Source organism: Pseudocercospora fijiensis, assembly GCF_000340215.1.
Source record: "Pseudocercospora fijiensis CIRAD86 unplaced genomic scaffold MYCFIscaffold_9, whole genome shotgun sequence".
Taxonomy (NCBI): Eukaryota; Fungi; Ascomycota; class Dothideomycetes; order Mycosphaerellales; family Mycosphaerellaceae; genus Pseudocercospora; species Pseudocercospora fijiensis.
Window position 1 is genome coordinate 3,301,402 of NW_006921540.1, and position 57,014 is coordinate 3,358,415.

General features: G+C 48.1%; 17 protein-coding genes across 17 annotated transcripts; 8 read left to right on the forward strand and 9 right to left on the reverse strand.

Annotated features, from left to right (window-relative positions):
• Positions 1 to 3,995: 3,995 nt before the first annotated feature.
• MYCFIDRAFT_110371 (uncharacterized protein) lies at positions 3,996 to 4,948 on the reverse strand (the record flags this gene model as incomplete). Its single annotated transcript, XM_007932884.1, has 4 exons — positions 3,996 to 4,305; positions 4,364 to 4,548; positions 4,610 to 4,734; positions 4,786 to 4,948. Coding segments are annotated over 4 exons (783 nt in total), but the record flags the coding sequence as incomplete, so codon positions are not given.
• Positions 4,949 to 6,005: 1,057 nt separating this feature from the next.
• On the forward strand, positions 6,006 to 7,742 carry MYCFIDRAFT_43629 (uncharacterized protein; the record flags this gene model as incomplete). Its single annotated transcript, XM_007932357.1, has 1 exon — positions 6,006 to 7,742. The coding sequence occupies one exon, from the start codon at positions 6,006 to 6,008 to the stop codon at positions 7,740 to 7,742; it is 1,737 nt and encodes a 578-aa protein (XP_007930548.1).
• An 888-nt stretch (positions 7,743 to 8,630) lies between these two features.
• Positions 8,631 to 10,004, reverse strand: MYCFIDRAFT_97482 (uncharacterized protein; the record flags this gene model as incomplete). The annotated part of the gene is made up of 1 exon (XM_007932885.1): positions 8,631 to 10,004. A coding segment is annotated over one exon (1,374 nt), but the record flags the coding sequence as incomplete, so codon positions are not given.
• Positions 10,005 to 11,540: 1,536 nt separating this feature from the next.
• Positions 11,541 to 13,596, reverse strand: MYCFIDRAFT_199919 (serine/threonine kinase; the record flags this gene model as incomplete). The annotated part of the gene is made up of 5 exons (XM_007932886.1): positions 11,541 to 11,965; positions 12,036 to 12,361; positions 12,418 to 12,719; positions 13,493 to 13,509; positions 13,572 to 13,596. The coding sequence occupies 5 exons, from the start codon at positions 13,594 to 13,596 to the stop codon at positions 11,541 to 11,543; spliced, it is 1,095 nt and encodes a 364-aa protein (XP_007931077.1).
• Positions 13,597 to 13,778: 182 nt separating this feature from the next.
• MYCFIDRAFT_178906 (uncharacterized protein) lies at positions 13,779 to 14,271 on the forward strand (the record flags this gene model as incomplete). The annotated part of the gene is made up of 5 exons (XM_007932887.1): positions 13,779 to 13,797; positions 13,838 to 13,896; positions 13,934 to 14,039; positions 14,128 to 14,226; positions 14,258 to 14,271. The coding sequence occupies 5 exons, from the start codon at positions 13,779 to 13,781 to the stop codon at positions 14,269 to 14,271; spliced, it is 297 nt and encodes a 98-aa protein (XP_007931078.1).
• A 394-nt stretch (positions 14,272 to 14,665) lies between these two features.
• On the reverse strand, positions 14,666 to 15,915 carry MYCFIDRAFT_212479 (uncharacterized protein). The gene has a single exon (XM_007932888.1). The coding sequence runs from the start codon at positions 15,716 to 15,718 to the stop codon at positions 14,960 to 14,962; it is 759 nt and encodes a 252-aa protein (XP_007931079.1). The 5' UTR covers positions 15,719 to 15,915; the 3' UTR covers positions 14,666 to 14,959.
• Positions 15,916 to 17,503: 1,588 nt separating this feature from the next.
• MYCFIDRAFT_178908 (uncharacterized protein) lies at positions 17,504 to 18,284 on the forward strand (the record flags this gene model as incomplete). The annotated part of the gene is made up of 3 exons (XM_007932889.1): positions 17,504 to 17,603; positions 17,634 to 18,089; positions 18,127 to 18,284. The coding sequence occupies 3 exons, from the start codon at positions 17,504 to 17,506 to the stop codon at positions 18,282 to 18,284; spliced, it is 714 nt and encodes a 237-aa protein (XP_007931080.1).
• Positions 18,285 to 18,855: 571 nt separating this feature from the next.
• On the reverse strand, positions 18,856 to 20,042 carry MYCFIDRAFT_83838 (uncharacterized protein; the record flags this gene model as incomplete). The annotated part of the gene is made up of 3 exons (XM_007932890.1): positions 18,856 to 19,207; positions 19,291 to 19,593; positions 19,738 to 20,042. The coding sequence occupies 3 exons, from the start codon at positions 20,040 to 20,042 to the stop codon at positions 18,856 to 18,858; spliced, it is 960 nt and encodes a 319-aa protein (XP_007931081.1).
• Positions 20,043 to 20,532: 490 nt separating this feature from the next.
• Positions 20,533 to 22,812, reverse strand: MYCFIDRAFT_96229 (uncharacterized protein; the record flags this gene model as incomplete). The annotated part of the gene is made up of 2 exons (XM_007932891.1): positions 20,533 to 22,477; positions 22,526 to 22,812. Coding segments are annotated over 2 exons (2,232 nt in total), but the record flags the coding sequence as incomplete, so codon positions are not given.
• Positions 22,813 to 23,232: 420 nt separating this feature from the next.
• MYCFIDRAFT_53640 (uncharacterized protein) lies at positions 23,233 to 24,081 on the forward strand (the record flags this gene model as incomplete). The annotated part of the gene is made up of 4 exons (XM_007932393.1): positions 23,233 to 23,275; positions 23,335 to 23,350; positions 23,426 to 23,605; positions 23,654 to 24,081. The coding sequence occupies 4 exons, from the start codon at positions 23,233 to 23,235 to the stop codon at positions 23,694 to 23,696; spliced, it is 282 nt and encodes a 93-aa protein (XP_007930584.1). The 3' UTR covers positions 23,697 to 24,081.
• MYCFIDRAFT_157541 (uncharacterized protein) lies at positions 23,256 to 24,081 on the forward strand. The gene is made up of 3 exons (XM_007932892.1): positions 23,256 to 23,350; positions 23,426 to 23,605; positions 23,654 to 24,081. Exon 3 carries the CDS (start codon positions 23,835 to 23,837, stop codon positions 23,991 to 23,993), a length of 159 nt encoding a protein of 52 aa, XP_007931083.1. The 5' UTR covers positions 23,256 to 23,350; positions 23,426 to 23,605; positions 23,654 to 23,834; the 3' UTR covers positions 23,994 to 24,081.
• Positions 24,082 to 24,974: 893 nt separating this feature from the next.
• MYCFIDRAFT_178910 (uncharacterized protein) lies at positions 24,975 to 28,322 on the forward strand (the record flags this gene model as incomplete). The annotated part of the gene is made up of 1 exon (XM_007932893.1): positions 24,975 to 28,322. The coding sequence occupies one exon, from the start codon at positions 24,975 to 24,977 to the stop codon at positions 28,320 to 28,322; it is 3,348 nt and encodes a 1,115-aa protein (XP_007931084.1).
• Positions 28,323 to 28,359: 37 nt separating this feature from the next.
• On the reverse strand, positions 28,360 to 29,623 carry MYCFIDRAFT_178911 (uncharacterized protein; the record flags this gene model as incomplete). The annotated part of the gene is made up of 10 exons (XM_007932894.1): positions 28,360 to 28,393; positions 28,425 to 28,433; positions 28,457 to 28,481; positions 28,506 to 28,562; positions 28,600 to 28,746; positions 28,784 to 28,809; positions 28,841 to 29,235; positions 29,260 to 29,303; positions 29,328 to 29,533; positions 29,562 to 29,623. 10 exons carry the CDS (start codon positions 29,621 to 29,623, stop codon positions 28,360 to 28,362), a joined length of 1,005 nt encoding a protein of 334 aa, XP_007931085.1.
• Positions 29,624 to 29,910: 287 nt separating this feature from the next.
• Positions 29,911 to 30,924, forward strand: MYCFIDRAFT_83835 (uncharacterized protein; the record flags this gene model as incomplete). Its single annotated transcript, XM_007932895.1, has 1 exon — positions 29,911 to 30,924. The coding sequence occupies one exon, from the start codon at positions 29,911 to 29,913 to the stop codon at positions 30,922 to 30,924; it is 1,014 nt and encodes a 337-aa protein (XP_007931086.1).
• A 222-nt stretch (positions 30,925 to 31,146) lies between these two features.
• MYCFIDRAFT_157543 (uncharacterized protein) lies at positions 31,147 to 32,233 on the forward strand (the record flags this gene model as incomplete). Its single annotated transcript, XM_007932896.1, has 2 exons — positions 31,147 to 31,226; positions 31,286 to 32,233. The coding sequence occupies exons 1-2, from the start codon at positions 31,191 to 31,193 to the stop codon at positions 32,231 to 32,233; spliced, it is 984 nt and encodes a 327-aa protein (XP_007931087.1). The 5' UTR covers positions 31,147 to 31,190.
• Positions 32,234 to 32,894: 661 nt separating this feature from the next.
• Positions 32,895 to 34,303, reverse strand: MYCFIDRAFT_43451 (uncharacterized protein; the record flags this gene model as incomplete). Its single annotated transcript, XM_007932342.1, has 2 exons — positions 32,895 to 34,130; positions 34,184 to 34,303. 2 exons carry the CDS (start codon positions 34,301 to 34,303, stop codon positions 32,895 to 32,897), a joined length of 1,356 nt encoding a protein of 451 aa, XP_007930533.1.
• A 494-nt stretch (positions 34,304 to 34,797) lies between these two features.
• Positions 34,798 to 37,053, reverse strand: MYCFIDRAFT_199926 (uncharacterized protein; the record flags this gene model as incomplete). Its single annotated transcript, XM_007932897.1, has 1 exon — positions 34,798 to 37,053. One exon carries the CDS (start codon positions 37,051 to 37,053, stop codon positions 34,798 to 34,800), a length of 2,256 nt encoding a protein of 751 aa, XP_007931088.1.
• Between the last annotated feature and the right edge of the window lie 19,961 nt (positions 37,054 to 57,014).

Sequence of the window (57,014 nt, forward strand, 5' to 3'; positions counted from 1 at the left end):
TATCGTATTGTCGCTATTTTAATAGTATAGAGCCTTTATAGGTATTATTGATGATACCTAAGAAGTCGAAGAAACAGCTACTAAAGAAGCCTAAGAGGCGTAATAGCTATAGTACTAGAATGCCCGTAGATACTATCTCTAAAGCGGCCTAGCTCTTTAGAGGTAATTTCACTATAAAACAGATCTATAAGAAGACTAGAGTCGCTATATTAACGTTATATTAATACTAGATAGCGCGTAAATATAGACCTCTTCGACGAGTATTACTATCCGGTTCGAGGTAAGGCGGGTACGCCGAGGGCTCTAACGCCTAAAATGCGAGAGGTAAGCGATTAGGGTAGATTTTAAGCTATACTAACTACTATAGTAGTTAGAAGAATATCTAGGAGACCGATCGGAAGCGTACCTTAAAGAGATATATCTCGAGTTATTTAACTACTTTAGCGTTTAAGTTTACCCTTCTATAGTCTACCGCACCCTTACTAGCGTTATAGGCTAGTCTCGAAAGCAGTCGCGCAAAGTAGCTACTAAAAGGAATACAAGGAATAGGGCGGTTTAGAGTAAGAAGATTAAGAGTTAGCCTATCGAGAAGTTAGTACTTTTAGATAAAACAGCCTCGAATAAGAAGATAGCGTATAGGAAATATAGATAGTCGCTAGAGGGTATAGATTGCTACGATATATAGTATACGTAACGATAGAAGCGCCTATCTGTCTTGCTAGCCCTTACTATTAATAGATACCTGCCTTATACTCTCTACGTAGAAGGCGGTATTAATTAAGTTACCTTCGACGACTAGCTCGAGATATAGGTTTTGCCGCTTCTTAAAGGCCTTAAGATAATCTTTGTTATAGATAACTGTTTAATCTACTATAGCGACAAAGTCGAGAGTATTATTACGTTAGTAGGCTATAGACTCGAATACTTGCCGCTATATTCGCTAGATTTGAATCCGATAGAATAGACCTTTAATATCCTTAAAATATAGATAAAAAAGAACAAAAGTCGTATAAATAAGTACGCTAACTTTGCCGACTTCTTATACTAGGTATTAGACTATATTATAGGCGTAGATATAAGGAAACTATTCAAATATAGCGGATACGACGTTAATAGATTATAGCTAGATAATATAATACACGGCTTTAATACTCTGCTAGTATAGTACTATAATATATAGATATTATACTATAAAAATTAGCAAGCTCCTTCTTAGTATATATCTAAAGCTCCGTATAAAGTTTTATATATATCTATCGCGATATAGTAGTATAAGACTATAGGAGAGGCTTCTAATAGTATAGCGGGTACTCCCGCTTTTTATATAAAGCAAATTGCGGAGGTTTCGGAAGAACTTCTCGAAGCAAATAACGACAATTATAGTATACCTAGCGGAGAGATAACTAAGTAAACAAGTTATTAGTTTGCTAAGAAACTACTAGTTAATCTCGATATATAAGTACGCCCGCTACTCCGTTATAAATATTATTATTATTAGCTATTGCTATTAGCAGTTTCTCTCGGCTAACTTCTGCTTCTAAAAGCGCTTTAAGCTATCTCTTATAGACCTATAGTCGCCTTTAAAGAAGCCTAACTCCTTCTAAGTCTTTATCGATAGTATATAGATCTAATTATAATTATATCGCTCCTTTATAAAGTAATCTTCTATCTTTATAAGCTATTCCTTATCTTCTTCCTTAAGCTACTCTAGCTACTTTGCTACCTACTTAAAGAACTATCTAAGAAGACTTCTTAGCGGTATTCCGAGTATAGTAGCAATCCTTATAGGAGCTAGAGATTCTTGCTAAGAATAAGAACTTGCTTCTTCGATAATAGTAGTAGCAGTTAGCTTATTAGCAAAGCTAGTAGCTAGGCTAAAGGCGGTCTCGAGAAGCTTTTAGTAATTAATAGCGGCCTATTAGAAGGAAGCTAGTATAGAGCGAGAACGATAAAGAGTCTAATCTAGCGGCTAGAGTATTATAGGCTCCTTCTTCTTATATTTCTTTATATTCTCGTTATATATCTTTATCTAATTAAAAGCGGCCTTTAATAGGGTCTTAGAGTTAACGCCTAGCTATCTACTATTCTAAGCTAAAGACTATAAGCTAAAGGAGGCATTCGAGAGCTATAAATAATGCCTAGGGATATTTGGAAGATTAGGAGGAAGATAGCACTATTTACTTTTATTATTATAGCCGCTAAGAGTGTATATATTGTCCGCTTTAATCTTATAGGCTCGATTACCGAAGTTACGACGTTTAGTAATAAACGCCTCTCTTTCGATAAGCTATTAATCGTTAGGCTTTAGTTTGCTAACCTTCGGAGTAGCGGTAGGTATATCCTTTATAGTAGTAAGGAACTCTATATCTACGCGGATCTTGTCCTTGCCTTTACGATAATATTTAAGTCCCTCCGAGAGCGCTTTTATATAGTCTTAGACTATATAGAAGAGTTAGTACTTAACTAGAAATCGAGGCGCGGGATTAGCCGTATACCTATCTCGAAGTCTTATCTAAACTCGTCTTTTATCGTAACCTTCGCTACTATAATAATAATAAAGCTACGACCGACGAAGAGGCCTTCTTTCCTCGTAGTATCGATAGCCTAGCGATAGGCCTTATCGCTATAGTAAGCGCTCTAGCTAGTACGGTCGAAATTCTTTACTAAGATAATATTCTTGCTAGTAAGAAGCTTCTAGGTCTATTTATATAAGAAGCCGTTACGCAAGTCGGCTAAGGCAGTCTTAATATCGTCCTTATCTATCTAAGCTCTATTAACTAGTCGCTACAGTATAGGCGTAGGCGTAGGCGCTATATTACTAAGTCGCGTTAACTCGCCTTCTTTAACTTAATTACCTATATTAACTTCTATAGCTATCGAGGCGTCCTTATTATCCTTTTACTACTACGCGAACCGCCGGTACGTATTAGTATTATTTGCTAGCGAATTTATTAACTCTTAAAGCGCCTACGCTACTATCTTCTTCTTCGCGCCCTTCTTTACGTTTCTATCTTTCTTCGGCGACTCGCGTCTTATAATAGCTTCTTTATACGCTAGCAACTCCTTCGATACTAGTTTCTACGATTAAGTCTTACGCGGCGGTACTGTTTACTAGACTAGCGGCATCTCGAAATACTACTTTAAGAGGTAACTAGTAGTATAGATATATATAGCACTTGCTAACTCGGGCGGTAACTAGATAATAATAGACATTCTAGCTTCTAGTAGTATAAGGATACTATTTAAAGTCTATAGGAGCAAAAGAGGAGCATTATACCTAGCAAACTGTATAGATAGCTGCTGCGGAGCCGCTATTCTTGGCATTCTCACGTATTCTGCAAAACCTAGTACAAGCACTAAGCCATAATAGAATCACACGAGGCTGCCTCACTTCTCAGAGCAGCCTCGTAGCCTGTGTTGCGACAATACCTTTGAGCAATCTAGTCTGGTACCCAAGATCCATCTTTCTCGAAGCGAGCGCTCTCTTAGAGATGACGCCAAGAAATGATAGCCAAATCAAACTGTTCTATGCTCGCACTGCCGTCCAGCCAATGTGCACTGATTGTAAAACACTGCTTCACAAAAGCACAATCGGCTTTGCTCGCTACCAAACCACTTAAATAGATCCTTCCACTGAATCCCTGTTACGTTGCGTGTTCAAAATGCACGCCTGAGCGTCAAGACGGCCTTCGCTCAGCCTTGGTGACGCTGTCATCATCGTGTACGGCTTCAAGCCATGCCTTCTCGCAATCTTGATCGGACCTCTCGCCAGAAGACTCCATCTCGTTCCGGGCTAATCCCAGACCCACTGTCGTTTCTTGCGAGATATGTCCAGACTTCGCAGCGGGCTTATCTATGCTCCCGCTATCTCTCGTCATCGTATCCCTGGAGACGCTCTCGGCTCGTGGAGTCGTTTGATCAATGGGAAACGCAACATCGATGTCCAGAGAGGGCAAAGCCTGGGTCACATTTCCATGCATTGCGTATCGTTGATGCAGTCCCGGGAAGCGTTTGGCCAAGAATGCATGGTACGTCGGCAGACAGCCGGCTATGATGGCGACCAACGTCTCGATGCTGGAATAGATAGAGGCCTGAGGATCTTCCCAAGTGTCGTCATGGTTGTGAGTTACAACATAGAGGCTGTAAAGACGGATGAGGCTGATCAAGCATACAGATCCTCCGAGAGCAAAGACGGCCATCAGCATTTGTTTCTGCCTTTTCGGTAAATGCAGAGTGTTTACGACTGGAAGCGGCAGAAGCGCGACGGCGATATCTGTTGCTATGCTGAAGGTGGTGTTGAAGAACCTGACCAACGCACGTCAATTGGCAATTGGTCGCAAGCGGTGACGAATTTGGAACTTACCATATTGGATTTGTAGGGAGACAATGTCCTGATCTTTCCGGATGCCAGAAATATGAGATTGGCTTACACAAGAACAGCGTCACGAAGCAGGTCGTGATTGTGTACCCTGTCACGACAAGCCCAAGAAACGATGCGACAAAGCGAAACGTCCGGATCGATTCGAATACTCGGACGCACTGAGCAATCTGCAGAACGTATCAAAGATTCTCAGCATCGAGATCTTTGAAATCGTAACACGATACTCACGATGGACAATTTTGCCAGACCGATCCCAATCTGGTAAAAGTACACGCTCAGCCAGAAACAGAGCAACCTATTCGACTTCTGCTCTGTGTTTAGGCTCGCTGAATGTTTTCCGAAGCCAAAATGTGCTCCATAGCATCAGCACTTGTCATATTGCTTGTGTGTCGGAAAGAACTCACTCTCTACAGCGATGACTGCTGTGAAGATGCACGTGAAGAAGATGGCCAGCGCCATGAGTATATCGTCCCACCATATTCTCCTGACGATCTTGAGGCGGGTGTAAAGTCTCACAGCCACTGCAAAAATGGCGAATATTGTTGCCGTAAATACAACGGCGTATATAGCTGCCGGTGAAGCATGGCCACTGACTGTCATATCTTAGTTGGATCTGGCTGTTTCAACGCTGGCTTCTTTGTGAACAAGTACGTCAAAAAACGGCCACGGAGTGCAGAGCGGTTCGAGGTTTATGGGCTGTACGTCTATTAATGGCATTGGCATATTATGTCCAAAAGAGGAGTGACGTTCTTCATGATAGCTAGAGCAGTGACTCTATTTGTCGACAGGTCTCGGGTGAACCGCGAGAGTTACAGTATGATTAAACTTTGTCGGGGGCAAGACACTGAAAGGCATGGCGACATTGGGCGAGACTTGGCGAGCAAGGACCGGACAAGCTCCAGCTTGCGATGTGATTCGTCTAGCACTGTGCGTTGTTGAGTCTTCAAAACGGTACTTGCTGCATCTCACAGTATTTGAAGCTGTAATTCCCCGCACGAGTATTGTCGTTTGATGATGTACACGCAGAGCCGATGAGATTCCGGCAAAGCTAGGCAGGTATCTCACCGGCCATTGCCGTGACCGGCGTGGGTGCTCGGGCTCTCGAGCTTTCCATCGATCCCGCACCCATCGTTGCCGAACCTGAATCCGGGCCCGTAAGCGAACTTAAGTAGCTGTGACCGGCTTCGGCTTTGTTTTGAGGAAAGCTCATGATGTCGAGTTATCCAGAGTCAGGGAGGATAGCTTCCAAGTTCCAACACGTCTCCGAGGTCTGAGGTCCAGGGAGCCCTGGAAGCTCAAATCAATATGGGTACAGAAGATCGGTTCGGTTTTCGCTTGTGGAGTGGGACATGCTCTGTTAGCATAGGAGCAGAATAGAATACGTTCAGGGTGTAGTGAGGTAGGTAGATAGAATAGAGTGAGGATGCAATCTTGGTGAGCCCGAGGAGCGCTTGATTGGCCCCCTACGCGAGGTGGTCTGAGCGTCCCCTGAGACTAGCTGAGGGTGAAGCTGCAGGGAACCTCGAACCAGGACGGACCTAATTCCGCCCAAAGCTTCATCACAACTTCGCGAAGAAACATTTCACATGCAAATCACCTTCTCGCTACGTAACGCCTTAAAACCATGACATCCGTCGACGAGCTCTTCAAGAAGCCCAATCTTCCCCTTGGCTCCAACAAGCGCAAATTCGAAGAGCCGAACGCCCAAGAAGTCTACAAAGCGAGCAAACTCTCCGACGGTTCATCACCGCATGGAAATGGCGCTTCAGTAGAAGACGCAGAGGACGATGATGACCTCGAAGCTGGACCTGAACTCCCTCCCGAAGACGACGATGGTGACGACGAAGATGGAAGATTCTTTGGCAGCGGAGTGACCCGCGATGCAGCAGAAGCTCTCGACTACATCAATGAACAAGATGGAGAAACCTATACGGAGGAGAAGATCGACTCTGCATGGCTAAGGCGACTAGCGAACACGTTTGAGAAGAAGGTCAGCAAGAATGCGGAATTGCGGGCAAAATTTGAGACGGATCCGGCGAAATTCATGGGGAGCGAAGCAGACTTGGACGCTGAGATCAAGAGCTGGAGTTTGTTGGGTGAGCACCCAGAATTGTATCCTGAATTTGCGGAAAGTGGGAGTGTCGCAAGCTTGGTTGGGTTACTGGCTCACGACAACACGGACATTGCGATAGGAGCGATTGAGATTATCTCTGAGCTGCTTGACGAGGATGTTGAAGCTGAGCAAGAGCAGTGGGATGTGTTAGTGTCCGCATTGCTCGATGCTGATCTTATGGATCTGCTCATGAGTAATCTTGGACGCCTTAACGAAAAAATTGAAAGTGATCGGAGTGGTGTTTATCACAGTCTTTCTGTGATGGAGAGTCTGGCAGGACAGCAGACGATCGCAGAGAAGATTGGCACGGAAAAGGTTTTGATGTGGCTGTGCAATCGAATCAAATCGGCCGAGAAGCCCGTCGGCCAGAATAAACAGTACGCGGCGGAGGTGCTGCAGGTTCTGCTTCAGTCATCATCCCTGCTACGAAAACGGCTAGCTATCGATATTGATGGTATTGACCTCTTCCTCCAATTGCTGGCAGCATATCGGAAACGGGATCCACAGAAAGATAGCTCGGAAGAAGAGTATGTCGAAAATCTCTTTGATGCGCTTACGTGCGTTGTGGACGAAGCAGAGGGCAAGACAAAGTTCGTCGAAGCCGAAGGCGTCGAGCTAATGCTCATAATGCTCAAGGAAGGCACAAAAACCATATCGCAACGAGGGCTTCGAGTGCTGGACCATGCAACAAATGGCCAAGGACTCGCATCTTCCCAGGTGTGCGAGAAGATCGTTGAAGCCGCAGGACTGAAGACAACCTTCAGCATGTTCATGAAGAGCAAAGACCTCGCGAATATCGAGCATCTACTCGGCATATTCTCAGCTCTACTTCGACTACTTCCCGGCGAGTCTGCGGCGCGGATCAGGACGCTGGCGAAGTTTACTGAGAAAAAGCACGAGAAGATCACAAGATTATTGCAACTGCGCAGCGACTATGCACGGAGAGTCGCTGCTGCAGACAAAGAGATCAGATTGGAGCAAAAAACGCTTTCAGACGACGAAATTGAGGAACGCGAAGCCGAATTTTTCTCAAGGCGTCTGGATGGTGGACTTTTCTGCTTGCAGATGACTGATGTAACTCTTGCCTGGCTGGTAGCAGAAGACCCGGAAGTGAGGACGAAAGTCTCAAAAGAACTCGAAGGTGGACTCGCTGTGATCAGAACTTCGTTGGCAGAACAAAAGCAAGGTCTTGAAGGAGGCGACGAAGATACCGAAGAGATGTTGGATACCTTGATCGGGTTCTTGTAGCAACGGTACACTTCTTCGAAGCTGCATGGTTAGCATCAATGCTCTCGCCAACAAGCGCGTCGAACAGCTTCTGCTGTAGGTACTCTACATCTGCTCAACTTAAGAAACGCATGCGAAAACTTCACCTCCCTTGCAGCCAATATCACTGAAACCAGCGTTCTGTCCATCCTATGCAACGCGACTGCCGAATAGATCTTCATCAAGGTCTTTCACAGTCCCGAGTATAGAATGCTAAGGCATTTAGTCCATTCGAACTAGCACGGCTGCTCGGTGACGGTGACGGTAAAAGCCGATCATTTGGCAATAATCCAGCCCCAATTTTCCATGGTTTTAAACTATAACAACGCGAATTCCAATGCCTTATGTACATTCACTTCTATACTAAAAAAAGCTTTATATGAGTACTACCCTCTCTTCGTAAATTGTAGAAATACTTTAGAAGAGCTTTAAGTAACTATTCATCTTATTCTATACTTTGAAAGAGATAGAAAAAGACTTAAGAAGAAAATAAGATCTGCTAGGGCCGAGATCAACTGAAGTGCGGATCGGTGATAGATTTGCGGACCATATTCATAATTGTCGCTGACTTCGCGAGCACGCATGAGACTCTGCTGAAGCTCAATTTTGGAAATACATAGGCGCATTGAAATCGCCCAAGTCAAGCTCATCCGCCAGCTCCAAAATTTGCTCACTATTAGTCGGAGGCCAAGCACCGAAAAGCACATCCCAAGACGACGGCGTATCGAAATCGAAGCTGCCGTCCAAGCCAGCGTTCTCACCAACACTGGGCAATTCGCCAGGGTTAATCATGATGCCGTCACCGTGAAGCGCATCCCCGGGCGGAATCGCGAGGTTTGCTGGAGGCGGCGGAGGAGGGCGTCTGTGCTGGTTGAGCAGCTCTTCCAGGCGCCGCAACTCTGCCATACGGAGTGGCACGACAATGTTGCCTTTCTTCTGCATTTTTTGCAACACTCCTTCTGCTAAGCGCTGCCACGCACGATCTGGCACATGTTCAGGCAGAATCGCGTCGAGAACGGATAATAGTAGGGTTGCCGAGAAGGCGAACTCCAGATGAAAAGGCAAGAAGGTCTCAAGAAGGTCGTTGCCTGCGAATTTGTAAAGCACTGCAAGAATCGACAATGCTGATTCTGCTGAGGTCTGGAGTAGCGCAGCGATCGGTGACGCCAAGTTCTGGAGATCAGTCGAGGCTGGAGGCAGGGCGAGCAGCAATAACCACGCGATCAGTGGTCTGGTCGCGAGCACGATGCAGTGGTGGTAGGAGAGAGTCACATGAGAGAAGACTTGCGGGAAGTCTGTCGGCGTCTCCTTCGAAAAGTTGGGCATGACAGCTTCCAGCTCCTGCGACACTTCTGCAAGAGCGTGCAAGATGATAGTCGTGTTCTTGACATAGTCACCGCCCAAGCCTTCGCCGCTGACATGATATACTGTCGTACAAGTCTTGGCAACCAGCTTTGATAGACTGATCTGCAGGGTGAGTGCCGTGGCATACAGCGATTTGTCCTTTACCGACGGCATCTCTGCGGATACCTGCTCGTCCGAGATGGAATTGGAGCAGCCCATCAGAGCAGAGAAGTACCTGTCCAGGTTGTAGACATTCCACCATAGTAAGTTTGCTCTGGCAGACTTCTGCCTCCCGACCAACGCATCAGGCATGTCGTGGTGTATTCCTTCTACTCCGCATAGTCGAACAGCCTGGCCAATATACTGATACGCTATGATTCGCATATCAATCGACTGGAAATACAATGCCACGAGAGCGAGGACCTCGATTGCAAGAAGCTCTTCCTGGTGCATTTCGAACGGGCCTGGGAGCAGAGACATGGCACGAGCCGCGAACTCATGACCTTTCGGTGCATTCGACCCATCCGATTCTCCGAGGAAAGCTTTGCCAAAGGCGAGGAACAAGAGATACTCTACGAACCATAGGCGATGCTGTTGCACGGTATTCCAAGGATCTTCTTGGAATGCCCGCCAGTTCTGCAAGAAGCTTTGCTCATCAACCATGGAGAATAAGTCGCCTAGCTGGAACTTGACAGTCGAGTATATGTACTCCACGTAATTCTTGGGAGGCAGACCTTGAAGATCTGAACGTTCTATGGTAGGCTTGGCAGCCCATTTCAGGTGGAATGCTGCTCCATCCATGAAAAATGGAGACAACGTCGCTTCTTGTTGCGGCTCATACTGCTCAAGCAGAAATGTGAGGCGCCTAGTGAATGCCCATGTCGAAGTTGGTCCCAGGAAACGATGCCTACCAGTGTGATCCTTGAGGAATTGTGTCTCGATCAGTGGATTTCGTGGGGTCCACGGGCCGACTGTGGCTGCCTTTGCAGTTTCGACATCTGGTATTCTGCTTATCGTGGGAGACAAAGCTGACTTGGTCGGAGTCGTTGAGTGAGCCCCGGCCTCTCGCTGAGCGGGCTGTCGATCGCCAGACCCAAAGCTATGGTGACGAGGTGTCGGAGCCGTGGCCGGTCGTGAGTGGACATTGCTTGGCGGTGATTGTAGCTGAAACGATGGAGACCTCGTTGCTGCAGTAGCCGCTGCTTGCCTTTCCAACTCGGCTAGATAGCTACAGAAGGAGAGTCAGTCACGTGTAGGCTATCGGGGTTTTGCTGAAGACTGACCTTTCTGGCACTGATATATGCGGCTCGTCGGAAGGAAAGGTGCAGTTGTCACGTCGTCGCACGCATCGCGTACACGGATGCTCGCCTGAGCATCGGACCTTCCCAGCACGGCATTGCTGGCAACTGAGAGCGTTAGCAGACGCGCGAGAAAAGCTCTGCCACTGTTCGGCGACTCACGCTCTTGGTGTCCTGCGTGGAACGCGCAGCTTCCGCACATTGTTAGGCGCAGCAGTGGCCATCAAATCTTCCACCTACCTCTACTCAAAATTTGCCGGGCCCATATGACAATACCTCTCCCGGTCAGTGAGCTTGTCTTTGAGAGCCCGCGAGAGGCGTGAGCGCGCAGATCCAGTGTTTTCAGAGCTCGTTCGCCATGTGAGATCGATATTGCCAATGCCCACTAGCAGACCTCATCAAGCGGATTTTTCAAGTCGGCAGGGAGAGCAGTCCGAATCTCACAATGTTCGAGCATATGGCAGAGACTAAGCCAAGTCTTCTGCTTGTGGTTGAAAGTGGATACACAGGTCACGTGCAAAAGCTGACTTTTCGCTCTCGGATTGGTCGCCACTTCTTCGCGACGTCTCTCTCCATCCCCATCTTGACTTCCTTTCTTACACCACTCAATGCCACGCCAGCGCCTGTCAACAAACACTCTGTCCTATCAGCTTCTGTGGGCCTTGGTATGATTTTGGAATCCCGGCAGTGCCTTCACGCTCACATGAAACTCGGACCACGCGAAAGCACATCATACAAGGTGCGAAAGCTGAATAGCTCTCATTTATACAGTACAGTGCTGGCATGCATCTGCATTGCCTTGTGCAACAGACGATCAGGCTCAGCCGCAATTCCAACCTGCACCTGCGGCCATGAGCTGAGACGCCGCTGAATATGACTGAATGTAGCCATGCCAACCCTCTTCATGAAGTTAATTTTTGATGTTCTTACTGGCTTCCTACTTTGCGCGCGAGAAAGTTCCCAAGCCTGAGCTAAAGCAGCTATGTGCTCGTCGAGTATACGCGTAGCAAGGGATCCGATGGCCTGGAGTCTTGTATGCAATGCGCAGCCCCGAATTTCTTCTCCCTTCGCACGGGGCTTTCACGTGTGCTATCCGCACTTCCTTGCCCTCTTCACAATGGTCACAATTGTCACTGAATCATCCAGTGCCGTTCAACCATGGATCTTCCAAAAGTTCCCGAGCAGTCTTGCGGTCTTCAGGTTTCCACTGCAACATGGACCTGATGAACTGTACGAACAACTCTTTATCCTTGCGACTTACCATGCATCCGACGTTCCATATATCGATCGGATAACTCCACTCCATTTCCATCGCGACTTCTGGGGATCTGTATGCTTCGGGCTGTACAAACACATCGTGCTCTATATCGCCTCGAACCGCCGCGCCGAAATCCGACAAAACAGGATTCCCGAACGTCTTCGGTAGATCAAAGCTTCTTGACAGGTAGACTGTCTTATCCCCGACGGATTTACGAGGGGAAGGATGTCCAAGCCCAGCTTGTACGAATGATTGTAAAATCGAATCATCTTCAATGGTCTGAAGGATGTTGTCCGCTTTAATATCTACGACGCATATTCGTGTTAGCATCGATGACTTTCAGGTTGCAGATTGGATTTCGCGATTGCCACTCACCAGTGTGTATGACGTGGCATTCCGTGTGGATGTAATCTAGAGCGAGAAAGACATATCTCGACAAAGGCTTGAGAAGCTCCGCTGAAGCTTGGTGAGTGCCATTCCTGGCCACCAGATTTTCGATGCTGTCCCAAAGGGGTATCTGAACAATACCGTGATGTGGTCCACCGGACCGGGGAATCTCGAAGGTTTCGAAGGCCGTTCTGATGCACGAAGAGCCCGGATGTGATGCTGTCTTGCAGGTACTGAGATATTGGTACATCTTGACCTCATCCTCATTGTCCGGGTGCCGCGTATAGATTTTCAGGGTGACGAAGCTGTGCTTCCTATCTCATTGATCAGTCAATAGGGGTTTCAGGATCTCACATGAAAGCCTACCTACTGAATGCCACGCGCGAGCCAAACAGTCGAGGTGGCACCATAGCCAAGTTTGCCAACTACCTGATATCTCGCGTCAAATACCTGTCCAATGCTCACGGGATAGTATGCCCCTTCATCAAATCCATCCGTTGCTTCTTCATCAAGCACTTCATCGTCTTCTATGATCTCAAAGTCCAACTCTTTGAATTGCAGAAGTGAAGTGGGTCGCTCTTCTCCTCTGTGGATGACACCATGGTTGCTAACGCTCGCGAACCGGGGTTGATATGGCGGAACGAGGCCTTGCACAATGTCGTTTTGGCTGGCCTGGAACGATTTGCAGCATGATCGCCAAGGACACAGCGGCTTCCAGCCCGGGAATCTGTCCAGCAGTTTTCTGGAGATTTGAATGCCTTCCAGGTTCCAAGTCTATGGCTACCTAGGCTAGCTGGCAGGCGCGGGAGCGGAGCAAGCCGTGTATCTTGAGTCAATGTCAGTATAAAGTACCGTAAAGGCCTATAAGTAGAAGAACCGTCCGAATTTGGTGCCTGTCTGCCGTTCTAATTAGGTACTCAGGCCAATACTTCTTTTGTGGCACGTGATTTTATTTTATTTTTCTTCCAATCAGAGGCCTGATAGGAATTTTTATGGTTAGTTCTAAGCGCATCTTTATATTGAACTAATAATAAACCCCGGCGAACATTTCGCATCCTCGTCGCTATATGTGTCCCTTTGATACATACATGCTAGCGAAGATGAAAAGGTGACTTGGACATGGATTTTGAGATGGATTTTCCGAAAGGAAGAAGGTATGTGGTGGTCTCTTCAAGCTGATCTTTCACAAGCAGATGCCGTAGAATATCTTCCCCTCCATCCGATAACCCAACTTCTGCCTCGAAACCCTCCCTCCCATTCTTCATATCCTCCAACCCCTCAAACACACCTCGCAGCCCACCTTCCTTGACAGTAACAGCCGGCGCCCGAATCTTTTTTCCCCTTCAACCAGTACCAATTGCCAGGTGGTTTGGTTTGCCCCCGGCCTCTAACCTAGCCTGTACATTCCCCTTGGTATCTGCTAGCATCATCATTGCTGCACATACATGCGTTACTGGTTGAGCTATAAGATCGCATGTTAGGAACTACCTAGTGGAAAAAAGTATTCGTAGACGCGCCACTTACTCTGTTTTCTTGTAGGCATACCCATATCCGTTTGCAAGGCACGAGTGCCCACAGTAATGCGGATCGTCAATCTGATTCACACAGTATGGCTTATGGTCGGCGTTACTGACTAAACATCCCCACCGTTGGTCCTTTCTGCATGTAAAGATTTGATGGCAATCACATGCAACTCCAGCATCATATGCCGAGGCGGTTAAGGCGAGAGCGATGGCGATAGCGAAGGTAAGTGTAGATCGCATAGTGTAGGTGTTGTGTTCTTGCTGTAGATTTACCGATGTTGGGTGTAGGAGTTCTTGCTGTGGATTTCACGATGTTGAGTGTAGAGGTGAGGTTGTGTTATGGACCAACTATCGGGCAATGAGATTGTTTTTTATACAGTGATCAGTTACCAACCGGCCACCTTTCACCAACCCTCTATAGACCAACTATCGAGACCAACACATTGTAGTCGCATCCGGGAAAGCAATGGTGGTATGTTAGTAGGAATAAAGCTTACACTAGAATAGGATAGACTTCATTTATTAATAGATATCTATCCTTGACCACTTTCCCTGAGCCCTAACTCCCGTCATTTTCGCTAGGAATCTTGCTGGCTGTATACAGGATGCGAAGAGTTGGTTGCTAATCCGAATGCAAGTACCTGGTACTTTCCAAGGTTGAATTGGATCCGTTGCTGTTGTAACTAGCCCTGGCGTACTGAGATACCGGCTTTTATAAACTTCAAAAGCGTGCGGATAACCTTCATCAAGCTTTAAGATGCTATCTTTATGGAGAATCGGAGATACAACTATCACTGTTTCGGCTGGACGAATTCTTGGTCTGGCTTGAGCGCGGTCTTTATCGAGAGCTGGAAGTCGAAGACTCGAAGAGAGCATGGGATATGGGCATGAACCACGGGTAGCTGGCCTTCACCAACATCGACGATGTCGAGACGCACCTGACACTCCTGCTTGTCCAGATCAACGTAGACTTCGCCAGGAACATGTAGATCCATATTCTAATGTAAGCTCCGCCATGGTCGTAGTGTTGATCAGGCTGAACTTCCATCTAGGTTTGGACCCCACTCGCTCGGACGTTGCTCCAGAGAGGGCGGCCGGTATGCAATAATTTTTGATAGTACATAGATTGCTACTTTGTACTGTTACAGAGCTCGCCAGCCTGCTATCAAAGCTAGGCTCGAGCATTCCAAAATTCATATCTCGGCAGTTCCCAAGGCTCGCCGGCCGAGAATCGTGCCCAGTGATGTCTTTTACGCCGGAATATGCAAACCCCTACCAAACGCCGCTTCCCTTCCGAGCCTTGTTCAGACTCCGATTCATCTCGTGACAGCTAAGAAGCCCATTCGCCGATCCATGTCACAGTAACAGTATGATAAGCAGCCTGCCCGCCTATCTATAAAATTCACCTCTCTTGACATTGACACCATACTCTCCCACAGCCATGCCCAGATCTTCCATAGTAAGGACAGTCCGTCCTTGGCCGCCAGCTGCGCCTCCGCCGCCGTAACCTGCTCGTGGTCCACCAAGCGGTGCACTCTTTCCCGCATCCTTCTTGCCCTTTCCTGTACCTTCGTCGCCGGCACCTCCCATGCTGATACCCGCGGCACCTCCGAGTCCGGTAAGTGGGTTGTTTGATGTGGTATTCGTGCTTCGTATGCGACTGTACTGGTAAGCGTCGCTTGCGATGTCGGCTATGAATTTCTGCGTCGCTAGTGCCAGCAAGCGTGCGAGTCGGCGATCTGTTTCTGGTGGTGGAGGTAGGCCGGCAAGTGTGAGATAGTAGTCAGTGACGGCGTCGGGAATAAGCGGCGCATAGTCGTCCATCTTGCCAAGGAACTCGCGCAAGCTGGTATCCTTCTTCTGTGGTATGCGCGGCTCGACGACGGCAGGAATGTTGGCAATGTTGGGCAGCCCGTTGGATGGTTCGGCCGCCGGTTGCGCCGTTGAAGCAGCGTTCTGTTCGTTCATGCTGTCGGCTCGGGCAATCTCGGCGTCGAGGTCGCGCTCCTGCTTGGAATCAAGTGCGGGATCTTCAGGTCGAGGCTGTGACGCGGTATTGCTGGCAGAATTGGCGTTGGCGTTCGGCGAGTTCGAAGATGTGCCTGCGGAGGCTTCGGTAGGGAAAGAAGGCTTTGCATCGTGGTCCATGGCGGCTGCTGCGGCGGCTGCTGTGCGCCTTCACTTGCGCCACCAGCTCGTGAAGATGATGCACGTGAAGATGAGTTTGAGCTCAGTTCGCGCAGCTCAATTTCGACGCCGACGCCGACGCCGACGCCGTTCGTGATGTCTTCTGCACGATTGGGACAGCCTGTCGGCGGAAGAGCGTGTCGCTGGGATGCTGGGCGCGCCGGTGAGGTGAATACGGTGCACCAGCAACATGTGTGGTCGACGCCGAAGGGATCGCGCTTTTCTCGGCCGGGTTTGGCGCGAGCTGCCTCCTCACCCACCTCGGAGAGCAGAAGGTGGGTAGTATATCGCATGCTATGCTCTACTCCCCCCACGAACGGGAAAGTTGTCTCTGCTTTCAACTGTATATGCTTGGCTCTCTCTATACATGATCTGCCACCCTTCAAGTTATCGCGCCCGCCAGCTATTCTATATGCACGACTTGGTCGCGGAGGACACGAGTGATCTAAACGTAGCACTGCCCGGATCATTTTGTTTTCCCGAGTACCATAGGCAAATATTGCCATCAAGGAACAAGTTAAACTGGGAAACACGCCAAATACAATCTTCTAGCAAACCGGAAATCTCGAGAAACAGGAAGAATTGGGGAAACGGAAACCTCCATCTAGTGCTCCAGCATGGAGGTTGCAGTGCAACATAGCATGATGGTATTTGAGCCACCTGCCCAGCACATCAGTATAGTGCGGTGGCCGAGAGTGCGCAGCGAACACTGGACATGCTAGAACTAAGGCATCATCAGTCGCCCGGTCTCCGGCCAGCTCGTCCGACGCGCGAGATCTCAGCAGAGGCTCAGATTCTCAGGAGCAGGGCTGGAAGGATTCGGCGGGAGGGCACGCTCACGCTCACATCGAATGCCTGACGTACGGCGTACCACGCGTGGAACAGGGATCCGATAGCATGATCACTTCAAGGTTGTCATGCGCAGCACGATATTTCGTGCCTGTCAGCCTTCGAAGACATGACTTTTGGCGACTGGCATCCGTGGCATGCACACCTGCCAGCACAGGGAGCGAGCTGTTAGGGCTCGCCTGGACTCAATGGTCGCGCCTGTACCAGCTGGCGAACTCCCCTACTCGTGCGAAGATCGCCATTTTGGCGCTTCAGAAAGAGCATGTGCTCAGTTGCGAGCTGGCAGCACTACGGTACGAAAGCCCAGCATCGGCCGAAGTCCTCAGCTTGCTTCCCCTCGAAGGTGCTCTCGTGTCTCCAACACTGTTCTGATGCCTCGTAGATCGCGCTGCGGACGTAGACATCTTGCCATTTGTTCGCATGGTAGCCATTCTCGAACAGCAGCATCAAGCGACCAGTCAAAGTCTCTATCTCATCAGTCTTGCGGAGTTCTGATCACTTGTGCATTGAGGTGCTGCACGTGGAGCTTAGCCCTCGATGCTCTTCTCATCATTGGCCCCACCCTAGGATTTCGTCGACGGGAAGGATTCAAGCCGCCGCCACGATTGGACAAAAGCGCTAAGAGTCCCATAGAGCTAATAGGGCATAGAAGTAATAGGGCACAGGGCTGCGAACGGGGAACAGCGTGCATACTGAAGTAGGTCAGCGTTGACTCTCGCATTCGTCTGCTTGCCCACTTACTTTGATCGGCACCGAACGTGGTGTGTTGGCCTGGCCTGGCCTTGCGGTCTGATGGTATTCAGCGATGTCTGACTGAAAATTGAAGCTCCGCCCGGTCTTTCTTCAGATCACATTACATACCACTCGGCTGCATAGTCGATTATTGAAAAAGCACAGATGTCGATACAACTCTTGATGGCAGATCCTAACCGTCGCACCAACGGAGGTACTGGCCGATCGAATGGGACTAGAAATGCTTTGAGGTATGCTCACTCACGTCGAACGAACCACGCATGACTGACTACAGCACAAGTAATGGCCTTTCTCCACTCAACACTGGGCAAGGGCAAACGAATGGATTCCAGCCGTTGGGCACCGAGGCACGGACAGATTACACAAACCAATTGGCGCACTTGGAAGAACAGAATCGGCTTCGACGACAAGCAGCGCAAGATGAACGACGCCATGCACAATCGCAACCACAGAGTCCTGTGGAACCGCCACCACCAAGATGGAACCAGTATGAACCACGCTCTGCGATCGACGGTACCTACTGGAGCCGGGCTGAAGCAGAGCCTTCAAGTGCAAGCACGACGACCAGCGGTAGTCAAAGTGCCAGCGACTCCATCTATCGGTATCAGCAGATGCTGCTCATCGAACAGCAGCGACGTATCCGCGAGATGGAAGAGACGCGTCGACAGCAGGAGCGGCAAAGGCAGCGCGAACAGCAGGATCGCCGGCAGTGAGTACATCACACGACCGGGTGTGTCTGTCAAATAATTCTGTATTTCGGGTTTGAGCGACATCTCCAGCGTTCTTGCGTTCAGCCACACATCAGAGCGAGCGAGTGAGCACAGCGTTGCACTTGATGTATCCAGCCTGCCAGCCGCAGCCTCAGGCCACGATCACGTGCCCGAGCGTTCTTGGCATCGCTACCTCTTCTTCGCAGAACCCGTAGAATCTCTAATCTACTACTTTACTGCAGCACTACAAATTTCCAATTCCACTGTTGCATCACTACGGACGGCTACGCACAGGTCCACATGTTTGCTGTACAGAGCACTGCAGATGACCCTAACGTTACTTTGCATTCCTGTTCGGTGCCACAGATCCTACCATGTCTTCCAATCAATCGCATTCACGCCAAGCTGTCCTCGATCATGACCCTGCTATAGCCCCATATTGATCCTGCTCGCTAAGGACCGCCAGCAACACAACGACATTCGAATAGAACACTCTCTGCCCCATGCAGCGCATCTCTCGACATCAGGCTGGTAAAGCAGATATTGCTTTTCCAAACATGGCGGGCGGAACCTAAGAAGAAGAGAATTTACTCAATTCACTTCAATTCCCGAACGCCTCTCGTTCTTTCATTCTCAGTGCTTCGTTCTGTGCGAAAGTTCTCCTGCCGTGCTCAATTCATCTCAATGCCTGCCTGCCTGCCTCCCCGTTCTTTCGTTCTCAATTCTTCGATTCCTCCCAACCAACCAGCTGCTCTTCGCGATTTGAACAGGGTGGGATAAATCTCCCTATGCCCGATAAATCAACCCGCTCTGAGAGTCAGAAGGAGTCGGGACAGCCTTATCGCTCGGACTATCGTAACAAAAAGGGTACACACAACGATGGGCACCGCGACGTGCATGAATCTTGGAGGTAGCCTTCTGATCGACGACATCTCGCTCGGCCCGTGTGACGGCAAATCCATCAAAGACCTGAATCTCGACAGGGACTTTTCCCTTGCCGGCATCATATTCGCGGAGACATCTCGTGTCATCGACGTGAAGATCGGGGAATCGCCTGCAGCCATGCGCTACATCGGAGATCGTGATGCCGGTGGGTTCCTCGATTTTCATGAACCATTGGTTCCGGCACCATGGCAAGCTGCATTGGATGGCAATGCAGCGGGATGGTGGTTGAGTGATGAACATGGTATGAATTTTCGACTGAGGATACTGTACTCGCACAGCAGCTGTTCTGTGTCGAAGCGGAGGTGTAATTTCTCGGGGAAGTCTTGTCTGACGCGGCTCTTGGCTAGCATGCGATCGGCGAGGGAGTCTGGGTAATCCAGCTCTGGGAGCAGAGTGAAGATGAAGGGGTTGATGAGCATTGGGTTGCGTATATTGCCTAGTGGAAGGGTGGGGCGGAGGAAGAGTGTTTCGGGGCCTGTGTATGGCGGGACAAAATCTTTCGACTCTCGTTCAACGTGCTCGATTGGAGAATTGTAGCGTTTGAGTCTCTTGGTGTTGACTTGCCATAATGACTTGTACCTGAGATTGGAACGCGTGGTGGTCAGCAAAGGTCTCAACGGAGGTGTAGTTTTCATTGAAAAGACTTGGGCAAGAGCACTTTTACATGTGCAGAACTCACTATCGCGCAGTAAAGTACAAGGGAGGTCAGGCAGAGGTACTTACGAGTAGTCGGGCTCCAAGAAGAGCTTTTGGCGCAGCTTCAGTGACTGCTTGACGGTCGACTTGATCTTGAAGCAAACCTCCTGAGCATGCAGGAGATCTTGAGGCGGCAGGTGGCTGAGTACGTTCTCGAGTAGCTCAAAGGTATCGATAACCTGGTGAAAGGTGGCTTTCGGCTCTTTAGAAAGTCGCCACGAAGCGTCTCGAGTCCATTGCTTCGGCGCGTTGGCCTCTCGCGCCTTGACCAGTTGATGTGTCTTGTTCGCTTTCTTACTTGCGATCTTCTTGTGTCGTTGCGACTTCACCATGTTTGCGCGATATACGGCGAGTTGATGTTGGAAGTATAACGGGAAAGGAGTCTTAAATGGAAGAAGTTGAGCTGTTGATGTCGCGAGGCGCCACAAGTGCCCGTGCCCATGCACATTCTGCGTCCGTTTGCATGTGATGTTAACAGGACCCGCTCTCGATGCCGTGAAGCACGTGCATTCTTCTCTCACGGAACGGAAGCAGGAAGAAGGCCATACACTACCACCCGTCCACATGGAGAAGCACTGCTTCGAAGCATGCCAGGAAGCGGGCGAATCATAATCGAAAGCAGAGGTCGGCAAAACTTCAGCAAAACGTTCCAAATGAGGTTGCACTCGCGTTGATATCCCATTGATAAATCCATTGCGTTTGTCGAAGAAGTATTGCAGCGCACCTCAAACCCAAACCTGCGCCACGCTGTGCTACGCTGAAGATACTCTAGCAGAAATCAATAGGCAATTTCAGTTCTTCTCAGGCCACGGTCTTCTATCGTCTACCAGTCCTAGCACTGCGCTGCGCAGGTGGAGGCGGCTCGAAGGCGTCGTCATCGTCGCTGATCTCGTCTTCGCTGGGCTCATGACGCTTCGAAGCAGCAGATTTCGTCGCTGTCGCCCTGCCATTTGTGCGGCCACTGCCAATGGCCTGGGTGCCGAAGGTGAGCTGTGACTGAGTGCCGCCAGATCGCGAAGTCGTGGCAGCACCTCTGCCTCTACCTCGTCCTCCACGTGCAGCAGTTCGCTTGGGTGGACTTGGATCTCGCGGCGTGTCTTGGGTGACGAAAAGTCCTTGCGACTCATCGTCGTCGTCATCGCTGATCATCACCACATCCTCATCTTCGTCTTCCGACACTTGTTTCTTCTTCCCTCTTCCCGTGGCAGCCTTGCTCGCAGGCGCCTTCTTCGCAGCAGCAGTGGTCTTGCGCGTGGTGCCAGCAGCTGTCTTTCCACCTCTGCCTCCGCGACTGCCTCTTCCTCGCGCCGGCCGTGACCCAGAAGCGACGCTACTAGCATCATCTTCGTCGCCATTAGCATCGCCATCGACATGTTTAATCGCGCCGATGCTATCCTCCCAGTGCCCTGCAACATCGCTGTCCCAACCATCTGGCTTTGGGTTGATGTCTGTCCTCCGCCGACGAGAGCGCACGCCACTAGAATGCTGCTCTTCGAGGGTTTCACGGTTTTTCTCCATGGCTAGTTGGATCTGCTCTTCATCGAACGCTTCTTCGTTTTCTTCCTCGGCTTCGTCTGCTGGTCCAACGAGTCCGCGTTGCTGGTCCTCCAGTTTATCTATTAAGAACTGCTCCATGGCATGTTTGTCATCTTTGTTGACGAATTGACTGACCGCATCGCTGAAAGCGTTGGAAGGCAAGACTTGAAGCGACTGTGCAGCAAGATACTCGTTGACCAGCTTTTCAACCGCCACAGAGTCAAATTCGGTCTGCTGCAGGATCCTCTCGTCTGGTTCATCCGGCTGTCTCCGCTTCCCTGTACCTGCTGCACGCTTACGATGCACCTGTAACACATCGCTAGCGTTGGCGACTCTGTCGGCAAACGTTGCGGAATAGCGTTGCGAATTTGGAAAGTCAAATGGTTTGCCCCCTTCCGGTGGCGTGGCCTCAACGCGAAGCCTGATGAGCGGTAGTGGTGGCTGCTCTTCTTCGTCCATCTCGTCGCCCTCCTCTTGTAGCTCGTGCCATTGCTGTTGTGCTTCTTGAATCATCTCGTCAACGACGACATCAAGAAATGCTGTCAGTTCGTTCTTGTGCTCTTTCTCGTAGGCGAGCGCGTGAATCTCAGGATAGTCGCTGAGCGAGATCTCCCTCATAATGAAGGGACGCACTGTCTTCAGTCTGATATTCTCGGTACGGAACGCTGTACCTGTGAGGCTCAGGATGGCCACCTGCTTTGCCACTGCCTCACCTTTTACCAAAGATGTGGCAACGGAAGAACCAGGCTGCATGACTTTGAAGCCGTGCGTCGAATTTGTCTGCGGATCGATTTTGCATTCGTGCTCGTGACCCCAGATGATGAGATCCATGAAACCTGGCAAAAAGCGCTCTGGCAGGAAGTTGGTATCGGTGTAGGCATGATGATTCTGGTGAACACTCAGGATGTTGAACCAGTCTCCAGTGTCTCGACTCGGCTGGAAGAACTTGACCTGACCGTCTCGAAAGGTACGGAAGAGTCGCTCATCGCGGACATTGCTCATGCCATACAGTGCGAGCTTCGTCTTGCCCTTCTGAAGCAGGACTGGCTTCACGTGGATGTTGTCCGACTCGGGAGTTCGGCCATAGTAGTTGATCAGGCCAGAGACGGACAGGATGTCGAGAGCTGCTAGATGGCCCTCTCCCGATGGATCGTCGTGGTTGCCATGGATGGAGAAGACTGGGATGGCCACATTGAGATCCTGATCTTCGTAGTTGACGTGATTGAAAGATCTACAAATCGTGAGCACATGCGTCTTTCATCAAAGGAGCAGCAATTACCCAGCGAAATGCTCACTGCCGTCGCTCAACATTTGCAGCTCGCATGGCTTGTCACCAAAGCAGTTCCGGCGCAGGCTTCGCATAACTTGATACATGGCTTTGCGGGACGGCTTGTTCTCGTGGAAGAGATCACCGGCCATGAGCACCATGTCGACTTCACGCTCTCTCGCCAAGCACATGATCTCGTCGAAAGTCTTCCAGCTGTCGTCGCCCCGAACCGGGTCCCGCTCGTTGTAGCCGACATGATTGTCGGTCGTGATGAGGATGCGGATGGTGTCGCCGTCTGTGTATGTTTGAGATGAGCCATTCGGTCTTCCAAGGGTTGGTCTGGACAGACTGTCATGCATACCTTCATTGCCCGCTCGGCCCGGCATGCTGATTGCAGAGACCGAAATGGGCAGGTTGAGGGTGATGGAGGAGGTGGACGAGACGCGAGGCTCTTATGTAACATCTGACATTGAGAAGGCGCAAGAAAGGACGAGCGTTTGCTAGAGAACATGAATGAACGCAGAGGCACGGCGATTGGAGGAGAGCGTCGTTTGATGCCTGGGACACGCGCACGCGCACGCGCTCGCGAGTCGCGTGCATTTGGACCGGGGTCACAAACAAGCTTTGGGCCTTGCCTCTTCTGGAACCCCCGGCCGCACCTTCCTCGACACCTCATCGCTGTTCGACAATCCCACCGCCATCGACAACAGAGCGATGCGATGAAGGCCACGAGTGCGCTGCTGGCGCGATCAGTATGGAAGGGTGAGTTCATGCTATACGAGCCTTTCCCATGCACTTCTCGCGCTGACATGTGCTATCAGGGCCCCATATTGTAGCGTAAGCTCCTCCGACTCTTTCGCGCCGCCAGCGCGTATCGTCTCGTCTCAAGAATGCTCGCTGACGTGCCTCAAGCTTGCCGATCGTGCGTGCGAAGCCTGGTGAGAGAACTCCGCCCGTCAAGACCCAGGCGAGAAGCGCCACGATCCTACCAAACTTCGTTGGACTGGTCTTCCAGGTCTACAATGGCAAGATATATCACGATGTTCGCATCACGGAGGACATGGTTGGTCACAAGCTCGGGGAGTTCTCCATGTAAGTCTTGCAGATCCAGTTGCGACATGTTCGAGACTGACCCAGCAGGACGCGGAAACGCTTCATGTACAAGCAGACCAAGAACAAATGAGGAGGGATGTGTGGCGGCATCTGCATACTTGTATGCATGTTGGGGGAAATGCAACCGCGATGTGACTCTTGGGGGAGGATATGCTGCGGTGGATATATTATTCACGATACTCGAGCGGGGACATGAACATGTGCAACGATGACCGGCGACATATCTCATATCCGTTCCGGCCACGCCGCCCGAACCCGACTCATCAGCGATTGCGGCAAAGACGAACGGCCGGGAGGTAGAACTTTTGTGTCAGTGGACAGCTGTCAAAGTGGGACAGTTAAACCCCAATGCGGTACGTATCAGTGAGTGAGCACGACCTGCCTTTGGCCGGGCAGGTCGCATGCAGCGACACTGCAGCATATAGAATGGCGGACGGAATCAAAATCGACCAACGAAAGAATTTGTGCAGCACTGTACCTTCCCCACACGGGCGGTATCGTGGTATCCCCAGCAGAAAGCTTGACCCAGCGTGACAGTGACCGTGACAGGCACCGGCCGCGGACATCTCTTTCTCGTCACGATCGAATTCGAGATGCTCCTGCGCTTGTGGCGAACAGAGAGCAGGCAGTGCAAGGGGCAGTGCAAGACTTGGAAGACTCTCTGTCTGTCTTGCATCTGGCTCACGCATCAACCAACGCATACCACTTGTCTTTCGCTGTCGCAAACACCAACGCATTGCAACCCGACCATTCCCAGCTTCTTCATAACCCTCAACCGCTCGCTTTTGCTCCCCAAGCTGGACTCATCCGACTGCAGTCCCCCTCGCTCCCTCAGCGCGCGCAGAAACGCCGTCGGTGAGTGCATGCAGAGGGAGCCAGCGCGCGCCGCAGACTAACGCAAGCCGGAGTGCAGAGCCCGCATCGCAAGGGCTCCACATCTGCAATAGCCCGCTGCTGCCCGCGTCGCCAAGCTCGAGCCGTTGCCCAGACCTTCTTCCTCTGCACTCTCACATCATGACCACGGCCGGCTCCAAGACGACTCGCCGCGTCTACTCGGCCGAGGAACTCCATCGCCTTCGAGGCACGCAGTCGAAGCCCAATCTCGGCGAGTCGATCGAGGAGCACGACGGGGAGGATGCCGAGCTTGTGAAGGGTATGATTGGCCACTGCACTGCAAACCTCACTTCCAATCTCATGAAAAACGGCGTGGGGCTGCAGCCTGCCTAGTGTTGACCGCCAGCCCACTTCAAGCTCACCTCCGACTCGCCCCTCACTTCTGCATCCATGCTACCCGCTTCTTCCCTGACTGTCTGCACGTTTCCGACACCATCCCCGAGCACCGTCCATCATGGACTACGACGACGAGGTAGACGCCGTCGACAGGCGCTTCTACGCAAATCTTCTTGAATCTCCCTCCATCACACACGACGCGGGATTGTCATTGCACCAAGAGCTGACAAGTGAGCCAGAGCACGTTCTGCGCGGCACGAAATCGTTCACCGCTCGCTCATGGAAATCTCGTGCTTCGACTGCGACCCTCAGAGTCTCTTCGAACAGATCCAACATCGAAAACTTGTCCGTCCAAGGCGAGGACATCACCCGTCCAACCGGCCTCAGCGTTCCCGCCAGCGGTAGCGTTCTCGGCGAGATCGCTCCAAATGGTCAACTCGTGGTTGGCCGAAACTTCAAGCTTCGTCCTTCCCCAACGCCTTCGCTCAAGAAGAAGAAGGTCGAAGAGCTCGTCAAAGCCCACGGCTCGCCTCAGCACATGCGTGTCACTGCAGGAGGTAAGAAACCCACACCATTCTTCGGCTTGGCAGAATTTTGCCACCAGCACACTCCCACAGATCTCAAGTCGGCCACCATGCTTGCTTACATGCTTGCTAACGATCCTCCAGGCAGGATCGTGCCATCGGACCAGTCTCCGCTGTGCCACCCACGATACGGATATAGCGCCATCAAAGCTAATGGCGGACTGATCAAATTTGCGCCGAACCATCGCGCTGGCGGTCAGGAGTGGACACCAGCTACCCAAGACGGATCCGTCGGAGAAGACATCCAAGGTCACCTCTGCCAAATCGTGAATGGCACTGTGCTGCGTCTTCGCGAACAAGATGGTGCTCTGCAGCTTTACATGCCTGCGCCAAATCTTGATATCATGCGAGCTCCGACCGTCGGTTTGGGACCTGTACAGCGTCCGCTCGACATGATCAGCTCCCATCAGAACGAGCGCATCATCGCTTCAGAGCCGTCCATTGCATCCCAGATCACTGCAAATGAGCTTGAGTATTCCAAGCTTGAGGGCCAGCTCAAGGAGATCGACAAGAGCGAAGTCATCCATGGTCGAACTATGCACAGAGCCGCAAAGGATGCTTTGGTGGCAAGACGCCGCGAGCTTGTCACAGGTATGGACAAAGTTCGCAAGACGCTGAAGGAGCTGAAGAATAAGCCGCCGCCAAATGCACCGACTTCTCCACGCGCGATGCGCCCTCGTCAGTCCATCTCGCCACCTGGCCGTCAAAGTTTCGCTCCGTTTCTTCAGTCGCAACCAGGTGCCAGTACCCATGCTCCACAGCAAAGCTATTCTGCCTTTGTTGCTGGCCGACCAGATCATTGCAGACCTTCGATCTCTCCTGAGGACTACTATGCAGCCAACGCCTGGGCTGTCGCTCCGCCAAGCATGTACGCTCCGCCGCCCTTTGACGGCTCGATGGCCGGCCCTGCATTCCCAGCATATGCGTCAGCACCAGCACTCCCGGGCACAAATGCTTCGCTTGCCGTTGGAAACGTGGGCGGCGCTCAAGATAATATGCGGCCACTCTCCGACTCGCTGGCACACCTCAGCATTGAGTCTCCCCGCAGTCACGCCGTCTCCATCAAGGCGCCTGATACCAGACTGGGTGCCAATGCCAAGTCAGGACTGAACCCAATGAGTCCAGTCTACAAGCCTGGCTTTCCAGCCGCACCAACTGCAAAGTCCTCATCCACCGCCCTTTCTGCCGCGTCGGGTTCATTTCAAAAGCATGTGCAGCCAGCCAAGAGCGGGACTGATGAGACCGTCAGTCCTTCAAAGAAGGATGCCCACCTCCAGAGCTCCAGCGTCTCTAGCTTGGGGACTGCTAACTTCTTTCCACACAATACGCAGGAGTACTCTACTCGACAGCACATCTATCCCCAGCGTGCTGAGTCATCGGACAAGGAAAATGCTGGCGCTCACCCACTTACGCCCAGCCAAGCCAACGAGGCATCGCTCTGGAAGGCTAGGGCACCGGATACTGGCGACTACAATGGCAAGGTGCCACCACCAGGCACGCCGGTGTTCCACAGCGATGCAACTACCCAAGCACCGCTGCCTTCGAGCATGAACGAGAACATACACGAGCAACGTCAGATGGACATTCCAAACAGAGACGCGGACAACGTCAGCCCAAAGAACAAGCGCGAGTGGCTTTTCATCGAGGAAGATCCAAGCGGACAGCAGCATGAAGTGCCGTCTTCACAGCCAAGCGAAGAGCCCGTCGACTTCTCAAAGAAGTCCCGTGCTTGGATCGAGGGTTTTCACGCCGGACTGCAGCGTCTCACTCCTGACCCAACCCGCAAGGGCGACTATCTCGTTGGCTTCTGTGAAGGATTGCTGCAGTCAGAGCCACAGACAGTAAACGCAATGCCCGCCGCGACAGCTTCCACTGGCAGTCCGATCAAGACTCACGCACGCCGTCCAAGCCCAGCTTTTCCATCGCGCTCAAACAGCCGAGTGCAGACTCTAGAGAAGGTCCCGGTCACATCTCGACCACCTCTCGAGAGCCACAATCACAGCATCGACACCCTCAAGCAAGCCGTCATCGATCCGCAGAATGAGAATGCGGTGCTCACACCTTCTGCTGAGGGTCCTCACGTGGCTGATCTGCCTGTCAACCTCGGAGCGTGGGCCAAGAAGCAGCACAGCTCTCCTTCTGGACCAGTCACTGGAGGCGAGAAGCTGCCCGACCAATTGATCCCCAAGCGCGCCATTCCTCTTGACCGCCAGGGCATCATGTCAGAGGGCAACATCGATGCTCGTCAGTCGGAGAAGACCTCTTCGAATGCACGTGCCAGCGAGGGAGCCGGCGCGTATCTCTTGCCATCCAGCAACCAGATGCCACTGCCAGCTTCTCCCACCACAAGCACCCGCAGCATTGCATCTAGCAGCATCGCTTCCGGAGGCGCACCAGACACTGGCCACCGCATCACCAGTCTCAGCAGCATCGACGCAAACATGTACCGCCAATGGCCCAGCAACCGCATCATGACACCTACCGAGTGGAAGACTAGTGGCTCTCTCGCTCACGCAGCTGGCTTGGCAACCGGATACTTTGCTGCAGCCCAGTTCGACGGTACGAACGAGCCATCGCTTCGAGGTCCAGGCCAGCTGACTCGCGACGTCGTAGGAGCTCCTCACCGCGTCGGCTCTGGCGGCCGCTTCCGGGAAGGCTCTCTCGATGGTATCGCCAGTCCACCCATGTCCCCCACCATCTCCCCAAGCGGCACTCCAAGCAAAGACAACAGCGGCAAGAAGAAGATCCCTTCCCCCACAAAAGCCAAATTCGAGCATGTTGCCGAGAAGATGGGTATCAAGATCGCTTCCGATGCTGGCGCCGATGGCGCTGCAGACTCGACTTCTCCTCGCGGCAAACGCTCGGCCTGGCGCGACTTGTAGAACAAGGGCGGTAAGGATGAGCGTGCTGCTTGATCAATCACCAACCACCCTGACGATTACGCTGAGCATTCCTCCGCATTTGTCAACACTCTGTATTGTCACCTTGCTGTGCTGGCGACAACAGGATACGCCACAGTCCTTGGGTACCTTTTACATCACCTTATGGCTGCATCGGCACTCAACATACGACATACGATACGCGCAACTCATGACGACTTGACTTAGTCACTTTTTTCGAGGCTTTGAGTTGTTGCCTGCATACCACTACTACTGCGACTGCGACTGCTTTGTTTAATATACTTATTTGTTTGCATGAAGACGGGCATGGACATGAGAGAATAATGGATTAATGGATGTGTCTGCTTATGGAATTGTATGATTAGATTGTGTTTTTGAAGTGTTTGAATGTAATTTTTTTGTGTTTCTGTTACGCGCAATTTCAACTTCGCTCTCTTGTCAACTTTGATGTGATGAAGTTACTTGGGAGCTGTGATATATCAATTGCTTACGTGCAATACATAAGGTAGTAGGTAAAGTAACTAGAGGAGAGGAGGCAGGGGTTGAGTTCGTTCATCATCTTCATGTTGATTCGAAAAACCAAAAATCTCATGGGGATTTGGGCAAGGATCGCGCGTTGAGGGTACGGGTACCTACCGCATATATATATATATATATATGCCTTGGGGCACAGTGCTCCTCGATCATCACCGATTATGATGCGAAGGTCGTTCTTTTTTTTTTCTTTTTTTTTCTTCTTACCTTGGTGATTGAGAGAATTCCCATTCCGTGCCTGCTGGGAAGACAGGAAGAAGAACTTGTATCTCTGATCTTTGTTGGATTCTCGAGGAGAGGTGAAAGTCTTGTGGTGGTGGGTGGATTTTATTAATATGGATTCATGTCGTTTGTGTAAAATCTAGAATTCGAATCGAAATCAAACAAAGCTTTGGGGTGCGTTAGTTGTGTAGAAACGAACGAATGACACTTATAATGTTCGATTTTTTTCACTTTGCGTGGTTTGGGCGACGATTTTTTTTGGGGGGGGGGGGGTCTTCATACGAGTGTGGCTGGAATTTCTTTTGCGTGGAGTGCTGAGATGAAGGGATTGTTTTTGATGCTTGTTGAGGGGGTTCATGAGGACTGAGGAATGCTTGGCCGCAATGCTCGATTTTACGTAGAGTTGTTGGCAAAAGGAATCGTGTTTGCTATGGGAGCTCTTAGACTCGCTGTTGTCGGAGAGACCAAGTTCTATCTATAGGTGAAATTTCATTTACTGTTAAGATGGTGGTGCGGAGTAGACGCATGTTTGAGAGCAGATGGAGTCGGCGTTTGCTTCTTACGGCGGCAGGGCTAAGAGGTTCATTATGGATTCCCGTGGTGGGCTTGAGAAGATTATTGGTTTCTTTCGGGTCTATCGCGCTTCTTCTGCACCAGCAAACATCAGATTGATACTAAAATGCGCTCTGTGCTGGTCCGTGTGACGACGTAGGCTTGCCCGAATTCTACGCAGCAAGCAATGAGTTCTTCCAATGTCGACAGCTCCAGCGGTTCTTCAACAAGCTGGTCTTCCGGGTCATCATTCAATCCCACGATGAGCGCCGAAGACTTTGAAGAACATTTGCTGAACCATACAGAACGTGTTCCGCGCTTTCTTTTCCGTTTCTGGCATGATAACTCTGGTGGGCGAAAAGAGCATGGCTTTGTGCTGAACGATACGAAGGCAATTACGCCTCTGTACCTCATGCTGCACCCCGAAAAGACGTACAAGCAGATCCACGAGCTTCCGTTGAAGGCCGTTTGGCGTAAGGCCCGATATCATCTTTGGAATGAGAGCACGGAAACATTTTTCTCTTCGTGGACACAGTCTTTACCTTTATGTCTCGCTTGGGCGAGGGAGTTCGCTGATGCCGGAAATCTTCACATCAGTATCTTGGACGTCACTCTCCTTCGGTCTCCGAACCGTGTGATGTCCGCGGTTTACCTGGGTGGCTTGTTAGAACAGGACTTTTCGAATCACTCGCACGAGTTCTTGGTGTATGGGAAGATCACGAGCTCGGCGTTCAGTAGTGTCAGCTGGAATCTGCTCGTGAGTAGCGGAATGCTCAAATTCATGGATAGAGAAGGCGACTTTTCAGCTCTTGGCCTGAAGAAGCCTCCCACCTGCGCAACCTGGGCTGTCCAGATCGGTAGGCTCTTCACGCCTGGTCGAGTTGAATTGCCCGTAGCTGCGCACCTGGCGACCATTTTCGAAGATGACTTGGGAGAGATGGATCAAGTGATCCGAACGCTCACAAGCGTATCGATGCAGCTGCCGGCTGGAGGCCTCGATGAGTTGACGATGGATGTTGACCACTATGGCTACCTTGAAGTTTTGCAGGCTGCGAAATTGTTACGCGCTGCCGTAGGCTTGCCCGCCGAGATTGAATCCGGACTCTCTGTGACAGGTCTGAAGCGGATGCGCAAACAGGCCATTGATGCATTAGCAGGTCGGTCAGTGGTGTCCACGGCCGTGCTTGGCGGATATGTCGCGATGACCAAGGGCAATTTCCTCGGTATTGGAGATGCACCCGTGGCAAGGGGTCAAAAGAATTGTGGCGTGGCATAATGTGCGAGGATGAAGCTGCATGGGGGCAGACGTTGTGTGGCAGGAAGGAGTCTCGAGATCGTGAGTTGGAGGAAGAGAAAGAGAGGTAGAGAAGCGGTTGCTGGATGCCACGACCTTCGTATCCGCTTTGCCGCTGACATAAGAGCATGCAACCTTCTACCGCATGGATCCGAAAACATGACATCGCTCATGCTTCCCTGCACAATCGAACCGACTCCACAGCGCACGTCGAAACGCTGCCATCTTCAGCTGGAACACGCCCGACAATGGCGCATACCATCTTGCGCTTCCCCAAGCCGAGGGTGAGAAATGCCTCCAGGCCTCGTAAAGACGCCCAATGACTGACAGAATGCACACGCAGAGTCTCCTACATTTCATCTCACTCCGAACCGCCGCCGAGTTCATCAATCTAACCCTCATATTCAACAAGGTCACCGGACTCTATGGCGTCCTTGCTATCTTCACGGGCTACCACCTGAATCCGCTCCAGGTCTCGCACTACATCTACTCGCTCCTCGTTCTTGGCTTGGTCACATGGCTCATGCCCAGTATTAGGAGGCCGGACCACCCATTGCGGAATGTGGCATTGGCTTATGTATATGTGCTGGACGCAGTCATCAACAGCGTCTATACTGTGCTGTTCGGCACAGCGTGGTTCATGGTCCTGCCCAAGACCATTCAAGAGCCTGGAGTGGAAAATCCTTTGCGGGGTGCGGCAGGCACCATGGATGAGACAGCAGGCTTCACGGACCCCGAATACAACGTGTCGAATGTCGAGGTGGTTGCGAAGCCGGCATCGGGAATCCTGCCCGCACAAGAAGCTGTGGCATACGGACACACGTACGAGACAGGAGGCCTCGGCGGCGCAGTCCTGCAAAGCGACAGCATGACCAGCATCGCGCTGCTCGCACTCTTCACACTCGTCAGAATCTACTTCTGCATCGTAATCATGTCATATGCGCGATCCATGCTACGACAGTACGTCGCGCAAACGAGCAACAGCAATCTTAATTACAGCACAGACACTGCCGACCCAACAATGGCACCTTCGCCCTTCGCATCAGATCGATTGGAAGGCTCAGGCTGGCGAGGCAAGCTCGGCAGAATTCTGCTCAGATTCCCGAGCAAGAGATACTGGCTCGGTCGAGAAGACGAACCTCCGACCGAGTGGGAGCGCGCGACAAGCGGCCGCTTCGAGAGTGGAAGGAGTAAGCTTCGAATTAAAGTTCCGGCAAATGGCGTTGGAGAGCGCGAAAGGAGGGCGAGAAGTGGAACTGGACCACCTCTTCCCAAGAAGGCTGATGCGTGAAGAAGCCAGCCTGCGATGACTGAACCGACTTCCCCTTCTTCCTCTTCAGAGCATGAGCATATCCACGCAGCAGCGACTTTGCCAGAATTTTTGATTCTTGGAATTTGGTTTGGGTTGGAAGAGATATCCTAATAACAACACCAATAACAACAACAGAGAATCGGTACTCGTCGACACAGTGTACAGGATTAACACTTTCACAACCTCAGTGTGCATAGAATAATAAGCATAGCGTTAAGTGTGGAAAACTTGCATTAATGACTGAGAGCATCTGAAAACTTGAACTGAGCACACAAGTGTTTTTTTCTCTGTTCTTTGTGGTCTGTCGCCTGTCTTCCCTTAGCCCTGGCGTCTAATGACTTGGAACTTTGCCTTTCTCTATTTCATTCTTCCTTGCCATCTGTGAAGAAGAGGGCAATGAAATCAAGCTGACGTGGGATGCAAGTTATCTTATGTCTTCAGATGCATTTTTATTTTTGGTTCTTTCTCGCTATGCTTTTGCTGATCTATCGTCAACTGCGTTCGAGTTCGACTGGTCTGGCATGCATATGCATGCTCAAATCTTGCATGCTCGTGATGCGACCCAGCTCTCATCGAACTTATTACCGAGTTTCAGCCTGACGCGGTTGGTGTTCGAATATTCTATCGGCCATGAACGTCCTTACCGCACAGTAGCACCCGTAAGCGTCTTGACCGTACAAACACCCTGCTTCGTCCTCAACTTCGCAACCTCAGTCTTCCCACTCTCCTTCAACTTCTCCACCTTGGTCGGCTCAAACGCCACGACTTTGTCCTCAGTCGTCGTGAACCCAACTTGATTCTCCTCCCACACCTTCTTCTTCGGGTTCAAGACTGGCTCCGGCTCGCCCTCGAAGCCTTCGAAATATACTCGCTCACCGGCTTCAGCGTCTGCAGGTGGGGTCACAAGTTCGACTGGTCCGGCATGGTGATCGTCTTCGCCTGGGGCAACGCGTGGTGATGCGGCGAGGACCATAGCTGCAGATTTGATTCCTCGCATGGTGACGGGTTTGAGATTGCAGACGGCGACGATTTTTCGGCCTTGCATCTCTCCGAGTGGCACGAGGCCGTTGAGGCCTGAGCACACTGTTCGGACGACTTTGCCTTCGTATTCTGAGGTATTGTCGGTGCCTGGTGCGTCGCCGCATGCGATTGTGGAGACGTAGAGGGAGTCTGCGTTGGGGTGTTGCTCTGCTTTTAGGATGTGGCCAACTCGGAGGTCGATGAGAGCAGGCGAGAAAGGCTTTTCTGGTGCTGCGGGTGCTTTTGGTTGTTTGGGTTGTTTCTCTTTCTTCGGCTTCTCTTTCTTCTCGGTCGGTGTTGATGCTCCAACGGCGGCTGCTATGCTCTCCCCACGATCCTTTGCCTTCTCCTTCTTCGGCTTCTGGTTCTCAGCCGTCTTCGTATCCTCGCCCGCTGCGCTTGTGACTGTTCCTCCTGCTGCTGCCGCACTATCTGCGCCTGCCGCCACTGCAGCTGCCTTTTCCTTCTTTTTGCGCTCTTTCTCCGCCTTTGCGTCAATTGGCTTGATCGGTGCCACTACCTTGCTTGGGTCAATGTCCACTTTCTCGCCTGCATCCAGCTTGAGACCAAAAAGCTCGGCATTCTGGACAAAGTCGAGGTGTCGAACGATGTGGTGGTAGCCTTGCTCGCCGGTTCGCTGCTCGGGTGACCAGTCCTTGACCACTGGAGCTAATCGGGAGAAAATGGCTACATCTGCCACGGAGGGCTTGCTCCCGAGAATGGTGGTTCGGCTTGCGAGATGTGTGTTGAGGTGCGACAGGCGCTCGGCAGTCTTTGCTGCGTCTTCGTTCGACGATGCAAGATGCGAGGCGGTTGTGGACCATTGCTCAATCTCAGTCTTCTCTGCTGGTGTGTACTGAGGCGTGTTAGACACTGATTCGGACTTATGAATACTTCTGAATATTCTACCTCGACTGATGTGAAGATGGCAGCAGACAACTTTGCCGGCTCATTCTCTTGATCGCTGGCGTTGGGAAAGCTCTTTGCAATCAGGCTCTTGACCTTGTCGTCAATCTGAGTGGCAGCCATGATTGCAGTGCGAGGAAAGGTTCTGAATTGATTGATGTGTTTTGGCGAAAATCGCTGAAGTCGATACTGCGGTCGCGTTGCCCTTGCGAGCAGTCTCAGAGTGCGGAAAGACTTCAGTTTGGCGATGGTGCGAGGCGTATTCACAGCGTCCAGGAATTTGTGTAGTTGTGTTTCTTTGGAGTCACTGCATAGTCTCAAGCTTCAGGCCCGCCCCTTCCAGCCCACTTCTCGATTCTGCTTAGTGTCACAATGCGTGTCTGAATTCGAAGTTGATCCTCCACTTCCTCCGTTCTTATTTACGTCTCAATCACCAAATCGATCACCATGCAACAAAAGATATCCATCCTGCTGCCGCCCGGTGACATAGCCAAATAACTGGAACCTACTCTGTTAGTGCCGCTCTGGATTCAATACGCACTGCAACCATGTCCTCGCCCCCGTCCCGCAACGCGACCTCCATCAAGCCAAGAAGAAATTAAAATCATCGTCTTACCTTACTGCTCTGGTCCGAAGAAGCCTGAACCACGTTTCTTCCCGGATGTCTTGGCTGCCTCCATGATGATTCTCATCATTGTTTCCTCAAGATTCTCCTTGGGCTTCGGAGCCTCCTTCTTGCTGTCCTCAGGCGTCGACTTGTTGGTCTTCTCCTCTGCTCCCTCGGACCGATCATTCTCGATGGCACTGGCGCATTTGGTCTTCTTAATGGCTTTCTTCTTGCCAGCCTTGGGGCTCGATCCTCTCATATGAGCCGGCTTCGAGGTGCCTCCCTGCTCCGGCTCCGAGTCATCGGCATCTCCTGCTTCGACTAAGCTGAAGCACTTGTTCTTTGCATCCACCACCTTCGTCTTCTTACGATTGTACGCGCCAAGACTACCTTCGACCTTTGCAGCCTCTTCAACGTCACCTGCCTTGCGCTTGAGCTTGGAAGGCATTTTCATGAAATATGTCCAGTCGCCTTTGGCTTGTTCTGGAGTCGGCAGCAAAGGACCTTTCGCTTGCTGGCCGATCAATTGGAAAGACTTTCCGCCTGCTGTTGGGTATAGCAGACCGTCGGCGTCGGCGTCGTCTGCGAAACGTACGGATTTCTTAGGCTTCAGTGGTCGTTGAGGCTTCTGCTTCTGCTTCTGCTTCAGTGGCCTGGCTGATGTATTTGAGTCTGGTGTTGTCGTTCGATGCTTGGTCTCATTCTTGGCGCGGAGTGCTAAAGATGTCTGATCGGAGGTAAGCGCTGCTGCTTCAGCTTGAGCTGCGTCGACCGCGTCGAAGTTCCAGGATGGATTGCCGAGAGGTAGGTCCTGATCGATGGTGCTTGTCGAGCTAACTTCTGTGGGTGATGGAACTGAAACTGGGGTTGGTAAGCATGCAACAGGTGACCGCTTTCGACTAATGGAAGGTGCGACGGCGACCTTTGTCCGAAGTGAGGGCGGGTGCTGAGTAAAGTTAGCCTCTGCATTCACCCGAGGATGCTTCTGAGTTAGGTGATGCAGACCTGAGGATGGGTGAGCCGCCGTTGCCAGAGAGTCTTTGCACTTCGCGGAAGGACCTTTTGTGTGATGAGCTCTCGCTCGCTCACGTGGAGGCACCCAAGGCGTCTTCTCGCTCACGAAAAGACCATCTGACGACTCCGACGAGGCTCTGGACGCATTCGACATCTCTTCCAGTGGGAGCTCTTCGGAAGTCGCAGCGCGAGGATCTTCTTCTTCCTGGTGAAGATGTGACATCTCACCTGGACTGCCTTCGAACAGATCATCATCCAAGTCGACCATTGGCGGAGTTCTTGCTCGAAAAAGTGGCAAGTCATCCTGAGCGTCATGTCCTGACTTTCGCCGCAATCCAGTGCCAAGATTTAGCTTTCGTGGTATCGGGATTTCTGCTGGCGTGGATTCCCGAGAGATTCTCTGGTAATCTTCCATTTGAAGTGCAGCTCCTCTTCCACTCTCGGCGAATCCTGGAGAAGTCTGATTCTGTCCTCTTCGCGGTGTCGGAGAAGGACTGATTTGCTGCATTCCTCCAAGCTCAGGATCTCCTTCGGGTGTCGGTGGACGATACACAGTAATGTTGCTTCCAGTTGACCAAGAGCGGGCTCTCCTTCTCGGCTCGCCATCCTCATCCAGCAGACCAGCATCGATTTGGGAGTTGCTTACCTCGCTCTCGTCATCAACATCATCGAGTTCCGCATCGCTCACCACTCCTGCTTCTGGATTCAGAACTTGGTCCAGGGCGCCTTGCGCAAACATGCTGCTGCTGGCCTTGTTCAAACCCAGACCCGAATTCCACTCATATTTTCTGGCCTTTGCCATGTGCTCTTCATTCTCCCTGGCTTCCTTGGCCTCAGCCGCTCCGATGGACGACGATTCTCTCCCTGCAGCGGGCTTTCCAGCCGGCACCTCAGCGCTATCATCCCAAGCGAGCGCTTTTTCGAGCAGCTCCTCATCTTGCGGCGAAAGGGGAACGTCTTTCGCTCCTTGAAATCGACGGAGGACATGGTTATATCTCTCCCATTCAGCACTGATATTGTCCCGGTCCTGCATAGCCGTTCTTACCGCTTGTTCGAGGCCATCCGGAAGTGGCAGGAATTGTTCGAGGAGCTCCATGGCTTTCGCCTCGTCATGGTCGAGCTGCTGCTGAAGCTTATCTCGCTCTACTTCAAGCTCATCCAGCTTCTCCTTGAGCGCGCGCTCAAATTCCAGCTTTCGGCTGGCGGCGCGGACAGGCTGTGATAGCGGTCCTGCCATCGAGAAGGCTGGCATGGTGTCGGTTGGTATTCTGTAAGTGGAGTGGTGTGTTGTCGGTGGTTGTGTTCTTGCTTGAGGTTGATGTCGACGGCTGAGTTGATGACTGGACGTTGCGACTTATATGTGAAGTCGCGAGGCTCGGAGCGGTCGTCGCGTGCGGTTCACTTATCGGCGATAACTTTGCCGGAAGCGACACAAGCTCAGATTGCTGATCTGATGTGGAGTGTCGAAGATGTTCGAGCAAGGACGAGCCGAAGTTGTGACACTTCTAGTAGTTGTTGTGGCTGCGAGAAGTTTGCACTGTTGAGGAAAGAATTGGAAGCCTAGAAGCAGTCTCTGCGTCTCGAAAGAGCTATGAAAGCCGTGCGTTTCAGGTGAGGTTGAAACGACCGTGCATGTGACGCTAAACTGGAGCCGCGAGGCAGCTCAGGCTTCAAGCACGAGCCCAAGGCACCTGATGGGACTAATTTTGACCTGGAAAGTAGCGGCACAGCTTCCTCAACTTCCTCATACTCGCCGCGGAACCAGGAGCGCATCTGACGACACCGAGCACTATCACTGATTCGGAGTCAGCATCGGAGATCTTGCTACTCAGGTGAACCCACAACTGAAGTGAGGTCTTGCAATCTCACTGTCATTACAAGGCTCGTGTGTCGACAACCACACAAGGTATGTTGACTCCATTCCTGGTTTTTTCTTCAGCAATGATGACAACCATTGCACTTCCTACGCGATACATGGCCGTGCCCGTTGCAAGCTTTCCCAAATCGAAGGAGTCGCACACCGATAAATGTTACCACGGGACTCTCATGCGCGGGCGCGCCATCATATAGGGATGCTTGAAGGGCGGTCTGCGCAAGAGGAGAGAAGCCAGATTCATCGATCGTCTGGACTCTGCATATGTCAGGCATCCGTGCACAATGGTGTTGACTGAGCTGCTCATGTCGCATATACTGAATTTTGGAGATGATGATATGCTGGAGATGGCTGACATGTTGGGCAGTAATCAAGCCAAGTGGCGCTGCGCTACAAATATGCACTTTAATCGAAAATGAGCCTTGCTATCGATGTGGGTGTTGCAAGACCTCACACCTGCCACCATCTACCTCGGACTCTATAAAATTGAGCATGGTGAGCTTCCGGGTCCCAAAGGCTTCTTGTGTTGGGCTCCATGATAGTCCTGGTTTGACGCCTCGCTGGGACTCTGCTATCTATTCGCACAGTCCGGAAAGGGTTTGGGTTCGAGCTGACTTGCTGTTCTCGATGAGCTGAGGCAAGGTATTTAAAGTCTACAGGACATCTTTACTCCTAGACATCTCCTCCTCTTCAATCCCACCAACAATATTCCCCTTATAGATAGCCTAATAAGGTCTGTCCCAAACTTGTTCTGAACTTGTTGTCTCCGTACCGTCTTGTCCTCGTGCCATGAACCAGACCATAGGCCAGGGTCCTGGCCGAGTGTGGCCCCAATACGCGGTTGGGACTGGTGTTTCGAAAGCAGAGGCTTGTGTTAGGTGGATCTTCGTATAGGAATCGATTTGAAAGTCGACAGGAGGGTCTGCATTTTGCCGGAGCGAAGAACGTTAGATGCCGTTGGCGCGGCGGCTGCTTGTGCCTGCCAAGCATGTTGATCAGGATGTGAGATGCCCCGCTTTCGATAGAGTTTAGTGCGGGGCTCAGGCCGATCTAATCCTTGACCGGATCTCAACCACGCATACAACCTTCACTTCTCCAAGCATAGCGATGGGTGGCCATATGGATTTTCAAACTTACACAGCGGTACGCCGTGTGGATGGCAGCGGACTATGTATAGGCGTAGGTATAACGTAGATTACTAATTGTATGAGATTTTGCATATAGAAGGTAAAGAACAGCATATCCGTTCCTATTAGAAGTCCTATATAGTTAAACTAGGGTAAATAAAGTATCCGTAGACCCGCGGTACAGGTTAGGATAGCCGAGCGAAGCCGAGGCGAGCGGCGGATAACAAGTCAAACCTGCCTTTATAAAACTCGTTAGTATCTACAGCGCAACTTAGGCTAAATAGGCTTATTATAAAACTCGTTAGTATCTATAGCGTAACTTAGGCTAAATAGGCTTGTTAAGAGGCATTAAACCACCTATATAGGCGCTATAAGCGACCGCGACTATAAGCGGCAAGCCGCTTATAATCGCGGTCTCTGCTTATAGCTTTATAGCGGATAGTATAACTAAAAAGGAATCGAATAAAAATTAAAGTAAGAGAACTAGTTATTAATCGCTATATATATCTCAACCGGCCTATTATTAGTATCTTGTATTACCTCCTACTTATCTATTAGCTACTAGTCGTCTAGTGTCTCCTACTTATCTAAAAGCTCCTACTTATCTAGTATCTTATTATCCTAGAAATCCGCCTATCGTATAAGGATGCGGATCTAGCCTCGCTAATTGATAGTAACTCGAGGGATCGCTTAGATAGCCTATTAAAGTCGCTTAGGATCGACATACTAGTCCTTACGAGCGTTATAGAATCTTAGTACGAATTTACTAAACCTAATAGTCTTACTAGGCTAAATAGCATTAAGAAGGTTAGTATCGTTATACTAGTCGTATAGGAGAGAGCTTAGTATCGGAGAGCTAGAGGCGTTACCTTGCTTAGAATATAGAAGGTTAATTGTTTAGCGAGTCTATGCCGCTTTCTTCCGATTAGCATTAATACGAGTAAAGAAATCGGTCCTATTACTAGGAGTAGATGCCGGAGGATATGCTAGAAACGGGTATTGCGAAGGGCTAGAGGTTAACTACGTTAGTTGTAATTGCGAGAGCCCTATATCAACCTAAAGGGGTAGTAGAGTATATTGCGGGTATAAGGCCTCGAACTAGTCGATGCATCCTTATACTAGGTTAGCATTAACAGTACCCTTAGCTAGTAGATGCCGGAAGTTATAAGCCTCTAGGGGGGTACTAGTATAGCGCTAAGCAAGGGCAGTAATCTTATACGGCAACCGAGGGTTAGCACGTAGAACACCCTATAGCTACTCTATACGAGCAATAGCCTACAGATCCTTTAAGTACTACAAGGCCTCTACCTTCCTATAAGCCTTATCCTAGCCTGCCTGCCTAGCTCGCTAGGCATCGAGCCTCTCTCGCTACTACTTAGTATAGAGGGCAAGATCGCCTTTACGAGCAATAGCGGCATCTAGACGAGGAGGTATAGAGGACAATACTACACCTTTAGGTAACAAGCGCTATATTCGACGTCGAACTATATTAGCGTACCGAGAAACGACGGTTCTAGGAACTTTGCCGGATTTAAAGCGGTTATAAAAATTGAACGGCGCTTTAAATATAATATCGCTTAGACTACGTACTCGTAAGACACCGACATAAGTCAATCCTAGGGTAAAGTCCTTCCTAGAGATATCGAGAATAGCCTTATCGAGAGTTATGCCTTAAGACTTGTAGATCGTAATAGTATAGGCAATAGTTAAAGGAAACTGTATTCGTAAGCAACGAGCATCCTATCGTTAGTTGTAAAGCTATTTACGCCGAATAGGAATAACTAGTACGATACGGCGTAGTATACTAAGAGAGCCGTCCTTATTAAAAAGCTTATTAAACGTCTTACTAGTATACTTGTCGAGCTAAACAAGAAGAACTATAGGGAGCTTGTCGAGAGGGTCGTTATTAGGACCTATAGGTGCCTAAACGACGTCCCGAATCGTACTAAGGCTCCTATTAACAATGCCGCCTTCGGTCTAAAGGTTCTACGTAACTATTACACATACACTAAGGCAGACGGGCAGCCGAACGTAGAGGTTACTACTATTCTCGTAACTGGCTCTAGCTATATTATAGCTACTAGTGTAATTAGCATTAGACAACTTAATAGGGGTGCGGTTGTCTCGCATTATATCTTAGTTATAAGCATTGACCTGCTTCTTTATCGGGTATAGGCGGATCGCATACTTAAATGAATCCTACTCGGCCTAAGGAAGCGCAGTCTTTACTCGACTACAAAGAGTCTCCTAGTGATCGATTGTAACTCTACCTAGTGCGTTACGTAGACCTTCCAACGCGTAACGGAAGGCAAGAGATACAAGATCACCTCCTTACTGCCGATAGATTACGCTTAATTAGATAGTCTAGTTAAAAAGCTAATAGGCATTGTAGCTAGCAATGTCCTCTAGTGTATGTAACTTAGAGAGCTTCGAGAAAAGAGGCTTTCCTCTAATAGGGAGAAGTTAATTGAAATTACTAGCAATTGTAATACATCTACCCCCGAAGGGTAGTATAGCATTAGGGCCCTAACTCTAAGGCGCCTAAAGAGAGACTTAACGGAGGCGTTGTTTAATCTAGTAAAGAATAGTTAAGTTAAGCATTGACTTCTTATCGATAATAATATACTTAATCTATTCTATTCGATCCTAGAAGTCGGTAAGAGCTTAACTATCGAGAGGGATATATTCTTTCATCTTAAGCGGCAATTTAAAGAACGTATACAAAGTGCTTCCCTTTATACTATTCGCTGCTGTACCTATAGGGGCAAGACGAACGATAGGGTTAGCTATCTAAAGATCGGGGAAACTAGTATTAGAAGTGTTGAATTTATTAGCTAATGCTTTAAGCTTTAACGAGACGGTTTCGATTACATAGGACTTGCCGACGCTAGCCTTGCCGTCGACATTAAGGAGGAATGTAGGAGTATCTATATTTGCAATCTAGGAGTGCTAATAATCGACGAGCGTATTGTACTATAATGTCTAAGCATCGGATAGCCCACTAATACGCTAATTGAGGTCTATAGGTATACCGACTCGCTAGCCGCCGCGTATAGTGCTCCCTCGCTTGTCCTTCTACTAATTCTTAATATTATTAGTAGAGAGGCCGTACTTGTTAACGTGAGCCGTCTAATCGTACTCAATGTCGACTTAGCGGTTGCCTAGGTTATTAAGGTCTTCGAGCATCTTAGTAGGGTTACGACCTAGAAGTGTACGAGCAAGCAACTTAGCTTCTAGTCGCTCTACTTCTAGATCGAATACCTCGTCCTCGAAAGGGTCTTCGGTCGGCTTTAGAAGGTTAACGCCTATATAATTATAAGGGTAGTTATAAAAGAGCTCACACTAGGTGTATACGCTGCGCTATATATCGTATAACGTTTAGGCGTCCTCTACAAACACATAAGGCAGCCTAGGGTATGTAGTGTCAAATAGATAATAAAGCAGTACCTTAGTACGATACCAATCTTTATAGGTACTATTAGGGCTATCTTTAATAGCACTGTACTTCGGATACCAATTGACGACTCGTAACTTAGCTCGTGTCCGCTTCTTATAGGTAGAAAAATCCTACTCGGTTAAGAATTGAAACAGCGTTAAATCCGGATAGGCGAGAAGATCTAAACGGTTGAATTTCTCCTTAGGGATAGCGTACCGATTTATATACTTAAGCAGCGGCGACTAGCCCTAAGTAACTATCTAGCTAGTAGTAGGATTATACCGCTTAACCTTAGACTAATGCTCTAGCTTACGGCAGTTAAAGTTCTGCATCGTACGAGATACTTAAGCTAGAGGCAAGTTAAGTAGGAGATGCATCTCTTCCTATACAGAGATATTACGCTCGCTAATCAACTTATTAAGCATCTTAGCGATAAACGACACTATAGGACGATTAGCATTAATCCTCGGGAGGACCTTCTTCCCTAGATCAAGTAGGGAATCGCTACGCTTCTCTTGCTTTATATAGTACTTGCCGAGGTAGTTAACAACAGCACCTTTGTTAGTATAGACAGTAATGTCATTATTCGCTATCTATGCTAGCTGAATAGCGCGGTTGTAGTTAGTTATACGAGTATTATTTCGAGGACTATTATACATCTAGTAGCGTGGATTTAGGGTATGCGTAACGATAGCGTTGTCCGGATAGTTAGCACGAGGGTAATAGAAGCGGCACTAGACATTGCCCGTATCCTTGTTCTTACGCTAATAGTATTTATAACTACACTTGTGCCGCTAGACACGATTGATATTTATTATTAAATGCTATTGCGAGTTCCGTACCTCGGCAGACCCTATCTGCAATACTAGCGGTTCTCCTAGATCCGGAGCAGTACGTCGAGGGATAGGATTGATAGTAGTTACGTACTTAGCCTAAAATTAGGCGAGATCGTTACGTAGGTCCTCGCGATTAGTCTCTAGTAGCGGTAGAACGATCTTGCCATTACGATAGTGTTCCTTTAGCTAGACAATACTATAATTATGCGAGCTGCTACGAGCCTAGAACTCGAAACGATTCTAGTAGTCCGTAACGCTAAACTTCTTCGTAATTATCTGTATAATAAATGCATACCGACGGTAGAAGTAGTAGGCAGCAATAGTAGGATACTCGCGAACATTATCCCTACTAGCCTTTACTCGTATATACTCGTTCCTACTAGAAGGAGGATCTAGTATATATCGCTAGAGACTCCGCTAATAATTGTCGGCGGCACTATATATAAGGAACAGACGTAGACATCCGATAGCCTTAACGTAAGTCTCTAGCTCATTTGTCTTACTAACCTAATACGTACGGGTTCCTCGAAGGCTGCTACTATAGCGTACGACATTAGCAAGAAGACGGCGTAACTCTTTATCGTTAGTAGTAAGAGCGGCCTTAAGGTCCTCTACTATAATCTCGTTATACTCCGGGTGCTACTATATTACATAGTCGGCCTTCTTCCGAGACTGCTTTCTTATTAGAGTATTTAACCTAATATGTCGGAACCGGGGATAAGAAGCGAAACGATAGCGGCGTAGACCTGTTCTATTATCCTACTTGATTATATACTTAAGATAGTCCTCGTAGGCTATACCGCGCTATCGAGCCTCTACGTAGTTAGCCTAACCCTATAGATATAGGGTAGGGAACGCTCGTAATATAAGGCGCTCGGTCTAATTAAATTTATTAAGCGGTACTTGATCGAATAGCGGAAGCGTAAGCCAAGTTTGGACATTAGGCTCGTTATTAGCACTAGCGTCCATCTACGAAAGGTCCTATCGGCGACGACGCTAATTCGCGGCACGGTTATAAAGCTAGGCATTACGCTAGCGGCGCTCATTATCCTATTAATTTAGGAGTTCCTAGATTTGTTCTCGCTAGCCCTATAGGATATGTACTTAAGGCAGCGCGGACTCCTCGGGATAGTCGGCGAAATTCTCCTCTTCTTTATCTTCCTAAGTACCGGATTTACTAGTCTAAGAGCCTGCTAATACTAGCGGCGGCGGCGGCGGGAGCTCTCCCTCCTTATACTCCTCGATATATATGCGATTAAGGATAGATTCACTATCTTGACTATCCGGGAGCTGTAACAAGCGCTCTTAGTCGATAGTTATATCTGCGTAGTCCGGAGAATTCGCAATTAGATACTTAAGCCACACTTTAACCGCCTAGCGTCGAACCGAGAAGTTACGTACGAATATGCGCTTAGTTACCTCATCGCCCTAGGCCGGCCGTAAGAGAACTGTCTCGACATTCTTAGGTACTAAAGGCAATTCCTTCTATACCTTGCCTATATCTCGAAGGAAATTAACGACATTGTTCTTATATCGCTACTAAGCTCCTTTAATAAGTCGCATTTCGACGTAGATATAGACGCGAGCAATAAGGATTTCCTCTAGCATTGTTAATTCGGGGAGGGTATTACTAGTCTCGGGGTTAGTAGGCTACGGTCTAGGATCTATGCAATTACCGCGGGACATAAGATCGGGCGACATATACGGCTTGTTATAATCGCGAGTCTAACGGCAACGTCGACAAATGCCGAATATAGGTAACTCCGGATTTATATCGAGATCTATATTGAACTAGCGCTCCTTATAACCTCTGCCTTAGTAGCTATTGCCTTTATTATATAGATTCTCATTCTAATAATACTCAATCTTCTTATTGTCGAGCTGTTTAAAGAACTCTTAGACTAGTTCAAAATCGGCATTAGAAAGAGCTAGCTAGGCATTAAGGTAGGCAGTAGTCGGGTCTTGCCTATCGTCGTTATTTGTAGCAAAGTCGGGCTCCGTATCCTTAAGGAAGTAACGCTCGCGATCGTATGCTGCTCGCGTCTGCTATACACGCTAGTGCCGACCTTTATAACCTAGACGTATAGTGCGACGCTCTTACTATTAAGCGTTATACTCTTCCTACTAAGCTTTTATTAAGGAATAGTAGCCTTAATAGCATGTCTTAAGCTCCTCTTCTAGTTGCTCGGCGTTGCTATTAGTAAGAAAATCAAACCGCTAGCTCTTATACTTGTTAGCGATGCACTACTTGTATATAGCAAGGTCGTCTAGGTCGTATCTATTAGCGCAATATTGATAGGTACTGCACTTACGCGAGGGCAGACTAAGAGGTATATATAAGCGACTAATATAGCGAGGGACTTCGCAGATATTATAAAAGAAGAAGGTCCTATCGTTAGGCTTCTTACTATTATTAGGATTATTAAATCTAGTAATGCTAATACTAGGTAAGGCGTTACTGCTTAGGGCGTCGCTATTATTAGGAAAGTCACCTTAAGTAAAGTCTTTCTGCGTACGCTCTATAGCTCTAGTAAGGAGAGTGTTAATGCTAGGTGTCTGTAATACCTATTAACTAGCGCGGCGAAGAGGTCGGTACGATCGAGAGATCTCTGCCTAGGTTGTACGTACCTAAGCCGTCGTAGGATCGTCGCTACTATACCGACTACGAGGACGACGACCGGCAGCACCTAAGCTAGATAATCGTAGAGGCTGCGATAAGGAGCTCTATAATAGTCGAGGAGGCGGTAGTATAGAAGATTAGTATAGCGCGGGCTAAGGCTTCTTTATAGGGTCTCCGGTACGAGCTCTAGACTAAGTTGTTAGCTACGGAGGTGTTAGCTACGGAGGTGTTAGCTATAGTAAAGAACTCGGTATAGGAGACGATCCTATAACGATAGGTATATTCTACGCCTAAGGCGTTAAGGAAGGGCGACTACTACTACTGCGGCTACCTCCTCGCTTTAACGGTGTCTATTATAACTCTACGACATCATCTATAACGCGCTTGCGCTTCTTCTTCGCGGCATTAGTAGTACGACAGCTGTTACACTAGCGTAGGAGACGCTTGCCCTTCTAGAAGTAGCGAACCTTCTTACGCTTACTACATCGACTATTGTAGCGCTGCTAATCGATACCCTTAATACCGTCGCTATTATACTTACTATCGGACTCTTCCCCTATACGATCTGCTAGCGTATTCTTCTTTAGTAGTCTGCTAGGTGGATCGCCGCTAGGTGCGCCGGCAGCTGCTTGTCTATACTAGTAACTAAATTGCTAACTAACCTGCGCTATATAGGAATAGGTAGGTGTATTCTGCTAGATAATAGTATGAATCTCGGCTATAAGGTTAATGTAGCGACGGCTTTCGGCAGCATATAGGATAGGCTTAATAGCCTTCGTAGTATAGTATTTAAAATGTATAAGTAGTATATATTCGGTCGTCTTATATACCTCCGTTGCTTCATCTGTTATAGCATCGTCTATCTGCTACTAGAGGTCGCGTATAGGAGGGATAATCTCCTTATTAAATAGGCGCTCGAGTTAGCGGCTAGTCGTACGGCATAGATATACTTTGTAGACGTGTACTTAATCTCGGAAGGCGTAGGGCTTGTATATATCGGCGCTGCGCATTTAGGCGTCCGACAACGTATAGGACATCTCGTACGGTACCGCTATCTTTAAAAGAAGGAGGGTATACGAAGCGGAAAGAAGGTAGACGAAGCGGAAGTCGCGTAGATAGAAGTCGCGTAAGTAGAAGTCGCGGAGGTAGAAGTTGCGAAGGTAGAAGTTAAGGGAAGCAGCTAGCTCTTCCTTACTACACCTAAAAAGGAATAGAAGGCGGCTTCTAGTATATAGTAGCAAACGAGCAGCGAGTACGGACTAAAGACTGTTATTTACTTTTATGCGGTCTATACAAACCTGCCTTTGCAAGCGCTAGTAGAGTGCTCCTTCCTTTTGCAACGTTATCGCTTAGGGTAGGGGGGAATAGTCGTCGCAAGCTCCTCCTAAACCCCCCGTACCTACCGCTTTAGTATCCTTGTCTTTTTGCTAACGTTAGCGTTCCGGACAAGTTAAACACTCGCTAGGGCTCGGTGTTAACTTGCCCTCTACTTTAGTATTATTCTTCGTCCGGCGTTAGCGTTCCGGACGGGTTAAGCACTCGCTAAGGCTCGACTAAACCGCCCTCTACTTTAGTATCCTTATCTTTTTGCTAACGTTAGCGTTCCGGATAAGTTTAACACTCGCTAAGGCTCGGTTTTACTTGCCCTCTACTTTTATATCCTTTTTCATCCGGCGTTAGCGTTCCGGACAGGTTAAGTACTCGCTAAGGCTCGACTAAACCGCCCTCTACTTTTAGCAGTTCTATATACTAGTAGGTCTAGTAGCTTAAGCCTTCCTATTATCTACTAAAAGCTGCGATACTGTTCTCTTACTAGTGGCTTTGCTTAGAGGTGCCTAAGGCATCCGTCGTTATCGTATTAATTACTTTTGCTAGCGCCGTATTACTAGAAATGCGCTTAATCGATTCAACTTAGTCGGCTTCGGAGGGGGCTAGTTTAAATGCTAGTTTAGGTGCCAGTTTAGTATACACTGTCGACACTGTCTTAATATTAATAATAGCTTCTAGATAGGGGATTAAACACTTAACTAGTATACTATTCAAACTTCACTTCTACCTACCTTCCCCTTCTAACTAAGCTATACCTGTCTAAGCTATTACCTAGGCAGTAGCAATGAGGGTATACAATAACACTGCAATTTACGACCTTTAACTAATAATAATCGACTAAGACGAAGCGACGCCTAGCTGCAACTAGGTATAGGAGTTACAGTAATCCTTTGCGCCTAGTTATTAAGTTACGTAGGGAACCTAAGGGATTTAGGCTATTTAATAGTCTTTTCTAAGGCAGCTAGCAGCCTAATAAACCAGTAGAGGTGACTGCCTATTGTCTAACCCTAAAGAAATCAGTTCTCCGGGACAGGTTTTCTATAGCGGCACTTCTTCGGAAGTATATAAGGTCGAAGTCTAGTAGGCATATTTACTTAGTTGATTCGTAACGTGTCTTAAAGGGTTAAAAGCTCGAGGTTTATATCGTATCCGCAAGAGTGACTCCGGGTGTTGCCCGTCTATAGTTTTTTGCCTTTTTTTTTTGCCTTAGTTATATCCTTGTATCCTTCCTCGGCTGCGTCTTTCTTACTAGTGCTATACTGCTCTTTAGCGGCGATAGTACTCGTGGAATAGACTGCCTTTTTACTAGTGCAATACTAGCTTTAAGTGTAAGTGCTAGTAGTAGTAGTAGTAGTGCCGGTGCTAGTCGAATTTCGCATTGCAGCTACTTTATAGAAGCCGGGGCTTCGTAATATGCGGGTAGTGTTTAGATGTTATAGAAGGTCGCCGGGTATGCTATATATCGGCGCGGAAGGTCGGCGTATATATTGCATGTCGGCGCGTATATAGCATATAGTTAGCGCGTGTATATTGCTATTGTTATAGGTGTTTGCAAAGGCCTAACGTTAAAGTTACGTAGGGGGGACATTTTGATTTCTACTAATAAGAGCACCGGAATGCTTTTGTATAGGCGGTTCTTTAGATTGAACCCCGGCCGCAGGCTCTGTACGTAACAGGCGAATATATATAATGCGCGCCTTCTATATGCGGCTTTAATACACAATAGAAGGCAGGTCTGACTGTTATCCGCCGCTCGCCTAACATTTCTAGACCTCGTTTCCGTGCCCTTCGTCGCAAGCTCCTCGGACACTCTAACTTCGGCCTAGAAATATCCGGCTTCGCTCGGATAAGCGTTAAGAAGGTAATATAAAGCGTATATAATAGTACGCGCTATTCGAGCTCGTTAATCTCGTCGTTAAGACTACTATCGGCACTAAGATAGTTATTATTCTACCTATGCTTTAACCGGAGGTTCTAGAAGAGATATACGAGCTTATTAATAGTATAGTAAGATAGGCGGTTATAGCGGAGGTTGTAAATAAAGTTATAAGCCGACTAGTTACACTTAGTAACACTAGTTGTTAGAGCTAGCGAGAGCGATAGTATATATAGTATAGATAGGTCTACTATCTCGTCTAGCTAGTAGGTTTGCTACTACTAAAGGATAGTAAGCAACTTATAGCTATTCTACTTAATAGTATCGCCGAAGGGGCCTTCGCGTTGCTTAAGGAGTAAGAGCTAAGCTAGAAGTATCGAAACTCGGTCGTTATCGCTATAGCAATAATCGTATAGAAGCTACTCTTAAAGAGCTATTAACTCGTCGTTCTTAATCCTAATCGGTCGGCTCTTGCGTTACTAAGGGTTAGAGAGATAGGCAATAAGCATTAGCGGATAGTATACCTTATCGAAGCGGTCTAATATAGTGTCTTAGATCTCGGCGGCTAGAGCGAGCTAATTGTCGTACGTCTTCTCTATTAGCTACTTATAGTTAGCGAAGATATAACTAAGCTTAACCTTGTCGCTCTCGAGCGCAATAGTAACCTAAAGGAAGGGCTTAAGGAAGTCGCGAAGGTAAATAGCGCTCTACTAGAAGGAAGGATTACAAAACAAGGATTTAATCTTATACTACGCCTTACGTTCTATAGGCGCCGCTCTATAAGCGAGGACCTTCTCGTCGCTAAAGGCAATACGCTAACAGACCGGCATATTATAGATAAGTCCGTTAACTATATTAAACTTGCCTTGCTAGCGAGTCTTACCTAGCAGCTTCTAGCTTACGAATTCGAGTCTAGAGACTTCTACGAGTTTAACGAGCTGCTAAGTAAAGTTTCCGTAGTCTTTAGCGTATTTAACGTATATAAGGACATCGCCGTATATCTCTCGAATAGCTACTAGCGCGTACTTGCTAGTTGTAAGGCGATTAATAAGGAGGTGTATATAGTAAGAACCGTAGCCGAGATTAATTAAATACGGGTAATAGTTTCGCAACTGCCCGATTTGTATTAGCTCTAGCTAGATTAGGCCTAGCGGCTAGGCAGAAGGCTTCTAGAAGCCCGATAAGAGCTAATAGAAGGCGGCCCTTGCCGTTCCCGCTACGCTAAGCTAGGCTAATCTAAAGATTAGTAACTACTTACTAAATTTCTTATACTAACTATATTCGAAGTATTGTTAGTTGTTACCCTAACAACGTTCTTAATACTAATATCGTCGAGCACTCGCATTATAGCGTCCGCTAGGTTCTTAGAAGTGTGTCGATTATCCTTAAAATCCTCGGATTTAACGAAAGCGGCGCCTTTCGAAGTAATAGTAAGATAGTTAATAATCGACTCGCCGCGAGGATTAGTCTAGCCGTTAGTTACTAATATAATACGACCGCCTCTCCTTAGCTAATCCTCGATCTTAGCCTTAAGGGTTTCGTACTTAGTATCGAGCAGGTCGCCTATTATTTCCTTCCGACTTAGTAGTATAAAAGTAGGAGCTAGTATCCGTATAAATTCTCGGAAAGCAGGGTAGTTAGTTATAGAGAGGGATAAACTAGCTAAATACACCTACTTAGCGTACGCCTTAATAGCAACTCGATAGTAAGCCGCTAACATCTACTAGATACCTAGTCCTTATATTGCTTAGATATGCAATAGACGAGGAGTTGCTATATAAGGAGGCTCGCTATTAAGACGATAAGGCTAGAAGGCCTTTATTAATCGTTAAGGCAACTTCTTATATACTCGAAGGTGCTTTTTAACTCGCCGCTTCTTATTCGAGACCTATTAACTATTACAATGCTTACAAGTAACAATAGGGTGCCTCTAACTAAGAGTATTATACTTACGATTGACCTCTAGCTAATAAGCCGCTTCCTTAACCCTCCGCTTTAACCGCCTCGCTCTCGTCTTCTTCGATAGACTTCTAATAGAGCTGCTACCTTAAGTCGAATTAGCTATTATAGAAGACAATAGTTAGATAATTAGGCAATAACTAAAGAGCTAGAATAGCGAGAATAGTAATAACTAAAGAGCTACAATCTATAGAAGAATAGGTCTATATTAATAGCTTCTATACGCCGAGAAACTAGCTTCCCTTACCGCTATAATTATCCTAATACCGGCGGTGTCCTTGTCTACTAATTTCTTCTACAATCTACACTTAAATATAGTCGTTCTATATACTAGAAGTATCCTTAGACCGCCTATTAATTAGGTGCGTCGTTTACTAATCGCTAAGGGTTAGAAATTGCTAGATACTAAGGGAACCTCTTCGAATACTTACTAACCTCCGAGCACACTATATATTCGAGAGAGCCTAGTTAACTGTACCGGAATAGGCATAGCGCTAGCTAAGAAGTAATGTCTATAGTAGAATCTCGAACACCCGTAGTAAATACGTAGATCCGTAAGTTTAATTAGTTTTGTAGCTCGTAGATAGACATCGCTATCTAAGCAATAAAGATAGAGGCGGCATAGCGGCAACGACAATGTCAAAAATAGGCATTAAAAGGCCTAGTATAAGGTAGGATGTGTTCGGTAGGCTAACCCTAAAGCAGGTTCGCAAAAATACGTATCGACTACTAGGTTTTACGTTTTACTATAGAATGCTAAGACCTCTCGAAGAGCCGTATACCGCATTTTAAACCTACCTCTTTGTAGACCGTATTGCCTTATTTTTAATAGTATAGCGACCGTTAAGGTATTGTTTTAATCGTCTATAGGTCGTAAGAAGAAGGCGCCGCCCGAAAAGAAGCTAGAGGTACGTACTAGGATTAGTACGAAGATGCCGCCGGAGACCGTAAAGAAGGTAGAGTTGTTATTCGAAGATAGCAAGTCGATTGACGATATAATACTAGCAACTAGTATTGCGAGGTCGACTCTATACAAATAGCGCGTTAATTATAATCTCTTCTAGTAGGCCTATTGTCTACTACGCCTACCGCTAGGTCGTAAGCATATGCTTACTAAAGAAATACGAGACTAGCTCGAAGAATATCTCTCTTATTAACTAGAGGCATATCTCGAAGAGATATATCTCGCTCTCTACGACGAGTTTAATATTTAGTTATACCCTTCGAACGTTTACTACTACCTAGTCGATATAATAAAGTAGACTTAGAAAGCATCGCGGAAGATAGTAAAGGAGCGCAATCTATTAGTAAGAGCCGTTTAGAGTAAGAAGTATAAGAGGTAGCCTATTCGGAAGTTAGTGTTTATCGACGAGACAGCGACAAACTAGAAGACGGCTTACCGCAAGTATAGTTAGTCTCTAGAAGGCGTAGATTATATAGATTATTAGTACGCATAACGAGAAGAACGCACTTTAGTCTTACCGGCGTTAACGATTAATAGATACCTGCCCTATACTCTCTATATCTAAGGCTCTATAGATTAAGTTACCTTTAACGACTAGCTCGAGAATAAAGTACTACCGCTTGTTGCTAGACAGGAGATAATCTTTATAATAGACAACGCCTTAATCTACTATAGTGTTAACGTAGAAGAGATAATTACTCGCGCTAGATACACGCTCGAATATCTACCTCCTTACTTACTAGATCTTAACCTAATTAAGCAAACCTTTAATATACTAAAGATATAGATAAAGAAGAATAAGGATTTAATTAATAACTTCGACTGCTTTATAGACTTCCTTATATAGGCGCTAGAATACGTAGTAGGAATAGACGTACGAGGGTTGTTTAGGTATGCTAGATATAACGTTAATAGCGGAGAGGAAGAAGCTAAGGATTAATTACTTCGCAACTTCGACTCGCTTTACATTTAGCTATAACTATATAACAAATATATAATATTATATATAGGATCTCGAGATTATATGTATACGAAGCTCCGCTATTAATTTTATATACATTACTATAGTGTTGCGTATATAGTAAAATGTATAAGGTGTTAGTAGGTATTGCTAAGCTTTATATGTTTCCTCCGCCGAGAGCTCCGAGAGCTTTGCGAAGTATAGCCGGAGAGGCGCTTCGTAGCGATAGTAATAATACAGACATATATAGCGGAGCAGATAATAAGCTAGTTGCATTCTGAATTACTAGCGAACGTCTAATAAATCTGAACTAATAAGAACGGCCGTTGCTCCGTCGTAAATGTCGTTATTATTACTACTACTTTCGAGTTCCCTCTGCCCTCTTAAACAACTTCTCCTTCTAAAAGCGCTTTAAACACTTAAGCAGGCGACTATAATAGCCTTTAAAGAAGCCTAATTTATCCTTCTAATACTTCTTATCGACTCGTGCTATGCGATTACAGTCCTATTTCTTAGTAAGGAAGTGTAACTCTATCTTTAAGAAGTCGTCCTTCTCTTCCGGATTAGACTATTCGTATTGCTTACTAGCCTACTAAAAGAACTGTCTTATAAGGCTCAAGATAGGCGTACTAATTTGCTTAGTAATACGCAGTAGAATAGGCGACTCTTACTATACTTGTTATAGCTCTAATTAAGGTTGTTACTAAGCCTAGACCCCGTAGTAGTTCGGGTTGGTTTGGTTTAGTTTGCTAAGCCGAAACTCTAGTTTGGTTTAGGTTGGTTTGCTAAGCAACTATATAAGTAGCTAGTTCGAACCATATAATTTATCGGTTTTTAAGAAGTGTACGAATGTATACGTAGCTTTAAGCAAGCCCTTTGTAAGACTCAGTAGTGTAGCCGGCAGCGTAGCCGGCATTTTTAGTCCTTAGTACTTATAGAATTTTCGAATCCTACTTAGGCTACGTAGTTGTATAAAGGTACTTATATAACCTCAAATCTATAGACAATCAGCTAAGGGCACTAACCAATCAAAAGTATATATATACATATAAGGCATTATAGTTCAGTTCGGAAACTATACTCCTTAGGTATAAATTTCATCCTTTCGTTTACGGTTCAATTCCCTAACTGCTTAGTAGAATGTCTTTATCTAGATCTAGGTAGAACTTATCGATTTCCCTAGAAGTCCTCCTCCTTAAGAAGTTTATATACTTTCCTACCGAACTATTCGACAACATTAAGTACTAGGATAGCTCCTCCCTCGGTATCGGTACAGTATATAAAAGAGCTATAAGGCAGCTCTATAGAACGTTCTACCAGTTACTCGCTATACTAAGGCCGAATGCTAGTTCGTTCCTTAGAACTCTTAGTTATTTAGGAGATATAAAGGGTAGGGCAGGTAGTAACTTCGTATTGTATAAGAAGGTAGAGGCTGCTATAGAAGAGGCCTTCAACCTATAGAAGATAGTAAAAGATATAGAGGCAGCTATAGGTCTAGGTACCTAGTTGAATTTCTAGTAGGTAGAGTATAAGGATATTTAGAGGGAGTATTAGGTAGAGTTGCGAAGGCAGGTATATAATATACTCTAGAAAACAGGGATAGTGCCTATAACTATAACTATTAGGCTCTTCAACCTTCCTTATTTTTCCCTGTTTTCTTTTTATAAAAATCTAAACTAATACAAATCAACCGGAATGTCTATCTTCTTTTAGTTCTTTAAAAAACCTAGTAGCGTAGCTAGCAGCGTAGCCGGTAGCGTAGCCGGCAGCGTAGCCGGCCTTTTTACTCCTTAGTACTAACGGGATTTTAGGAGACTTCTATTCCGTACGGCTAATAAAGTATACTATACTATATACATATGCTTAGAGAGTATTTAGAGCGCGGTATGTAGCGCCGTATAACAGCGGCTTATTTCGTATATAGAAAAGCTTATAGACGACACTACGAACATCCTTCCTACTAGTATATCTATCCTATCTAGCACTATCTCGAATGTAGACATTCTAGCCTTTTAGGATCTAATCGAGTACTTTAAAATCCTTGTCTATAATCGTTATACGCTTCGCGTAGATAGCTATAAGGTTGACCGCTAAAATAGTATTAGTATAGTCCGAAAAGAGGTAGAAGAGAAATATATATTCGAAGATACGAACTAGGTAGGCTTCTATAGCCTCTTAAAGGGCGCCTATCGCGGAGGCTTAGAAGCGAAGGTCTATTCTATAATCCTAGGCAATTTCGCGAATAAGTCGTTAGAAAGGAGTTTTGCGGATTAGGAGCTTAGAACTCTTCTAATACTGCCGAATCTTACGGAGGGCTACGGCTAAAGAAGGATTAGTAAAAAGATAGTAAGAATGCCGGCTACGCTGCCGGCTACGCTACCGGCTACGCTGCCGGCTATAAATAGGACTTACTTCCTAAGCGCTATCGACGCTTCGTACGATTGCTACTAGTAGTAGAAGCGCTAGTTATCGTCTTGCGTAGAGCCTTGCCCGCCGTTGTCTTACGCGGAGCCTTACTCGCGACGCCCTTTCTAGCACCGGAGCTAGCGGTAGTAGTAGTAGCTATCTTGCGTTAATGTACTATACTCGTTCCTTTATTTCCGATCTTGTTACGACCCGTAGAAGCAGTAGGTCCCTTCTTACGAGGCGTCGTAACTTAGTTAAGTAGATTCGCTATTATAAAAGTCGTCGAATTAAGGAAAAAAGTGCGTTACGAAGGTATACGAAGGCGCGCGCGGAGCGAGGGTATTACGGAGGTAGTAGATATAGAGCGTAGAGATATAGGTATCGATACGAAGGTTGAATATAGCGAGAGAGGTAGTATCGCGGTATCGCTAGGCAACAGAGTAAGCTTCGCGCAAGCCTATATTATAGTAACGTTAGAGCAAGGAAAGAAGGTAGGCACGGCTAAAAAAGGTAGGTACGGCAGACTTTGAAATATAGCCGGCATATATAGCCGGTATAGTAATAGGCGAAAGCCTCCTTTTAATAAATAGCCGGCGTAATAATAGTATCCTACTATAGTATAGACATTCTTTAGTAATGCCTTTACTAGCTATAGTAATCTTATAAGTAACCTAGGCCTATTGCTAGTAAATATAAGAAATATTAGGTAGGCTATACTAAACAAGCTAGTTATTTAGCAGAAAAAGGCCTACTACCGTCTCTATATACCGGCTACGGGTGCCGACTATCGCTCTAAATTCAACTCCGCCCTATCTCGGAGGCTAAGGTACCGAGCGGAAACCCTATAGCTTATATTCACTCGGTTATCGCGGAGCGCTTATAGGTAAGGTATTAGAAAAGAGTATAAAAAGTACGAGAAGAGTATCCTAGGATATAGGTCGTAAGTAAATAAGAGTAGCACGCCTAGTTATTTATATAGTACGTTACTCTATACGACTAAGAGCCTATATTATCTTGTACTTCGCTTATAAGACCTCGACTCTACTAGTATACTATCGATCTCCTCCTCGGTCGCTAATACGCTGTCTTAATTCTTCTTCGAGTTGCCGGACTTAGTACGTATCTGTAGCTATATAATAGCGCTACGTATTATAGAGAATCAACTCCGCCGTATCTCGAAGGCTAAGGTACCGAGCGGAAACCCGATAGCTTATATTTACTCGGTTGTCGCGGAGCGCTTATAGGTAAGGTATTAGAAAAGAGTATAAAAAGTACGAGAAGAGCATCCTAGGATATAGGTCGTAAGTGAATAAGAGTAGTACGCCTAGTTATTTATATAGTACGTTACTCTATACGACTAAGAGCCTATATTATCTTATGCTTCGCTTATAAGACCTCGACTCTACTAGTATACTATCGATCTCCTCCTCGGTCGCTAATACGCTATCTCAATTCTTCTTCGAGTTACCGGATTTAGTACGCATCTATAGCTATATAATAGCGCTACGTATTATAGAGAATTTCTCGTTAAAGTTTCTCTCTCGTAGGCTTGCTATCTGCCTCGTAGTATAGAGGATTAAAGTGCTAATACTAAAGAATCTCCTTATAGTTAGGATGCTAGGGCTCCTTAGGACCTTTATATTTTAGGTCTAAATAGAGACGTATTATAAACGTTCTATCGCCCTTTCGCTTACTACCCGCTAGGTCGCGATATACGAAGAAACTAATCTGAATATAGCTCGTCTCTATAATAGCCGGGTGAATATAGAGCGCTAGGTTTCTTGCGAGCGAAGCTCGCCTTACAATAGCAACGTAGGTACCAATCC

Bases quoted from the DNA above. Each gene is read 5' to 3' on its own strand.
- MYCFIDRAFT_157541 (XM_007932892.1), top strand. From the start codon at position 23,835: ATGACCGGCGACATATCTCATATCCGTTCCGGCCACGCCGCCCGAACC.
- MYCFIDRAFT_212479 (XM_007932888.1), bottom strand. From the start codon at position 15,718: ATGGACCACGATGCAAAGCCTTCTTTCCCTACCGAAGCCTCCGCAGGC.